Source organism: Aegilops tauschii, chromosome 5, assembly GCF_002575655.3.
Source record: "Aegilops tauschii subsp. strangulata cultivar AL8/78 chromosome 5, Aet v6.0, whole genome shotgun sequence".
NCBI lineage: Eukaryota > Viridiplantae > Streptophyta > Magnoliopsida > Poales > Poaceae > Aegilops > Aegilops tauschii.
Window position 1 is genome coordinate 325,754,827 of NC_053039.3, and position 72,089 is coordinate 325,826,915.

A 72,089-nucleotide genomic window follows, 5' to 3' on the forward strand; every position below is an offset into this window, starting at 1 on the left:
GCAATACGATTATTCATTTAAGTTAGAGAATAATTGTTGTTCTGTTTACATGAATAAAACCTTACATGGTTACACACCCAATGAAAATGGTTCGTTGGATCTCGATCGTAGTGATGCACATATTCATAAAATTAAAGCCAAAAGATGCAAAGTTAATAATGATAGTGCAACTTATTTGTGGCACTGCCGTTTAGGTCATATTGGTGTAAAGCACATGAAGAAACTCCATGCTGATGGGCTTTGGAATCACTTGATTATGAATCACTTGATGCTTGCGAACCATGCCTTATGGGCAAGATGACTAAGACTCCGTTCTCCGGAACAATGGAGCGAGCAACTGACTTATTGGAAATAATACATACTGATGTATGCGATCCGATGAGTGTTGAGGCTCACGGCGGGTATCGTTATTTTCTGACCTTCATAGATGATTTGAGCAGATGTGGGTATATCTACTTGATGAAACATAAGTCTGAAACATTTGAAAAGTTCAAATAATTTCAGAGTGAAGTGGAAAATCATCGTGACAAGAAAATAAGGTTTCTACGATCTGATCGCGGAGACAAATATTTGAGTTACGAGTTTGGTCTTGAACTAAAACAATGTGGAATAGTTTCACAAATTCGTGCCACCTGGAACACCACAACATAATGGTGTGTCCGAACCTCATAACCGTACTTTATTGGATATAGTGCAATCTATGATGTTTCTTACCAATTTACCACTATACTTTTGGGGTTATGCATTAGAGACAGCTGCATTCACGTTAAATAGGGCACCATATAAATCCGTTGAGACGACACCGTATGAACTATGGTTTGGCAAGAAACCTAAGCTGTCGTTTCTTAAAGTTTGGGGTTGCAATGCTTATGTGAAAAAGTTTCATCCTGATAAGCTCAAACCCAAATCGGAGAAATGTGTCTTCATAGGATACCCAAAGGAGACAGTTGGGTACACCTTCTATCACAGATCCGAAGGCAAGACATTCGTTCCTAAGAATGGATCCTTTCTAGAGAAGGCGTTTCTCTCGAAAGAAGTGAGTGGGAGGAAAGTAGAACTTGATGAAGTAACTGTACCTCATCGCTTATTGGAAAGTAGTTCATCACAGAAACCGGTTCCTGTGACACCTACACCAATTAGTGAGGAAGTTATTGATGATGATCATGAAACTTTAGATCAAGTTGTTACTGAACCTCGTAGGTCAACCAGAGTAAGATCCGCACCAGAGTGGTACGGTAATCCTGTTCTGGAGGTTATGTTACTAGACCATGACGAACCTACGAACTATGAAGAAGCGATGGTGAGCCCAGATTCCGCAAAATGGCTTGAGGCCATGAAATCTGAGATGGGATCCATGTATGAGAACAAAGTATGGACTTTGATTGACTTGCCCAATGATCGGCGAGCCATAAAAAATAAATGGATCTTCAAGAGGAAGACGGACGCTGATAGTAGTGTTACTATCTACAAAGCTAGACTTGTCGGAAAAAGGTTTTTGACAAAGTTCAAAGTGTTGAATACGATGAGGTTTTCTCACTCGCAGCGATGCTTAAGTCTGTCCGAATCATGTTAGCAATTGCCGCATTTTATGAAATCTGGCAAATGGATAAACAAAACTGCATTCCTTAATGGATTCATTAAAGAAGAGTTGTATATGATGCAACCAGAAGGTTTTGTCAATCCTAAAGGTGCTAACAAAATATGCAAACTCCAGCGATCCATCTATGGACTGGTGCAAGCATCTCGGAGTTGGAATATACGCTTTGATAAGTTGATCAAAGCATATAGTTTTATACAGACTTGTGGTGAAGCCTGTATTTACAAGAAAGTGAGTGGGAGCACTACAGCATTTCTGATAAGTATATGTGAATGACATATTGTTGATCGAAAATAATGTAGAATTATTCTGCAAAGCATAAAGGAGTGTTTGAAAGAAGTTTTTCAAAGAAAGACCTCGGTGAAGCTGCTTACATATTGAGCATCAAGATCTATAGAGATAGATCAAGACGCTTGATAAGTTTTTTCAATGAGTACATACCTTAACAAGATTTTGAAGTAGTTCAAAATGGAACAGTCAAAGAAAGAGTTTCTTGCCTGTGTTACAAGGTGTAAAATTGAGTAAGACTCAAAGCCCGACCACGGCAGAAGATAGAAAAAGAATGAAAGTCATTCCCTATGCCTCGGCCATAGGTTCTATAAAGTATGTCATGCTGTGTACCAGATCTATTGTATACCCTACACTGATTTTGGCAAGGGAGTACAATAGTGATCTAGGAGTAGATCACTGGACAGCGGTCAAAATTATCCTTACTGGAATAAGGATATGTTTCTCGATTATGGAAGTGACAAAAGATTCATCGTAAAGGGTTACGTCGATGCAAGTTTTGACACTAATCTAGATGACTCTAAGTCTTGGTCTAGATACATATTGAAAGAGGGAGCAATTAGCTAGAGTAGCTCCGTGCAGAGCATTGTAGACATAGAAATTTGCAAAATACTTACGGATCTGAATGTGACAGACCCGTTGACTAAAATTATCTCACAACCAAAACATGATCACACCTTAGTACTCTTTGGGTGTTAATCACATAAGCGATGTGAACTAGATTACTGACTCTAGTAAACCCTTTGGGTGTTGGTCACATGACGATGTGAACTATGGGTGTTAATCACATTGTGATGTGAACTATTGATGTTAAATCACATGGCGATGTGAACTAGATTATTGACTCTAGTGCAAGTGGAAGACTGAAGGAAATATGCCCTAGAGGCAATAATAAAGTTATTATTTATTTCCTTATATCACGATAAATGTTTATTATTCATGCTAGAATTGTATTAACTGGAAACTTGATAGATGTGTGAATACATAGACAAACAGAGTGTCACTAGTATGCCTCTACTTGACTAGCTCGTTGATCAAAGATGGTTATGTTTCCTAGCCATAGACATGAGTTGTCATTTGATTAACGGGATCACATCATTAGGAGAATGATGTGATTGACTTGACCCATTCCGTTAGCTTAGCACTCGATCGTTTAGTATGTTGCTATTGCTTTCTTCATGACTTATACATGTTCCTATGACTATGAGATTATGCAACTCCCGTTTACCGGAGGAACACTTTGTGTGCTACCAGACGTCACAACGTAACTGGGTGATTATAAAGGTGCTCTACAGGTGCTTCCAAAGGTACTTGTTGGGTTGGCATATTTCGAGATTAGGATTTGTCACTCCGATTGTCGGAGAGGTATCTCTGGGCCCACTCAGTAATGCACATCACTATAAGCCTTGCAAGCATTGTAACTAATGAGTTAGTTGCGGGATGATGTATTACGGAACGAGTAAAGAGACTTGCCGGTAACGAGATTGAACTAGGTATTAAGATACCGACGATCGGATCTCGGGCAAGTAGCATACCGATGACAAAGGGAACAACGTATGTTGTCATGCGGTCTGACTGATAAAGATCTTCGTAGAATATGTGGGAGCCAATATGAGCATCCAGGTTCCGCTATTGGTTATTGACCGGAGACGTGTCTCGGTCATGTCTACATAGTTCTCGAACCCGTAGGGTCCGCACGCTTAAAGTTAGATGACGGTTATATTATGAGTTTATGTGTTTTGATGTACCAAAGGAGTTCGGAGTCCCGGATGAGATCAGGGACTTCACCAGGAGTCTCGAAATGGTCGAGACGTAAAGATCGATATATTGGACGACTATATTCGGACATCGGAAAGGTTCCGAGTGATTCGGGTATTTTTGGAGTATCGGAGAGTTACGGGAATTCGTATTGGGCCTTAATGGGCCATACGGGAAAGGAGAGAAAGGCCCCAAAGGGTGGCCACACCCCTCCCCATGGACTAGTCTGAATTGGACTAGGGGGCGCCCCCTTCCTTCTTTCTCCTTCTCCCTTCCATTTTCCTACTCCAACAAGGAAAGGAGGAGTCCTACTCCCGGTGGGAGTAGGACTCCCCCCTTGGCGCGCCCTCCTCCTAGGCCGGCCGCCTCCCCCTTGCTCCTTTATATACAGTGGCGGGGGCACCCCATAGACACAACAATTGATCATTGATCTCTTAGCCATGTGCGGTGCCCCCCTCCACCATATTACACCTTGATAATATCATAGCGGTGCTTACGTGAAGCCCTGTGTCGGTAGAACATCATCATCGTCACCACGCCGTCGTGCTGACGAAACTCTCCCTCAACACTCGGCTGGATCGGAGTTCGAGGGACGTCATCGAGCTGAACGTGTGCTGAACTCGAAGGTGCCGTGCGTTTGGTACTTGATCGGTCGGATCGTGAAGACGTACGACTACATCAACCGCGTTGTGTTAACGCTTCCGCTTTAGGTCTACGAGGGTACGTGGACAACACCCTCCCCTCTCGTTGCTATGCATCACCATGATCTTGCGTGTGCGTAGGAAATTTTTAAAATTACTACGTTCCCCAACACTGTAATGCGTAACCTGCAGTGCAATCGCTCGGGTTCAGTTAGAGCCCAACGCCTCGCTCGGGTTCAGTTAGAGTGCAACGCCTCGCACACACGCGTGTACGTACGAGAGAAACGCGCATCGCTCGGCCCCGACCACATACCGTAACCGGGAACTCCCCCAATATTTTCCTCGCCCTCGATTCTACCATGGTTTTCTCCGTCATGGACGGCCCAAAGAATGTCATGCAGCTGCGTCTCTGGCCCGCCCAGGACGAAAAGCCCATTTTCTGTCATGATTTTTTGTCATAGAAGTAGGAGCCCACCACACCTATGATGATACTAGGTTTTGTCACAATTATCGTCATAGAAGTGTCATAAGCATGACAGAAAAAATTTCGTTCGGCCCGAAATTTCACGGATGTGTCTTTTTTTGTAGTGTGGTACACCGTCAGAGGCATTCACATAGAGTCATATTTTGTTCTAAGTATCGAGTTGTAATTTTTGAGTTGTAAGTAAATAAAAGTGTGATGATCTTCATTATTAGAGCATTGTCCCATGTGAGGAAAGGATGATGGAGACTATGATTCCCCCACAAGTCGGGATGAGACTTCGGACAAAAAAAAAGAGACCAAAAAAATGAGAGAAGGCCCAACAAAAAAAGAATGAGAGAAAAGAGAGAAGGGGAAATGCTACTATCCTTTTACCACACTTGTAATTCAAAGTAGAATCATGATCTTCATGATAGAGAGTCTCCTATATTGTCACTTTCATATACTAGTGGGGATTTTTCATTATAGAACTTGGCTTGTATATTTCAATGATGGGCTTCCTCAAATTGCCATAGGTGTTCGTGAGCAAGCGAATTGGATGCACACCTACTTAGTTTCTTTTGAGCTTTCATAAACTTATAGCTCTAGTGCATCCGTTGCATGGCAATCCCTACTCACTCACATTGATATCTATTGATGGGCATCTCCATAGCCCGTTCATACGCCTAGTTTATGTGAAACTATCTCCTTCTTTTTGTCTTCTTCACAACCACCGTCTATTCCACCTATAGTGCTATGTCCATGGCTCACGCTTATGTATTGCATGAAAGTTGAAAAGGTTTGAGAACATCAAAAGTATGAAATAATTGCTTGGCTTGTCATCGGGGTTGTGCATGATTTCAATATTTTGTGTAATGAAGATGGAGCATAGCCAGACTATATGATTTTGTAGGGATAAATTTTCTTTGGCCGTGTTATTTTGAGAAGACATAATTGCCTTGTTAGTATGCTTGAAGTATTATTGTTTTTATGTCAATATTAAACTTTTGTTTTGAATCATACGGATCTGAACATTAATGCCACAATAAAGAGAATTACATGGATAAATATGTTAGGTAGCATTCCACATTAAAAATTCTATTTTTATCATTTACCTACTCGAGGACAAGCAGGAATTAAGCTTGGGGATGCTTGATACATCTCCAACGTATCTACAATTTTTGATTGTCTCATGCTATTATATTATCTGTTTGGATGTTTTATATGCATTAATATGCTATTTTATATGATTTCTGGGACTAACCTATTAACCTAGAGCCCAGTGCCAGTTCTTGTTTTTCCTTGTTTTTGAGTTTAGCAGAAAAGGAATACCAAACGGAATAAAACATTCGCGATGATTTTTCTTGGACCAGAAGACACCCAGAAGACTTGAAGATGAAGTCAGAAGAGCCACGAGGCGGTCACAAGGACGGAGGGCGCGCCCAGGGGGTAGGGCGCGCCCCCACCCTTGTGGGCCCCTCGTACACTCCCTGGCCTAATTTCTTCGCTTATATATTCCCATATGTCCCCAAACCAATAGTAGGGGTAGCAAGACACGTATTGTATTGTTGCCATCGAGGATAAAAAGATGGGGTTTTCATCATATTGCTTGAGTTAATTCCTCTATATCATGTCATCTTGCTTAATGTGTTACTCCGTTCTTTATGAATTTAATACTCTAGATGCATGCTGGATAGCAGTCGATGTGTGGAGTAATAGTAGTAGATGCAGGCAGAAGTCGGTGTACTTGACACGTACGTGATGCCTATATTCATGATCATTGCCGTAGATATCGTCATAACTTTGCGCTTTTCTATCAATTGCTCGGCAGTAATTTGTTCACCCATCGTAATATTTTCTATCTTGAGAGAAGCCTCTAGTGAAACCTATGGCCCCGGGTCTATTTTCCATCATATAAGTTTTCGATCTACTATTTTGCAATCTTTTGCTTTCCGATCTATAAACCAAAAATACTAAAAATATTTACTTTACCGTTTATCTATCTCCATCAGATCTCACTTTTGCGAGTAACCGTGTAGGGATTGACAACCCCTTTATCGCGTTGGGTGCAAGTTGTTGATTGTTTGTGCAGGTATTCAGTGACTTGTGTGTTGTCTCCTACTGGATTGATACCTTGATTCTCAAACTGAGGGAAATACTTATCTCTACTTTGTTGCATCACCCTTTCCTCTTCAAGGGAAAAACCAATGCAATCTCAAGAAGTAGCACTTGCATACGGAGTGGCCGGTGATCTCGTTGACGAGTACGTCCGTATGAGCGAGTCTACGTGCCTAGACTCCATGTACAAGTTCTGCAAGGCTGTGATTGCTGTGTTTGGCCCTGAGTACTTGAGAGAGCCAACTCATCAAGATACAACCCACTTGTTGGCAATGAATGCCAGTAGGGGCTTCCCAGGGATGCTTGGCAGCACAGACTGCACACACTGGGAGTGGAAGAACTGCCCTTCTGCTTGGCAAAGGCAATATAAGGGCCATGTTAGGGCTTGCACTGTCATACTTGAGGCCGTGGCATCACAAGATCTCTGGATCTGACACTCTTTCTTCGGCATGGCCGGATCACACAATGATATCAACGTGCTTCAACGCTCGCCGGTGTTTGCAAGGCTTGCCAAAGGCAACAACCCACCAGTGAATGTTATCATCAAAGGCCACAACTACGACAAAGTATACTACCTAGGTGACGGTATCTATCCTCAGTGGACCACTATTTTGAAGACAATTCCTAACCCCGTCAGAGAGAAGAGGAAAAGATTCGCCCTAGAGCAAGAGAGTGCTAGGAAGGACGTCGAGCATGCCTTTGGTGTTTTGCAATCTCGATGGGGCATCGTTGAGTATCCTGCTAGGACTTGGAGCACGAAGAAGCTGTGGGAGGTGATGATTGCTTGTGTGATCATGCACAATATGATCGTAGAAGATGAGCGTCCGAAACGTATCTACGATCAAGGGTTTCAGTTTCAGAGTGAGAATGTTGTGCCTGAGCATGGAGGAGCGGCAACGTTTGGACAGTTCATCCAATTCATCATGAAATGCGTCATTGGGAAACTCCCATGCAGCTGCAAAATGATTTGGTCAAGTATATGTGGGCTCATGTTGGCAACCAATAGATGTATCATTTTTATTTGGCCTGTAAAACTAGTGAGAACAATTTAATTTATATTTGGGCTTATAAAACTATGCTTTATATTTGGTTGTGAAAACTATGCTTCCTTGTGAAACTATATATTTGCTTGTGAAATATGCAAAGTGTTCATTAAAAAAGGAGGCTAGCTGGCCACGCCGGCAAATATGGGTCGGTGCGTTGGACGCACTGCCGACCCAAATAAAAAAAAGGTGGTCACCGAGTTGGCGGCCGACACAAACAAATAAAAAAGGACAAATGCGTCGTCCGTTTGGGTCCGGTTTCTCTGACCGTTGCGAGCCGGCTTTGAGGGCCGCTGCAGGTGTGAGTACTGCTTATCCGACGACGTGCTAACAAACGAAACTGCTCTGTAGACGACACTGCATACACGACATCCAGCCGACACTGTATCCAACGGTGGACCTGTCCTGCTGCTGGGCACTGCACGGTGTGATCTTGTGCATCGTCTTCAAATCGTCTGGATATCGAGTTAGTCGGACTAGCACTATTTTCTTCTCATGCTAATAATGACTCAAAGCTGGTATTTGATCGAGGAGATGATAATGTTATAATAAAACCTGAGAAGAGCTCCGTCGTAAAGTGATAGTGACCCTACTAACAACCAGTTGTTATCTTTTTTTTTGACTATAAACAGTAGGGTAAAACCCCACTGCAATATTTATAAATTTAAAGAGAGCAAAGAATACAAGTAGTCTGCAAGGCTTGAGGTAAGCCCTAAAAGAAAAAGAAGAAGGAAACTAAAGAGAAAAGAAGAAAGAAAGAGAGAACAGAACTAGAAGAAAAACCCTAGAACAGTTGTTATCCTCAGCCAGCCACCTCGTTTATACTCTGTGAATAGTCACTTCTCCATTAAGAGAAAAATGCTGCTTAGAGTGAGAACACATGAAGAAGCCATTCGGTCTCCGGCAGGCAAACAGTTTGTTAGTAGGAGTAGCTTTCTATGGACTACTGTTTGATGTCGTTTGCATGCCGCTTTTGCCCGCAGGTTCGGTGGCGAAAATGGAATAGTAACATACACTTAATTTTTATTTCCAGTTCTTTTTATGGAGGTTTTTTTTAACATCAGTACACACAAGCCCTCATATATACGTGTATACATTCATCCTTATGAACGCACACACGCACACCCTATCTATATATGCATCTCCGAAAGACTGAATGAGCCGGCATATCATCTCTTCCGAGAGACTGAATGAGCCGGCGATCATCTTGAGATTTTACGAAGTCACCGTAGACACCTCGTAGTCGATGGAAACGTCTCCTCCCACTAAACGCGTGTCTTCGGAAATCCTGAAAAATAAAGCGAGCATCAGAAGTTGAACCCTGATGGGCTGAGATACAACTCTTCACCTAACCATTCAACTACAGGTTGGTTCGCAGTTCCTCCTATGAAAATTAGTGTGTTCAATCAGCTAGTATTTGTACCACTATGGTGCATGCTCTCGGACGGTTTTTCAGAGGGAGATGTCGAGTTAAAGCGAGGGGCAACTCTATGGATAGGATAATACAAAGAATTTCGCCATCAAGCGTACTGCACCTGAAATTTTGACAAATTCATAAGAGTATTTTTTACAGTTTTTTTATGTTCAAAACTTGGTTAAAGCAGTGGTGCTCGGTGCTTCACCATTTGGCCATTTTGCAGTGTGCTGACTGCCGAGACGAGAGACGAGGCGAAGCCAGCCAAAACTGCCCTCCCCTCATGGCCGACGCCTTTTCTTCCCTTCACCACATTTAACGCCACCACCTCCCTCGAAACGGCAACTGCGTGACCTCCTGCTCTCCTCTCCTCTCCTCTGCTCCTCCACCACCACCACCTCCCTCTCCCCCAGAGCTCACCAGACGCCACTAGCTCCGCCGGCAGAAGCGAGGCGCGGAGGCGCGCGCGCGATGGGCAACTGCCAGGCGGCCGAGGCGGCGGAGGTCATCGTCCAGCACCCCGGCGGCAAGGTGGAGCGCCTCTACTGGCCCACCCCCGCCGCCGAGGTCATGAAGACCAACCCCGGCCACTACGTCGCGCTCGTCATCCTCCGCCTCTCCCCCGACGACAAGGCGGCCGCGGGGGACGAGGCCGCGGCGGCGGCCGCCGTCGCAGGCGCCGGCGCCGCAGCGAAGATCACCCGGGTCAAGCTCCTCAAGCCCAAGGACGTGCTCCACCTCGGCCAGGTCTACCGCCTCATCACCGCGCAAGGTTCGTGCACAGTCCTCCACTCCTCCCTGCGCCCGTCGACATCGGAGAGAGAGCCGCCGCGCTCTCCTTCCTCGTTGTCCATGGAAGCAGCTAGTTCCTGTGCTAGGATTCCGTCGTCCGTTGCAGCAATCTAGTTCTAATCGATGCTTGATGGTGTTGCGGTGCTCAGAGGTGACCAAGGCGCTGCGGGCGAGGAAGAACGACAAGATGCGGCGGTGCGAGGCCATCAAGCAGCAGCACGACCAGCTCCGGCGCGGCGACGGGGCGGAGCAGGGCGCCTCTGACAAGGTCAGTGCCTCCCCATTCTCCTGGTGATAATCTCCTCTTCCTATCTGAAACTGCACGAAGCCGTATACTGATTCCTATACGCGCTCCTGCCTCCTCAGGACGCGAACGCGAACGCGAAGCAGCGGGGGGAGAAGGACCGGCACCGGGGCTCCGGCGGCGCGCAGCCGGCCGGTGGCGGCAGGGGCCGGCACTGGCGGCCGTCCCTGCAGAGCATCTCCGAAGCCGCGGCGGGCCAGAGCAGCAGCACCAGCAGCAGCATCTCTGAATCCACTGCGAGCTAATCGCCGGATTAACAATCCGCTTTTCTTCTCCTTTCTTTTGTTTTTCTTAGTAGTATAAAAGTGCTTGGAGGTGGGACCTACCAGAAGAAAAAACCTGTAAAAATCAGAGTACCAGAGCAGCAGCAGCAGCAGCAATAGCAACGAAGCTTGTTTCATCTCTCGTGTACTGTAGTAATTATTGCCGTGGTGAAACTGTGAGTGCTTTCGATGGAGTGGCCATAAAAGTGCAACTTGGCAATCTCAAAGCCCCGTTTGGAACGCCTGAATTTCCCCCGAATTCATGCAACCTCGCAATCTCGATGCTGCCTTTGGTCCACGGCATTGCAAGTGTTTTTTTGAGAGTACGGCCTACTATATTTTAATAGAAGACAGAAATCAATCAAGTAAGAACTCTACACCCATCGTGACAATTACAACCACGACGCGGCATTGCAAGTTTTACATGAGCAGAAAGGAAGCGTACAGATAAAATGCTGTTTGCTTTACCATGCACGGCACGTCGCTTGCAAAAATCACCAGATTCCCATGTGTTTCGGCAATCTGCTGCTGGAATCAAACCGTACCACTAGTAGTCACTGATAGCGACAATGCTACATTGATCAACTGCAAGATCGAGGCTCCAGATGAACTCAAGCCCATTTTGAATTTTCAGGAAGGTTGCGCAGTGTCAGGTGCCGGGGCCGGGCACATGCGTTTCCATATGCTAACTCGGCAGCCGAGGACAACAGCGGCACCACTGCTGGTGATTCTGCACTGTTTAGTTTATCTGCTACATATGCTAACCATAACTAAGCTCGGCCAGTGACAGTCGTCCAGTCCACTTGGATAGAGCCCAGGGTCAGGGCGATGCCGTTGCCACTTGCCATGCCGGACAGGCGCCGCCCAACGATGCCCGCCAGTCGAGCTCCAGCGGGGCTCCCGTCGGGCAGAGGCCACCGCCGCACGTGTGGCTCCGCGCATCGGCGCTGCTCCGGCCGCCCACCGCTCGGGATCCGGTCTCGCCCGCTGTCCCGCACGCCGCACAAGGGTCAGTCAGGTCAGAGCCAGTCTCTGCATTTGGAACAACTGAAACTGAAGGTGAGCTGAACTAATAAAGTACTACTGCCGATTGTACTGAGATCCGGATCCACAGGCCACGGCCAGTGCAGCAGGCCAGTGATCACGCTTAGTTTTAACCCGGGAGGCCAATCCCAACCTCTGAAAATAGTATTCCAGACATGTTATCTATACGATCATCAGGACATTTGTGCCAGTCGCGCGTCGCGGTTTGGTTAGAGCCCGAGCCGCGACGCGCGAAGATGTCTGTTATCCAGCTGGTAACTTCTGTGCGTGCCTGGTCCCTTGAGATGTTCCAGATCCAGATCTTACAGTTGCGTGCATTGGGTATTTGGGTGGGGGGATTAATTGGTGGTCTAGCTAGAGCTGTGATCCCATATGCATCCTGGCTCATGATTAAGTGAAGTGGCGAAAGCCTGATTAGCTGCGGCGTGCGTTGCTCAAAAAGGGCGGGGTGGTGGTGTATCATTGTTGAGACAAAAGCCTCCGCTTTTTTGACCAGCAAATCAATCAAACCCGTGCCAGAAATTGCGAAAAAAAGGGAGCACCAGAAGGGGACTCAAGGGTAGAGGAATGTGCTGCAAGCACTAGAAGAGAGTAGTACATATAGTTGGGCATATGAACATCATGATCAGGTATCATTGGATGAGATGTTGACAAAGTATCTGAAAACTAGAAGTGGAAGTTACTGACAGGCTCCCCGGTCCACGACACATACGTACGTACAAAAGCGCCATTACGCCTCCACCATCATCAGTAACTAAATGTCAAAAACTACTCATAATCATAGCTGCTAAGCGATAACAGCATGCATTCCCTAAAACCGTCTGAACAAATGTCGCCCTTCGCACATTTCTCGTCTTTGAAACCGTCGTCTCCTTCCAAAAAGATGAAAAGGACCCTGCATCAGAAAGGTAACTGTTAAGCCATAGCTTAGTACTACTACTTCGGAATCGGGTTGCCATGTGTAAATTTGAAAAGGGTCTTACATGTAAGAAGGCCCAAGTACTCAGTCGGAAAGATCACTGGTTGAGGCCTTGCTTGCAGAACCTAGGGTTACACAATGTATGGTTAATACGAGAATGTGACAGGATATCGATGAGAAAAGCGAGAGAGTGGAACTTACGGTCTGGTCCGAGCCAATTTTGAGTACAGACAAGCTGCTCAACCCAGTGCTTATGACCTGACTCACAAATTGCAAGTCCGGCAGTTGTTGTTGCTACCTCATAATCGCATCTGTGTGGCATAGCCAATATATCACGTGCCATCCGAGCAATTGTAGGATAGGTCAGGCTATGTTCCTTCCACCACTGAAGAACACTCGTCTGGCCTCTACAGTAACTTGGCTCATGCAAGTACTGGTCAAGTTCTATCATCGGCCGCCCTTTATTACATTTGTCTCCATAATCGCCACAGCATGCAAATGGCGCATCATCTTCATTCATACCATCTTCAATGATGACAGCTTCCTTGCTAGTTTTAGACCCAGAAGTGCAGCTAGCATCTTCCATCTGACCAGAATATTCATAGAAGAGACTTAGCAATGTATCATGGACATCCTTTGTATAACCATCTTTGTCATTTTTACAGAGGTAACCGCTCCTAGATTTGATGTGTTTCAGGCCGTATGAAGGATCCATGGCTATAGTCATACACAAATGTAAGCAACAGAGTTTCCAATATTGCTTGAACTTCTGCTGCATCTTCTTTAGCATATTGGGAAATGATCCATCCGCATAGCTCTTAACTCCACGACGCAAATCACGCTTCACATCCCTAATTGCATCAAACAAGTGGACTGGACCACGAAGACTCTGACTTGTGTCCATGTACTGATGAAACTCTTCCAAGGTCTCACACATCTTACGCGCTTCGCCCCAGTCTTGCTGAGATGGTGCGTATTTGTAGTTGGGATACCGCACTGCAGACGACTTAGGACCCATCATAGGTTTAGAACAGTTCGCTGATTTCTCCATGATTTTTTCAAGTTCATCCAGCCCCACCTGAATAACCTGATCAAGTAAGCGAGTTCCACGACGCACCACAAACAAGCTCTGGTTTGCAAAGGTTGAGTTCTCTTTCATGAGCTGTGCTTTGACACTTGAAGCCACTGAATCATCAATAAATGCATCATCCAGTACAATGCAAAAAACTTTTCCACAAAGACCCCAATCTCGGATAGCCAGCAATATGGCTTCACCCAGTTCTTCTGCATTGCAAATGGTATCCATGGCACGAAATGTGATGATCTTTTGTTGCCTCTCCCATTCCTCGTCAATGTAATGAACACTCAAGCACAAGAATGCCGAGAGTGGATCATAGTGCCAAACGTAAACACTCAAGCATACCCGACTGCAAAAGGCTGCACACTTCTCCTTCAGCTTGGCCTTTTCATTGTCGAACAAATCCAAAAATGTAGATATCAAGTCAGCATATGATGGCATCTTGACCACGGGATTCAAGAAATCCACAGACTTCCTGAGTCCTCCATGGTCCATCATCGAGGGCAGGTAACCGTGCAAGGCCAATTTCCTAACGAGCTCGGCATAGGATCCATCCTGACCAACGTTCTGATTCTGCTGTTTCGTGGCTGTAGGAATAGCCTTGTGTTCAGGCAATGCAAGTTCCTCATGGGACTGATTCTTTACATTCTTGTCGATGGGATTGTCAGGGAATGCATAATTCTCCTGCTCAGCTGTAGCTAGTTCGTCATGAGACCCATTTTGATCAACTTGTTGACTCTTTGTTTTCGTGTCGGTGGGAACATCAGGCAAGGCAAGATCATTCTGCTCAGGCGATTCAGGTTCCTCGTGAGACCCATTCTGATTACCCTCTTGGCTCTTCCGATTAATGTCATTGCGAAGCAAAACAAGATCCTTCTTCTCAGGCCTTGCATCTGCTGTGCCCAAGCATTTCTTCTGGCTGGTGGGAAAGAACGATAGCTTCTTCTGCGTCGGATCAGAGCCAGCTGATGCTGTACTCTTCCGTTGCGTTGGCCTCTTCTGGGCCCGGGGGCCGCACATGGCTTGGTGATTAAGCAGGTTGCTAGTGCCATTTGTGCTGCTGCTATTGAAGACCAGGTGGCAATGCATGCACTCAGCCTTCGCGACCTTCCCACCAACGTAGATGGGTGTGAAGTCTTCCCACGCCTTCGATCGGAGCCTTTTCGGGTTTACGCGGGAGAGGCTGCCATTGTTGTGCTCTTGTGCCACCATGTTTTTGCCACCGTCAACTTCCTGTTCCATGCCTAGGCATAAACAAAGGTAGGACCAGTAAAAATCTAGCCATTTGAAGAAAAAAATGTGTGTTAATATTTCAGCATTTCCTTATAATTTTGAACAAGTTCTCTGTGGAACTTTAAGTAAACAAATTAGCAAATGGTCGATTCCTGTAAGAATGGATCGAGAGACCGAGTTTGGACTTAGGGGATAACAGTTAGAAGAACAATGGGAGCGCAACAGAAACCACCGATGCCATTCAAACTGATCAAATGGAATTTCGTTGCTGCTTCTAATTAATGGTACTGATGCCATTCAAACTACATACTGTAGATTGGTAGATGGTACCATTTTTCATCCCCCCCCCCCCCCCCACCCCCCTCTCTTTCCTGCCGAGCCATATGCGAGAATCACATTGTTGATCCATATGTACACAGGTCGGGAGATGCAATTTTATCCGTGGCAAGTTGACCAATCAGATCTGACGCACATATCAAACAAACGAACAGGAAAGGGCAAAATCTACCGAGAAAACCAGTCATGGGTGCCAGGCTGACAGCATTATCTACAGAGAAGAAACGGAGCAAGAATTTCAGAAGGTGCATACCGTTGGCCGGGAGGCGGCAGGTCAGAGTAGAGCTGGACTACGATCGCTGCCGTGTTTCTTCTGCGCCCTCGGGGAGGATGAGACCAAGAGAGAGGGGATTGAGATTTTTGTTGCCTTCTTTCTTTTTACCTTTTTTTTTGAGGTGTCTTTCTTTTTACCTCGGCGGCGGAAGAGAGGGGGCCGTGGAGGGAGAAGTGAAAAAGGAGAGAGCCTTTCGCGCCGCTTTTCCGCGCGCAATCGCTGCGCCTCCTGCCTTATGGGCTACTGGGCTTGCTATGTAGACAGGCCATACCCTAAAACACAGGACGTTTCGGCCTAATGGATGGATTTGTTGCTAACTGCACACAGTTTTTGTCCTATAAAAAAATGCACACAAGTTCAAAAAAAAATAGCACACATTTTGTTTTTATGTATGAGGAGGATCTGAAAGTACAAATCACTTCAAACATAATAAAAAATTCATCGAAGCCCCTGAACTACCAAACAACCACCACCACCGTCGAAACAAGCCGCCGGCCTGACCTGCCGATGACAGCTTGCACACGAATTTTGATCCAAAGACTGCAAACAGGCTTTACTTTCATAATTTTGGATTCCATCATTTCAAATAAACGTTTATTTTATGGAAAACATAAATCTCTACTCTTATAAAAATCACAGTTAGTGATGATGGTGTGTCTGCCATCTATCAATTTCGACCGTCCGATCTGCATCTAACGCATCTAAGACAAGCTCTGACACTTTTGCAAAAAGACCCCGCCACTCTCCTTGTATTCTTTTCAGAAAACCCCTTCGTCTCTCCCTTCCAGACCCATCCAGATCCATCCCCTCGCGACCTTTCTCCAGCAAGCCATGGAAGTCCGATCTGGCGCGATGGCCGCTGCCGGCGCCGTCCGCCCCAAATGCATCCTCTCTACCACCGCAACCCACCACTCACGACCACCACGGCCTCCCCTCCTCCGCCCCTTTTTCCGTCTCCTCCAGTGCCAATCTCCGCAAGTACGCTGCCAACGCCGTCCATTCCCCGACGCCTCTCATGCCTCCTCCTGTGCCGCAGCATTCCACCACCTAGCAACGCCGTCCGTCCCTCGCTGTGTCTTTCTTTCCTCCGTTTGGTTTCTGCCGCCCAGCTCGCTCACCGTCGTCGATACCGCATTGATCTCGCACCCGTTGCTGTCGCCGCTCGCTCATCGTCGCCAGAACGTGGTACCTGCATCTCTTGCGCGTGTGGAGAGGTCCCACACCCTGCCGGCACGCCCGCTCGCCGTTGCCTATCCGGGACGGTCGCGCTCGCCTGGACTGCATCGAGTCCTCCCGAGCGCCGCGCCGCGCCACGTCGAGAAACGAGTTGGCCGTCCGTCTCTTCCATCCAAGTGCATCGCCAACTCTTCGTTTATTTTCTGTACGTGTACACGGTGTTTCCTTAGTTCTGAACCAATTAGATTTTAGGTTACTCAACCGAAGTTTATGGATGTAATTTTGGTTTCTACTTTTCTTCCACGATTTGATAGCCTAATTGAGTTCTGATTACAATTTACAACCAGATTATAGCTTAATGAACTTTAAAAGGTACACTATGCACGAGCACGAGACAGTAATTGTGTGTTGTTTGGAATTTCTGAACGTTTTTGCCTACTGCTCTGCTCTCTACTCCATTCGAAGAATGCTTCTGCTGCATTCGAACAGGTTCGATAACATTCAGTTAGGCATGAGTTTGTATTGATTATGAGTCATAGTTCAGGTTTGAAACATAGTTATTGTAGTTTCACTATACATCTGCTACAGTTCTTGCTTAAACATTTCATTTAGATCAAATGGGAAGGAGGTAGTGTACCGACCAAGTTAATGTTCCGCCTCCTGCTTCAGGGGACATGCCTTAGTCTGAAAATCGCACAAGATGTCTTCTGTCTTCTTTCCAGCCAGGAGATAGCCCAAACCAAGCTGCTGCAGGTATGTAACAATGTTCTTCTGACCAAGTTATTTGCAACTGATGCTCTATTTCATCATCTGAACAATTCAACATATGAGGAAGCTCTGCAGGTAGATCTAGAAACGGTGCCACTGTCGTCCGATACACAGAGCTCCAATGATACAACCACAATAACTGCATCTAGCACATCATATGTTCATCATAGCCATGTCACAGTTGTAAAATGAGAGCAATCGATGGTTATTGTAGTTGTATCATTATGCAGCTGCATTAGGAGCAGCTAGCACACCATCTAAAACATCATCTGCTGCTACAGGTATTAGCAGGATCCTTTTTATGCAGCATTATCTTTTGTGGATTACATGTCGTTACTTTGTCGTTTGAAAAATGCATAGTCAGTAGCCACTGCCATTTTCCTCAAAAAACAAATGAAATACAAAATATACCAAAGAAGAGTTAATAGTTACATCAATCATACCAAGTTACCAATGTTCATGGAACCGGAGCGGCAACCTTTGAGAATGGCTCATTTACCACCCATGCAAGTCACACACCAGAAATCAAGCTCGGTAACCTGAATGTGACAAATATCGTGAGGAGCGATATACTTCCAAGTTATAATACTGATCCTTGAAAGGGTATTGTCCTCTAAAGTATTTAAGGTTGGATCTGGATGTAATCGTGATGCAGCAGATGTTCGGCTCCACGAGACTTGGGTTGTGTTGACGGCGTCATTGCGACAAACGTGTGGCTCCATGGAACTTTGGTTGTGTTGGCAGTGTTATTGTACAGGGACTTGTTTGATGTGATTAGAACCTAACCTTCTCTCAAAAAAGTGGCTCATAAATTTTGTTATTCCACCTTATTTTATGTGGTTCGTAGCATAGCACGGCATCTTACTAGTATTTTTAGTATAATTGTGATATGTATGACACTATGTGTGCATTAAATATATGTTATACCGTTGTGAAAGCAGTCGAATCGGCCGTTAGCCAATAATGGTGATTAAACGGAACCGAGATACACATACACACGCAAAATTGATAGACGCATGACATTTTGGGAACAAAAGCTCATGCCATTGCTCACAATCTCATCGCTTCACTTGCAAGCAGTGTGAATGAATTTTTAGTGACATTTCTTTGCTTGGCCATGCATCTGTTTCTTACCGACGCCTTGTTGAGACAACCGTAAGCAAAATCTTAGTTGATTTATTATTGTTGTTGCTGTCCTTTCCAAAAATTATTGTTGTTGCTGTTAAAAGAAAAGAAACCAATGAATTTCGCAAACTACAGGCAGTCCCTATGGACCACGCTCTGGACAGCCTCGCATGAGAAATTTATAAACAGAAATCTTAGAAAGACGGGAAAGAGGATTCTAATCGTAGAAGTGGCATAAATCAGATTAGCAGCGTGCTGAAAGGCTGAGTGCATCACATTGTTCAGAAGTCTGAACCTTTTGAACCGACAAATCAAGCTGGTCCAGGTAAAACGTAAATTTTTCATGAGAGGTACTAACAAAATTATAAGTAATATCTGGACATAATTTTCAGGTGTATCTGAAGCTAGAAGTAGGAATTACTGACAGACTCCTCACCAAGCATAGACACAAAAGACACCTTACTGTAACTGAGAAGCTACTATACTGTTAACTACTCCCTCCATCCCATAATATAAGAGCGTTTTTTACACTAGTGTAGTATAAAAAATGCTCTTATATTATGGAACAGAGGGAGTACATCTTGACAAATCAGCTTAGCATACTGCCTCAAAAACTGTCAAAAAGGAACTCCCTGTCTGCGCAATATCTCGTATTTGAATCCTGCATCAGAACGGTAACCAATTAGCAGTCACTCGTCGAAAAGGATAGGATTAAAGTGGGTGGGCTAGGAAGCAAAGCAGCTTACATGGGACATCCTGAAGGTTGAAATATTCACTTGAAAATATCACTCGCTCGAGGAACCTATGATTATGACATGAGAACTACGGTTAGCACAAGACTGTAATGGGATAACAATGAGAAAACAGGGTATAGACCATACCATCTGATCCGAGCCAGTCCTGAACACACACAACTTCTTCACGCCACAGGCTACTAGACTCGCAAATTGTGCGCCTCGCAGTCTTTATTGCTACGCTGCAGTCTACACTGAGTGGCACGGCCAATATATCACGTGCCATCCGAGCAATTGTAGGATAAGTCAGGTTATGTTCCTTCCACCATTGGAGAACACTGGACTCATCTGCAGAGAGACCTGGCTCCTGCATGTACTGATCAAGTTCTGTCATCGGTCGCTCACTGTACGGACATTTGGCGGCTTGGTAATAGTCCATCAGTGTATCACGTCCCTCCCCAAGAGTTCTTTTTCTAGCTTTAGATCCAGAAGTGCAGCTAGTGTCTTCCACCGGATCAGAATATTCACAATAGAGGTTGAGCAATATGGCATGCACTTCTTCAATATAATCTTCCATATCATCTTCAAAACTCCGCTTCTCCAGATGATAATTGCCTGCATCAGACCGGAGACGGGACTTGATGCGTTCCAAACGGTATGAAGGATCCATGATCATAGGCATGCAGATATTTAAGCAACAGAGTTTCCACTGCTCCTTAAACTTTTCTTGCATCTTCTCCAGCTCTTTGGAAATTTTACTATCTCCCCAGATATAGGATTCAGCATCACGATGCAAAAGTTCCTTAACATCCCACACCTTGTCAAACAGGTCAGCTGGATTGCAACAATTGTGTATTTCATCCATGTGTCGTTGCAGATCTTCCATGACCTTACAAATCTTCTTTGCATTTTTCCAGCCTCCTGGTGACGGTGCATATCTGTGGTTCGGATAATGTACTACTGAAGGAATGTGGCCCTTTGCATGCTGAGAACACTTTGTTGACTTCTGCGTGACTTTCTCAAGTTCATCCTTGCCAACCTGTATGACATGTTTAACTAGATGAGTTGCATACTTTATCACAAACAAGCTCTGATTTACAGATGTAGACACGCTCCGATTAGCCGAGCGAAGGTTCCATTTTTGGAGACGAGCTTTGACATCCGAAGTAACTGAATCATCCAGAAATGCATCGTCCAGTATAATGCTGAAAACCTTGTCACGAAGACCCCAATCGTGAATAGCATACAGTATAGACTGGCTCAATTCCTCTCCACTGCAGGAAGGATCGACGGCACGAAATTTGATGATATTTTTCTGCTTCTCCCATTCATCATCAATGTAATGAACGCTCAGGCATAAGAACGCTGAGAGCAAATCGTAGTGCCACACATAAGCACTCAAGCAAACCCGACTGTGCAAAGTGGCAAGCTTCTCCTTCAGTTTGGTCTTTTCTTTGTCAAACAGTTCCTTAAAGTACCTGCACATGACATATTCATCTGGCATCTTGATCATAGGATTCAAGCAAGCAACAAACTTAGGCCCTGTTCGGTAATGGTCCGCTCCGGGAATCTGCGGAGCGGGTAAATGGCAACTCCACCATTTTGACCTACAGCTCCGCCAACTCCGCTCCGGGAGCTGCGGAGCGGAGCGATGCCGAACAGCCCCTTACTAAACCTATCATGGGCTCTTATCGATGGTGAGTGCCCGTGCGCAGCAAATATCCTGACAAGTTCTTTGTGTGGCTCACCCTGATCAACCTCTGGATTCTTCCGATTCATGTTAGTGAGAATGTCCTGCTCAGGCACTGCAAGTTTCGCACCCAACTGATTCTTCTGCTCGTGTCCTGCGAGTTCCTCATGAGATGAATTCTGACCAACCTCCTGATTCATGTCACTGGGAATGTCAAGAAAAGCAAGACCCTTCTTCTCAAGCATTGCATCGGCTGTGCTCAAGCATTTCTTCTGGTTAGCGAGGGAGAATGGGAGCTTCTTCTGTGTCAAACCAGGGCCAGCTGCAACGGTGCTCTTCTGGGTAGACGGCAACACTTGAAACTTGTTTTGCATTGGCCTTTTATGGGCCCTAGCGCTGCACTTGGCCTGGTGCTTTAGCAGGCCGCTAGTGCCACTTGAGCCGACGTTGTAAACCTTCTGGCAATGCATGCATTCAGTCTTCGCAAGCTTAGTTCCGACGAAAATGGGTGTGAAATCGTCCCACACTTTCGACCGGAGCCTTTTCGTGTTTCTGCCTGAAAACGATGGGCTAGGGGCGCTGCCGGTGCTTTCCTCTTGTTCTACCATGTCATTAGCACTGTCTACTTCATCTTCCATGCCTAGATATCAAAACATGCAGCCATTTGAGTAAATTGTGTGTTAGATAATAACGAGATAAAACGAGACACAAGACACGGATTTTTACGTGAAAACCTTTGCGGGAGAAAACCACGGACGCACGAAGGCGCAATCACTATAACGAGGAGTATTACAAGCACGAGACGACAGACCGTATTAGGTGCGACTACATGGGGTATATATGAGGGCAATACATGAGAGTCCTTGGAGGACAAGTAAACGAGTTGTACTCGTACGCGTCGGTACCAACGCAAAGGCCCACACGGTATGTACTACGTCTAGTCCAATACGGTATAATTTGGATCATAATTTAACAATCTCCACCTTGATCCAAATTCCCTCGAGTAGTCGAAGAAAGTAGATAACTCCATCCAAATCAGCATAAACACCTTGTGCGTCAAAGTCCATAGGACTAGTGAGAAATATCAACTAAGCCTGAGCAAAGCTCAAACTTATTGGTCGGAACTGGCTTTGTCATTATATCAGCAGGATTATCATGAGTACTTATCTTGCATACCTTCAAATTGCCTTCAACAACAACATCTCGAATATAATGAAATTTGACATCAATGTGCTTTGTTCTCTCATGATACATTGGATTCTTTGTAAGATATATGGCACTTTGACTGTCAGAAAATATGGTAGGGCAAGATGAATCTCCACAAAGCTCAGTGTACAAACCTCTCAACCAGATAGCTTATTTGCATGCCTCAGAAATAGCCATATACTCGGCATCAGTAGTGGAACAAGCCACAATAGACTGCAAACTTGCTCTCCAACTCACAGCACAACCATCAATGGTGAAAACATAACCTGTGAGTGATCTTCTCTTATCCAAATCACCAACAAAATCAGAATCAACAAAACCAACAAGTCCATCTCTAGTTTTCCCAAACTGTAAATAAGCATTAGAAGTACAACGCAGGTATCTGAAAATCCACTGATCTGCTTTCCAATGCTCTTTTCTAGGATTAGCCATGTATCTACTGACAACACTCAATGCATATGATAAATCCGGACGAGAACAAACCATGGCATACATAAGTGAACCAACTGCACTCGAATAGGGAACTCTAGACATGTACTCAATATCTGCATCTGACTTAGGACATAAAGCTAATGATAATTTGAAGTGTGCAGCTAACGGAGTACTTACTGGCTTGGCATTATGCATATTAAAACGACGAAGAACTTTATCAATATATCCCTTCTGACTTAGATATACTTTTCCAGACGGTCTATCTCTGGATATTTCCATGCCAAGTATTTTCTTTGCTGCACCCAAATCCTTCATCTCAAATTCATTACTCAATTGCTTCTTTAGTTCATTAATCTCTGACATACTCTTTGCAGCAATAAGCATATCATCAACATAAAGGAGCAAATAAATAGTTGAACCATTGACAGTTTTTAAATAAACACAACTATCATAATTAGACCTTTTGAAACCTTGAGAGAGCATAAAGGTGTCAAATCTCTTGTACCACTGTCTATGGGATTGCTTCAATCCATAAAGAGATTTCTTTAACTTACAGACAAGCTTTTCTTTTCCAGGAATAACAAAACCTTCAGGTTGTTCCATATAAATATCCTCTTCTAATTCTCCATGTAAGAATGCAGTTTTAACATCCAATTGTTCAAGCACAAGATCATGCATGGCAACAATACTGAGTAAAGTGCGAATAGAGCTATGCTTCACAACAGGAGAAAAGACTTCGTTATAGTCAATACCTGAAATCTGACTGTAACCTTTAGCAACTAACCTTGATTTATATCTTGTCTCATCATTAGGAGAAACACCTTGTTTCCTCTTGAAAACCCACTTGCAACGAATAGGTTTCTTCTCTCTAGGTAATCTTACTAAATCCCAAGTGCCATTTTTTTCAAGTGATTCCATCTCATCATGCATAGCAGTCATCCACTTATTACTATCACCAGAAATAATAGCCTCAGAATATGAAGAAGGCTCGGCATTACCTTCAATTTCTTCTGCAACAGATAAAGCAAAAGAAACAATATTGCACTCTTCAATTAACCTGTCAGGTTTATTAATACCCCGTCTAACTCTGTCACGTGCAAGATTCCAACTGGGTGGAACAATATGCTGATTTGGAGTGGGAGTGACATGATCATCATTAACGACGGGTTCATCATGTGGATCAACAATTTCATTACCAGATGTATCACCTGAATCAATAACATGCTCCACCTGAACAGTAGGCTCCTGAACAATAGGCTGCTGTTCACTCTCAACGGGAACATTAGTAGATGAAACATCATGTAACATAGCAGATTCATTAAAGATAACATTTCTGCTAATAACAACCTTCTGGGTTTCAGGATTCCACAATTAAAAACCTTTAACACCAGACTTATAACCAAGAAAGATGCACTTAACAGCCCTAGGCTCCAACTTTCCATTATCAACATGAGCATAAGCAGTGCAACCAAAAACTCTCAACCGTGAATAATCAGCAGGTGAACCAGACCATACCTCAATTGGAGTTTTCTTATTAAGAGCAATAGATGGTGAACGGTTAATGAGATAACAAGCAGTGGAAGCGGCCTCAGCCCAAAAACGCCTATGCAAACCTGCATTAGACAACATGCAACGGGCTCTGGAAATAATGGTCCTGTTCATACGCTCAGCAACACCGTTTTGTTGAGGAGTATAAGGAACAGTGTAATGTCTGACAATGCCTTCAGACTTGCAATAATTCTTAAATTGCTTAGAACGGAATTCCATACCATTATCAGTGCGAAGTATTTTTACCTTCCTTTCAGTTTGTCTTTCAACCATAATCTTTCACTCCTTAAAAGATGAGAATGCTTCATATTTATGCTTCAAGAAATAAGGCCAAAATTTTCTCGAATAATCATCAATAATAGTCAGCATGTAACTAGCACCACCTAGTGACTTCTTGCGAGATGGTCCCCATAAATCAGAATGCACATAATCAAGAATACCTTCAGTTGTATGGGTCGAAGTATTGAACTTCACCCTCTTGTGCTTGCCGAAGATACAATGCTCATAAAATTTCAATTTACGAGGTTAATATCCATCAAGAAGACCTCTCTTATTTAACTCTGCCAAACCAAGTTCACTCATATGTCTAAGACGCATATGCCAAAGGTTAGCAGCATCACAATCAGAATTCTTTGAAATAGCTGGAGTAGCGTTACCTGAAACGGTAGAACCTCGAAGGTAATAAAGACCATTTGTCGAACTTAAGTCACCTTTCATCACAATAAGGGAACCTTTGGTGACTTTCAAAACACTATCTCCACCTGAATACTTGTATCCCTTTGCATCAAGGGCACTCATAGAAATAAGATTTCTCTTCATCTTCGGAATATACCGAACATCTGTCAAAGTTCTGATTATGCCATCAAACATCTTGATTCGAATAGAACCTATGCCTTTAATCTTGCATGGTGAATTATCAAAACCCAAAACGGAACCGGCAGAAGTAGTGGAATCAAAAGTATTAAACCAATCTCTATGTGGACACATATGAAAAGCGCATGCAGTATCAAGTACCCACTCATCATTGGTCTCAGCACATCCAGCAATAACGATTGTTACCTTTCCTCTTTTCTTTATTCTGCAACTTGAAACACTCTGAGATGTCATGCCCATCTTTTGCAATATCTGCAATATTTCTTGTCTCTGGATTGCGACCGGCTCCTGTGGCCGTTCTTACTTTTGCCTCTGTTTTCATTATTGGAGTTCTTCTCCTTTGTCCTGCCATGAACAGATAATCCCTCGGCTTGGGATGAACTCGAACCATCATGAGGCACCATTAATTTCATCTTCTCCTTAGAGTTCAAAACTTCATAAACTTCATTAAGCGTGAGAGTATCACGACTATATAATATGGTGTCTCTAAAATTGGTATAGGAACTTGGCAGTGAACAAAGTAACATTAAAGCAGTATTTTCCTCTTCATACTTAACCTCCATTGCAGCTAGATCGGATATAATCTCCTTAAATTCAGAAATATGATTCAAAACATTACCTCCCTCGGGTAACCTGTGCAGAAATAATTTTTGCTTCAGATGCATCTTGCTGGTGAGATCCTTAGTCATGCAAACCAGCTTTAACCATAGAGCGGCGGCAGTTTTCTCGCTCAAAACTTCCTGCAAAATATTATTATGAAATGAAGTTGAATTTGTAACAAAGCCTTACAATCAATTCTTTTCTCCTCATCAGTCCAGTCCTGAATTCTGTTCTTCCCAAAACTATCCAGTGCTTCATCATAGTCGGACTGTGCCAACAACGCTCGCATCTTGACTTGCCATAGGGTAAACCTTGTGTCACGGTCTAGCAACGGAAGATCATACTTCATGGATGCTATGAGTAGATTAAATCTGTGTGCACAAAATAGTACAAGCCAGTAGAAAAATCCTTGATAGAATTAATTAATGCGGAGCAACGAAACTTGAAAAAATAGCACCTGGCAGTTTTTTTGGAGTGGCTGTAGCAAAGTCCAAAACAGTAGCTTCACGTGAGCAAAGAAATCGACTAGTAGTAGTACTCCCTTCATTCCAAAATATAGTGCGCCCGCGTTTCCCGAGGTCGAACTTTGGCCATAAATTTAACGAACGAGACCGACTGCGGCGGGTGAAAAAATTACATAATTAAAAACTTCTTTCGAATACGAATTCACTGATATAATTTTTGCTCCCGCCGCAATCGGTCTTGGTAGTTAAATTTACGGTCAAAGTTGAAGCACGGAGATAGAGGAAGCACTACATTGTGGAATGGAGGGAGTATTTGAGTAGATTAACTTCAAGTAGCAGTAGCCTCCGATCAGAGAACGTGGAAAGCAGCCTCGGAACATGAGCCTTTAGATCAGACGTGGAGCAGCAATGATCTCCTTGGTCTCGGCGACTTGAAGCTTGCACCCGTAGCAACGCGTGGCTCGGCGGATTCGCACGTGGACGAGAAAAATCGATCTGGCCGCTGCGGCAGGTACGGACGATGATACGTCTGCTGCACGAACGAGCGTCACGCAAACTTGCTGTCGGTCTCGACTTCTTAGGGCGACGCAGCGGAAACCGATCCAGCTTCGATGGATCGTGTCGCGAGCGGCGGCGCGCAGAGATGCAACCCTAATTCTCTCGTCTTCAATCTCGTACTACGAACTTGGCTCTTTATATCACTTGTTAGGTAATAACGAGATAAAACGAGACACAAGACACGGATTTTTATGTGAAAACCCTTGCGAGAGAAAATCACGGACGCACGAAGGCGCAATCACTATGAGGAGGAGTATTACAAGCACGAGACGACAGACCGTCGTAGGTGGTATATATGAGGGCAATACATGAGAGTCCTTGGAGGACAAGTAAACGAGTTGTACTCGTACGCGTCGGTACCAACGCAAAGGCCCACACCGTATGTACTACGTCTAGTTCAATACGGTATAATTTGGATCATAATTTAACATTGTGTATATTGACGGCTGAACATTTCTTGATGAAACCGAGTAAATTCTTTACAGATAATAATTTAACACATTTGAGCAAATGACCAAATATTGAACAAGCCAAATTGGACCCGAGGACTAAAACTGGATCTCAACATCGTACAGTTCATTTATACTGAGATCAGTGAGCAAGCGAGACAAGTAGCACCTGGAAGGCTAGAGGTAGGGTAGAGTATGTACAAGTATGTCAGGGCGGCCAAGCCATCACGTTCTTGGTCCATACCGACACACATTTGTCGCAACCAGCCAAGAACATGGTGAGACGAATCAGCCACTAGCTAGGAGCAAAATCACCAAGAAAAAAAATAGGCATGCCTACAAGATTAGGGAGGGGGATCTAGGATTTAGGAAAGCACATACTAACCCTCACAGGTATCAATTGTAATGGATCAGTGAGGTGCGGTGTGACCAGGATTTCTCGCCGGCCTCTCTCTCCGTGGCGGGAGGAGGAAGGACCGAAGTCCGAAGGAGAGAGAGAGAGACAGAGGAAAGAGGAGGAGACGGAATGGAGGGAAAGCGCGAACACAGGAAAACACTTTGGCGCCGCTTTTCCTCCTCGTTGCCGCCTCTCACAAACGCCACAACATTTCGTCCCAGCGGAATAGCGGATGGCCTTGCGGTCCGGGGATGGGCAACGCAAAGTATAAGAGCACCAACAGGCGCGCTGGATTTGGCGCGCGATAAAAAACGCTGTTTTGCACGCGCGAGCGTTGGCTCGCTCCAGCAGACGCGCAAAAGTCCGCGCGCTGAAAAGAACTGCCCGCGAAAAAAGCGACAACGTGCGCGGCGTCCAATGCGTTTTATAAAACCCGCCGGCGGGCGTCCGTCAACCGCCGTCTCCATCGCCTCTCTCTTTCCCGCCGCGCCCTTCTTCCTTGTCTCCAACGCCCTGCCGCCGCCGCCGCGCCTTCTCCCCACTCAGCCGCCATGCCTCCGCGCCCCTGGAGCAGCTCCGGCTTCCGCGGCATCCGCCTCCGCCCTCCCGGCTTGTACTACGCGGAGATCCGCTCCGGTGATACGAGGCTTGTTCTCGGGACATTCGAGGCCGCCCGCACATACGACACGGCTACGTGGCGCCTGCGGAGGCCACGGATCTGAATGTGACAGACCCGTTGACTAAACTTTTCTCACAAGCAAAACATGATCACACCTTAGTACTCTTTGGGTGTTAATCGCATAGCAATGTGAACAAGATTATTGGCTCTAGTAAACCCTTTGGGTGTTGGTCACATGGGGTTGTGAACTATGGGTGTTAATCACGTAAAGATGTGAACTATTGATGTTAAATCAAATGGCGATGTGAACTAGGTTATTGACTCTAGTGCAAGTGGGAGACTGAAGGAAATATGCCCTAGAGGCAATAATAAAGTTGTTGTTTTATATTTCCTTATATCATGATAAATGTTTATTATTCATACTAGAATTGTATTAACCGAAAACTTGATACATGTGTGGATACATAGACAAAACACCGTGTCCCTAATAAGCCTCTACTAGACTAGCTCGTTAATCAAAGATGATTAAGTTTCCTAACCATAGACATGTGTTGTCATTTGATGAACGGGATCACATCATTGGGAGAATGATGTGATGGACAAGACCCATCTGTTAGCATATCATATTGATTGTTCAGTTTCATTGCTATTGTTTTCTTCATGTCAAATACATATTCCTTCGACTATGAGATTATGCAACTCCCGGATACCGGAGGAATGCCTTGTGTGCTATCAAACGTCATAACGTAACTGGGTGATTATAAAGATGCTCTACAGGTATCTCCGAAGGTGTTTGTTGGGTTGACATAGAACGAGATTAGGATTTGTCACTCCGAGTATCGGAGAGGTATCTCTGGGCCCTCTCGGAGCATCCAGGTTCCGCTATTGGTTATTGATCGGAGAGGTGTCTCGGTCATGTCTACATAGTTCTCGAACCTGTAGGGTTCGCACGCTTAACGTTCGATGACGATTTTGTATTATATGAGTTATGTGCTTTAGTGACCGAATGTTGTTCGGAGTCCCGGTTGAGATCACAGACATGACGAGGAGTCTCGAAATGGTCGAGAGGTAAAGATTGATATATAGAACGATAATATTCGGACACCGGAAGTGTTCCAGAGGGTACCAGGTACATATCGGGTCACCGGAAAGGGTTCCGGGCACCCCGCGGCAAAGATATGGGCCTTATGGGCCAAAAAAGGGACAGACCAGCCCACAAGGGGCTGGTGCGCCCCCATATAGGCCGAAATAGGAGGAGAAGGAAAGAGGGGAAGAGAGAAGGAAGGGGGAGGGATTCGGCCTCCCCTTTCCTTCCCTCCTCCCTACTTCTTCCTTCCCCCTCCGAAAAGTATGGTAAGGGGGGGCGAATTGGACAAGGCCCCCAAGTAGGATTCCTCCTACTTGGGGCGCCCCAAGGCTGTTCCCTCTCCCTCCCACCTATATATTCATGGGGAGGGGGCGCCTAGAACACACACCAACAATTGTTAGCCGTGTGCGGCGCCCCCCTCCACAGTTTATGCCTCCGGTCATATTCACGTAGTGCTTAGGCGAAGCCCTGGGCGGATCACTTCATCATCACCGTCACCACGCCGTCGTGCTGAAGGAACTCTCCCTCGACACTTTGCTAGATCAAGATTTCGAGGGACGTCATCGAGCTGAATGTGTGTAGAACTCGGAGGTGCCGTACGTTCGGTGCTTGATCGGTCGGAACGAGAAGAAGTTCGACTACATCAACCGCGTTGTCAAAACGCTTCCGCTTTCGGTCTACGAGGGTACGTGGACACACTCTCCCCTCTCATGGCTATGCATCTCCTAGATAGACCTTGCATGAGCGTAGGAAGTTTTTTGAAATCGCATGCTACGTTTCCCAACAGAAACTTCCTGCTGCCGTTCAGCTCAGCATTTTTACAAGCGAAAGCCTAACATTACTTCTCCGCCTCAGCCTTTTTACTAGCTAAAGCCTAATACTCTTTCTCCACCTCAGCCTTTTGGACAGAAGAAAGCCTAGCATAGTATTTAGCTCTTTTCCAAGCAACGACAAGTGTGTACTGCCATGTAGACTGGGTTTGATCAACAATCTCCCCCTCAACCCTGTCGAAGGGGCTTGACGTCGATGATCCCGACCTTGTCGCACAACTCCTGGAACTGAACACGACCAAGTGCCTTGGTCGGGATGTCCGCCTTCTCGGGTTTTGTGTAGCCCGTACGCCCTGCTCGTGCTTTGCCACTAGAGTGAGGACCTCCTGCAAGTCCTCCCCCGTGCGTTGTACGCAACCTTTCATTACGAGCCGCGCCTTGTGCTTGATGATGGCGTTATGCTCGTCCTTCTTGATCTCGGGGTGCTGCGGTCACCCCGCAGGCTCGCCAAGAAGTCCCCCCTAGGCGTCGCAACCTATGTGGATCACCGTTGTTGGCGTTGAACAGGTCCAACCGCGCTGTAGGTGGGGATGCAAACTGCCCAGGAACCACCTCGCTCTTGGGCGTCAGTGTTGTTGGGGTTGTAGTTCCTGATGTCACAATACCCGAGAACTCTCTTCCTGGGGTCGTCGTGTCAGACGTCATGCTACCCGGGAACTCCCTTCCCGGGGATGACTTGTCGGACACCGCACTACCCGGAGTGGTTTCTCCCAAGGTAGCGGACTCCTTGTCGCTCTTCTCAAAAGACTTGCTTGTCAAGTCTCCCCCGACAGTTGTGAGTCGTGCCTCCCGCACGGAGTCGATGGACCCCGAGCGTGTCGCGGCTGCGGCGTGGCCGACCATAGAGCACCGTGCCTCATGCGCGGTCTCGACAGTCGCCACCAGCGTGGTCGGGGTGTGCCTGACCAAAGAGTGTCGTGCCTCCCGCACGGACTCGATGAACCCCGAGCACGTCGGGCTCGCAGCATGGTCGACCAGAGAACGTCGCGCCTCCTGCATGGTCTCGATGGTCGCCAGAGTCACGGTCGAGGCCTTGTCGCCCCATGACCGTCTCTTCATCGCCTCCCAGTTGACAGGCCTGGTGTTGAGGCGAGCAAAGAGTGCCGTGTTTTCCACACGGGCTTGCAGAACCCCGAGAACCTGGTTGTCGGGGTGTAGCCGACCTGAGTTGACGTGTTCTCATGCACGGGCTCACTGGTCGCCAACATCATGGTCGGGGCATGGCCCACCAGATGTGTCGTTGCCGTGCCTCCTGACACGGGCTTGTTGGACCCGAGGATGTCGGGGCCATGATTGCCGTGCCAACTTGCACTACTGCAGGATGCTGCTAACGCGACACTACAATCAGAGACCCTTCGAGAAACTGTGTGTGATGCAATAATCGCAAACGGTGATGTATGAAAACCGGTAGAAATGATGCAAAACGTTTGTGATGGAGGATGCATCAAACACGGTTCAGATTTTAGTTGCGTATGTGATGCAGGGCATACAGTTCAGCTCAATTAACCGTTTGCGATGATGAGGAACAAAAGAAACGGGCAGTCAGATGAAGGTGTGTGCGATGTACAACATACGGTTCACTCGGATGAACTGTTTGTGATTAGGCAACACAAAAGAAACGGTCAGCAAGATTCAAGGTGTGTGCGATATACGGCATGCGGTTCACTCGGATGAACTACTTGTGTTGAGACATGAGAACAGAAACGATTCAAATGAACAAGATGTGTGTGATATGAGGCAAACAGGTCTGTAATCAGAAACGTGTGCGAAGACCGATAAGAACACAGACGATTACTGCTAACAAGTCGTGTGTGTTGTGAGCAAACGATTGCTGGTATACAATTATGAGTGATTGATGAAAACATCACCGACGGGTTCCATTGTTTAGTCTATGTGCGATGCGATTTTCTTTGCCCGCACACCATCTGCGCTCTGTCTACAGAGCATCAACATATATACTTAAAAAGACAGCATTGCATAACCAAATTAAGCATACAATTACACAAGTGACTACACACATAACATTTGCACACACCAAAGTAAGCAATTACATGCATACTAAAGTAGGAGTAACAAGGATCTAATCATCTACTTATTGTTGCGACGATTGCCATTGCTCTGCTTCCGGCTGGATTGCTGGCCGTTTTGGGGAAGGAGGGACTTCCTCATGTCAATGATCCGCCGGTACATGTCGTAGCTCGTGTACGCCTCCTTGGCCGCATACACGACATGAGCTTTGTCGAGTTTCTCCATCCAGGACGAGTGCTAGGCACGCTTGTCCTTGTTGCATGAATCCTTCATTTCTCTGTAGTAGGGGTCGATGATGGCCTCGGCGAGGTGAACCAGTGAGTCCTTCTCATGCTCCTTGCTGCCCAGATCTTGTATTGGCCCTGGATGTCAACAAGATTCTCATGCCCGAACTCTCGAGCACCTTTACATCATTGGTGATTTCCACCATAGCGAACATGTAGTGGGGGCTGTTGACAAACCTGGCGAAACGCTCGCAAGGCCTTGTGGCCAGGCAGTAGTGGTAGACGAGGACATGGTGGCGCAGGCACATCTGGGAGACGGCAACCTTGGGACGAGACCCGGCACGAGCGCGAGTGTACTCGAGGTCGAACCCGACCACCTTGTACTTCTCCTCGGCAAGCAACAACTCCATGATGTCCGGGTCGTTGGTGTACACCACCGAGAGGTCCATGAACCTTCTGTGAGTGTCCACCATGGCACGCATGGTGAACTGCTGCTCGTTGGCGGCAGCTGCTCGGAGCGCCATTGGAGCTGCGCAGGATACCCTCTAAGAATTTCTCGTGGTGGGTGTGCTTCTTGCAATGGTGGGGCGCGCTCGAAAGGTTGAAGAGACAGGGTAGGTTAAATGGCCGCTGTAATAAATGGGGGCCGGCCGGCCTGTAATCGTCACGTCTTGTCACGACGTTCATAGCGAAGGATTCCAGAATCCAGTGCACACTCGACAACACCGCACCCCAGGCATGGACACTCGAGTGCGATAATTAATTCTGCGCTCTACAGTGCACACGGTGGAAGAAACCAACTGTGTGCAATAATGTCGAAGATCGCAGTCGAGTTAGCTATACAGATCATGTGCTGTGAGATCGACAAGGTAAACTGATCGAGAATGGTTAACAAAATCTAAGACCATTGCATATTAACGTCAAAATAGTGCTAGCAATATACGAGTCTCATACGATGCCATTTCAACGATTGTACCACAAAAGCTCGAAATGTTACAAGGTTCAAATTCCAGAGTTATATGGCTCAAATTCGAAGATTACAAGGTTCAAACTGATATTAGAAATGAAATTCATCTCATCAGCTGCAAACGCTCGCGCTGATGCGCTGAACATGGATATCAGAGAGGTTCAAACTAATATCATCGCTTCTAAGTCTGGCTTCGAAACCTCACAATTTTTGCAAAGGGGTCAGCCACTGAGAAGTCATGTATGGGGTTGACCCGATGACTTCCGATTACTCTGTCATCTGAAGTTCCAAAATGAAATTCAGCATTTTTGGAGCCTACTCAATTTTGCCGCAGGCGCCGGCGCTGATCAACAGACCATTCATTTTTGCGAAATAAATGTAGGGCAAACCTCATTTCCTTCAGCACCCTTGCTCTAAGAACAAAGAACCCGGTGAATATAATCTCCGGTAAGGTCCCTCGGTAGGAGTTGAAAGTAATTTCTGAGAGATGCAGATCTAGGCATTCGACGTGATTGTTATATTGTATCACATTATCCACCACTGGGCCTAATCTTATCTGCAAAAGAAGAAAACGTGTTAGTGCCTACATGCAGTTTTGAACATTACTACATGACTAGCTATTTGGTTTGCAGGATTTGTAAAATGCACTAACATGCCATCTTTGATCTGACATGATTAACATGGGCATTTGATTACATTCTAGAAAAATGTAGCCTTCTTCACAAGAGGTTTGATGTCTACTACGCAACCTTCTTCTTGTAGACGTTGTTGGGCCTCCAAGTGCAGAGGTTTGTAGGACGGTAGCAAATTTCCCTCAAGTGGATGACCTAAGGTTTATCAATTCATGGGAGGCGTAGGTTGAAGATGGTCTCTCTCAAACAACCCTGCAACCAAATAACAAAGAGTCTCTTGTGTCCCCAACACACCCAATACAATGGTAAATTGTATAGGTGCACTAGTTCAGAGAAGAGATGGTGATACAAGTGCAAGATGAATGGTAGATATAGGTTTTTGTAATCTAAAAATATAAAAACAGCAAGGTAACTAATGATAAAAGTGAGCACAAACGATATTGCAATGCGTTGAAACAAGGCCTAGGGTTCATACTTTCACTAGTGCAAGTTCTCTCAACAATAATAACATAATTGGATCATATAACTATCCCTCAACATGCAACGAAGAGTCACTCCAAAGTCACTAATAGCGGAGAACAAACGAAGAGGTTATTGTAGGGTACGAAACCACCTCAAAGTTATCCTTTCTGATCTATCTATATGAAAGTTTTTATTATACCCATCTTGAATGCCCATCATATTATGAATAAATTCATAACCCAAGCAAATTACCATGCTGTTCTAAAGACTCTCAAAATAATATAAGTGAAGCATGAGAGATCAATAATTTCTATAAAATAAAACCACCACCATGCTCTAAAAAGATATAAGTGAAGCACTAGAGCAAATGACAAACTACTCCAAAAGATATAAGTGAAGATCAATGAGTAGTCAAATAATTATGTAACTATGTGAAGACTCTCTAACATTTAAGAATTTCAGATCTTGGTATTTTATTCAAACAACAAGCAAAACAAAAGAAAATAAAATGATGCTCCAAGCAAAACACATATCATGTGGTGAATAAAAATATAGCTCCAAGTAAAGTTACCGATGAACGAAGAAGAAAGAGGGGATGCCATCTGGGGCATCCCCAAGCTTAGGCTCTTGGTTGTCCTTGAATATTACCTTGGGGTGCCTTGGGCATCCCCAATCTTAGGCTCTTGCCACTCCTTATTCCATAATCCATCGAATCTTTACCCAAAACTTCAAAACTTCACAACACAAAACTTAACAGAAAACTCGTAAGCTCCGTTAGTATAAGAAAATAAATCACCACTTTTGGTACTGTTGTGAACTCATTCTAAATTCATATTGGTGTAATATATACTATATTCCAACTTCTCTATGGTTCATACCCTCCGATACTACTCATAGATTCATCAAAATAACAAACAACACATAGAAAATAGAATCTGTCAAAAACAGAACAGTCTGTAGTAATTTGTAACTCCCGAATACTTCTGTAACTCAAAAAATCCTACCAAATTAGGAAAGCCTGAGAAATTTGTGTACCAATCCAGATAAAAAAGAATCAGATCAAAATCATGTTCCTGTGAATTATCAAAACTAATTTACTGGGCGCAAAAGTTTCTGATTTTCAGCAGGATCAACACAACTATCACCGTAAGCTATCCTAAAGGTCTTACTTGGCACTTTATTGAAACAAAAGCTATAAAACATGATTACTACAGTAGCATAATCATGTGAACACACAAAAACAGTAAAGGTAACTATTGGGTTGTCTCCCAACAAGCGCTTTTCTTTATTGCCTTTTTAGCTAGGCATGATGATTTCGATGGTGCTCACATTAAAGATAAGAATTGAAACATAAAGAGAGCATCATGAAGAATATGACTGGCACATTTAAGTCTAACCCACTTCCTATGCATAGGGATTTTGTGAGCAAACAACTTATGGGAACAATAATCAACTAGCATAGGAAGGCAAAACAAGCATAACTTCAAAACTTTTAACACATAGAGAGGAAACTTGATATTATTGCAATATGTAGAAGCATATGATCCTCTCTCATAATAATTTTCAGTAGCATCATGAATGAATTCAACCATATAACCAGCACATAAAGCATTCTTTTCATGATCTACTTGCATAGAAATTTTACTACTCTCCACATAAGCAAATTTCTTCTCATGAATAGTAGTGGGAGCAAACTCAACAAAATAACTATCATGTGAGGCATAATCCAATTGAAGATTAAAATCATGATGAAAAGTTTCATGGTTATCTTTATTCTTTATAGCGTACGTGTCATCACAATAATCATCATAAATAGGAGGCATGCTTTCATCATAATAAATTTGCTCATCAAAACTTGGGGGACTAAACATATCATCTTCATCAAACATAGCATCCCCAAGCTTGTGGCTTTGCATATCATTAGCATCATGGGTATTCAAAGAATTCATACTAACAACATTGCAATCATGCTCATCATTCACATATTTTATGCCAAGCATTCTATGTAATTCTTTTTCTAGTAGTTGAGCACAATTTTCCTTCCCATCATTTTCACGGAAGACATTGAAAATATGAAGCATATGAGGCACCCTTAATTCCATTTTTTTGTAGTTTTATTTTTTAGACTAAACTAGTGATAAAACAAGAAACTAAAATATTCGATTGCAAGATCTAAAGATATACCTTCAAGCACTCACCTCCCCGGCAACGGCGCCAGAAAAGAGCTTGATGTCTACTACGCAACCTTCTTCTTGTAGACGTTGTTGGGCCTCCAAGTGCAGAGGTTTGTAGGACAGTAGCAAATTTCCAACAAGTGGAGGACCTAAGATTTATCAATCCGTGGGAGGAGTAGGTTGAAGATGGTCTCTCTCAACCAACCCTGCAACCAAATAACAAAGAGTCTCTTGTGTCCCCAACACACCCAATACAATGGTAAATTGTATAGGTGCACTAGTTCGGCGAAGAGATGGTGATACAAGTGCAAGATGGATGGTAGATATAGTTTTTTGTAATCTGAAAATATAAAAACAGCAAGGCAACTACTGATAAAAGTGAGCACAAACGTTATTGCAATGCGTTGAAACAAGGCCTAGGGTTCATACTTTCACTAGTGCAAGTTCTCTCAACAATAATAACATAATTGGATCATATAACTATCCCTCAACATGCAACAAAGAGTCACTCCAAAGTCACTAATAGCGGATAACAAATGAAGAAATTATTGTAGGGTACGAAACCACCTCAAAGTTATCCTTTCTGATCGATCTATTCAAGAGTCCGTAGTAAAATAACACGAATCTATTCTTTTCGTTTGATCTATCATAGAGTTCGTACTAGAATAACACCTTAAGACACAAATCAACCAAAACCCTAATGTCACCTAGATACTCCAATGTCACCTCAAGTATCCGTGGGTATGATTATACGATATGCATCACACAATCTTAGATTCATCTATTCAAGCAACACAAAGAACTTCAAAGAGTGCCCCAAAGTTTCTACCGGAGAGTCAAGACAAAAACGTGTGCCAACCCCTATGCATAAGTTCACAAGGTCACTGAACCCGCAAGTTGATCACCAAAACATACATCAAGTAGATCACGTGAATATCCCATTGTCACCATAGATAAGCACATGCAAGACATACATCAAGTGTTCTCAAATCCTTAAAGACTCAATCCGATAAGATAACTTCAAAGGGAAAACTCAATCCATTACAAGAGAGTAGAGGGGGAGAAACATCATAAGATCCAACTATAATAGTAAAGCTCGCGATACATCAAGATCGTGCCAAATCAAGAACACGAGAGAGAGAGAGAGAGAGAGATCAAACACATAGCTACTGGTACATACCCTCAGCCCCGAGGGTGCACTACTCCCTCCTCGTCATGGAGAGCGCCGGGATGATGAAGATGGCCACCGGTGAGGGATCCCCCTTCGGCAGGGTGACAGAACAGGGTCCCGATTGGTTTTTGGTGGCTACAGAGGCTTGCGGCGGCTGAACTCCCGATCTAGGTTATGTTCTGGGGGTTTTTGTATATATATAGGAGGTTTTGGCATCGGGAACAAGTCAGGGGGGTCTCCGAGGCGGCCACGAGGTAGGGGCGCGCGCCCAGGGGGGTACGGCGCGCCCCCACCCTCATGGGTGCTCGGGACTCTTTTGGCCCATCTCCGATACTCCGTGGGATTCTTCTGGTCCAAAAATAATCTCCGTGAAATTTCAAGTCAATTGGACTTCGTTTGGTTTTCCTTTTCTGCGATACTCAAAAACAAGGAAAAAATAGAAACTGGCACTGGGCTCTGGGTTAATAGGTTAGTCCCAAAAATCATATAAATAGCATATAAAACATCCTAGATGGATAATATAATAGCATGGAACAATCAAAAATTATAGATACGTTGGAGACGTATCAAGGTTGGAGTGGATGAAAAGTTCCCTAAGAAAACTAGTACAGATGAATCCAAAGGAGAAATGCTTATTGATTGTAACCATATGGATCAAGCAACCAATATGGGGGGGGCATGTATGTACTGAAATCCTCCAAAAGAACCTTCAGAAATCGTAGTACATTGTCATTGTAAACTTGGAAAAAGGTGTCACAAATTGAACTCCCTTATGGTTTACATTTAACAAGAAAGGAACATCACCTCGATATATAGCTTCTCCAGGCACAGAAAGCATCTCAGGAAACTGACAACTTTCTCCAGGTCGGGCCTGTAGATTCTAGTGCCAAGACCTTCACTGTGCGCAGTTTCGGGGTCAAGCTTGTCGGAATCATTTTCTGAATGACAGACGAACAAACATCTTCAAAATTTGAAATAATGTTAATTTGTAGAAGGAGAGGTAGAAGGCGGCTATTGTACCTGAACGGGTGTGGTCCAATAACAAGTTCAGAGTATTTGTCAGACGAGTAGCCCACCACTGTCAATTTCGGCACAGAAATGACATTGATTCTTGTTGGACCTTCTTGATCAACTACAAGTAATCTCTCAAGTGCAGGTGTGTCCTGGATGACCATACCGTGGTCCACCTTTTGTGATGTCTTCCTGCCGCACCAGCAACACACATAAATAGTCCGGAGAGTCATGGAGGTGATGTGGAAGGTACTCAACCCATTGATCGCCTGAAGACGAAGGTACTCGAGTGCAGTACAGCCATGGGGCAGGCGCTGCATGTCACCCTTTGAGAGGAAGACGACGACGAGCTCGAGGTGCTTCGGTCGTGGTAGAATAAGAGCGGGCGCGTCATTAAGGGGCGGGAAATGGCAGTTCCTGAACTTGGCAACGCGCAGCGTGGGCGTGAGGCGGAGTGCGGACGTTGGCAGCGACCGTGTATTCCCATCACAAAAGTGAGCTCCTCGAGCTGATCTAGGGCGGGGGATCGGAACCAGTCGTCAAGCTTGGCTCAGTCCTTGCCGTTTGAACGGAACTTACCCATTCTAAGGCCTTTGGTTGGGCCAAGGTGACTGCCGAGGATCTTGGAATGTTATACATAGATCATCATTTGCATATCATGTTTTGTGCATTTTGACAAAATCCTCGATAAATCCTAAGCAACTCAAGGACCCTCGGAGAGAGTTGGGGATTTTCTCGAATGTTCTTATTTGATTTTTCAAACGAGGATTTGGATTTTTAATTATTTTCCCTCCGGAAAAATATTTCATTTTATTAAATAAACGAGAGGAGAAAATATGACTTCTCCAAAATATTGAAATACTGGAGGAAAAATGTTAAAAACATTATTTGGAATTTATTGGGATTTTATTTGCAAATTTTTATTGCATTTTAAAATATGCATGTTTTCAAAATATTTATTTTTGATTTTAAAAATGTTCACCCTATTCTAGATTTTCTAACTAGACGGGGAACATTTATTTCGTATTTTTCTGATTTTTATTTATTTTTCTACGCAATATTCTCCGCGGAACTTATTTAAAAAAAAATATACGCGCCCGCGCCGACTGGGCCGAGCCCAGCCGACGGCCCGCCCGCGACCTCTCCTTCCTCCCCACGACGCCGCCGGAGTCCGGGAGCGCCACGACGCCGCCGCCGCCTCGGTAGCCCCTTCCCCAAGCCCCCTAGCCCCCCTCCATATATACCCCCCTCCGTTTTCGCCACCATCGCCGCCGGAGGAGCCGCCCGCCGCCGCCCGCATCTAGCCGCCCGCCGCCGCCCGCCTTTTGCCTCGCCGCCGTCGCCGGAGCCCGCCCCCTCGCCGCCGGAGCCGCCCCCCCGAGCCCGCACCCCGCCGCCCCTCGCGCCGAGCCCGGAGCCCCGCCGGAGCCCCTCGCCGGAGAAGCCCGACGAGGTACTGCCCGTCCGTTGACCGGTTTTCTGAAAAAAATACCTTTTGTTTAAAAAAAACCCTAGATCGGTTTTTTTTTCGGTTTTCTTTTCGCGAACGTTCACCGAACCGTTCGTTTTAACGAACGCGTTCGTCGGTTTTTCTCTGTTAACGAACGCCCGTTATTTAACCGTTCGTCCGTTTTTTCTTTTTCGTCGGATTTTCTCGTTATTTTCTCAGATTCGATTTCCGATCGAATTTTCGAATCTGTTGAACTTCTCGCTCGTTTATCGGAATCAGGCGATTCAAGCGCCTAGAGTTTCGTCTCGAAATTCTCTTTCCGTTTAACCTACTCAAACAAGTTTTTGCTACAGTAAAATTTGACCTAGATCCAGATTAGCAAACGAAGTTTCTTTCTTTCGCCGTTTGACTTTCGTTGCTTCTTTCGAGTTGATTCTTTTTGCAAACCGGAGTTCTTAAGCTGAACTTTCTGGTTGGATCTTTCTTTCGAGTTTTACCTGTGCATTAGATGAGTACTGATTGTATGCTTGTTTTTTTGCGATAGAGTACCCGGAGTGTGCCGCTTGTTACTTCGACTCGCTAGGTTTTGCGGATCATCAGCAAGGCAAGTAACACTTTGATCATACCCCGTTCATACCCAGTTTTATTGCATTAGATCTATTTCCTCAAACACATTGCATGATTAGGATCTAATTAAACTGTGGGTTTTGGAAAGTAGTTGAGGTAGTACCTATTACCTGTTCTTTATCAAACCCTTGGGAGTTACTTCTACGTTGCTATTATTGCCATGCTATGCTCGTAGACGTGGATTGGGTTTGAGTGATATTCATGACAGATGTGAGTTGTTTAATAATGGTTCAACTTAAGGTGGCAACTAAAACTCACATCTGGGTGGATTGAGGCACTTGGAGAACCCAGTGTTGTCTGTATGTATAAGGTCCGCCACCCAGGCTCAAAGGGATCATAAGATTATTCATGCTAGAAACTTCCGTGTGCAGCCGCAAGCTATTATGGGCTCTAGCATAGCTGAGTAGGTTACAGGATCTCTTGAAGAGGTGGACTAGCAGATGTAGGGGAAAGTAGGTGTACCGGTCCATCCAGAGTAGAGAGTGACTGTTTCTGAAAGACTGTGTCTCGGTCATCCGTTTCTCAAACATCATGCAGTGCGAGAATCAAGCGGAGGCGATCGAGTCTTGTGGGGAAAAGTGCACAAACCTCTGCAGAGTGTACAAACTGATCATGATTAGCCGTGTCCCCGGTTATGGACAACTTGAGTATCTAGTACCTGGATTATCATTTGAATCTCATCACCGTGATACTTATAATTAATTTTGTTGGGTTAAAGATGATACTTAATTGGGATTGAGTTGGAGGTACCTTCTCAATGTTTCAACCACCATGATAGTTAAATAAAATTTATTCCTTTGCAGTAGGATAAAATTGGCTTTTCGCAAAACTGTAACCATAGAGCTTTCTACCAGCCATATATGCATATAGTATAGCCTTATCATTGTCATTGTTCTCTATGTGTTGCTTTGCCGGCATATTCTATGTGCTGACCCGTTTCCGGGCTGCAACGTTTCATGTTGCAGACTTTTCAGACGACGAGTAAGGTGCCTTAGGTCGTGGTCTTATACTCAGTGATGCCGCTGGAGTTGATGGACTCACTTATCTTCCAAGTCTTCCGCTGTTATCGTTTTTAGATGGCCTTAAGCCATGTTATCATACTTAATCTCTTTGGAGATATTCGGTGTAATAAGTGTGTGATTGCTACTCTGTTATAAATCCTCCATTTGTACTGTGCGTGTCAGCATTACTGATCCAGGGATGACACTGGTGCACAGCAGCATAGGCCATTTGAGGTCTGGTCGCTATAACTGTACATTCTATGAATGAAAGAAAACCCTCAAATCAGCTCGAATAAAAATGAATTCACGGCGATTTCCGCCGGCTGATTAAAGGAGGCAGATGAACTGGGATAAGAGATGAGATAATATCTCGTTAAATTAGTTACCTTGTTGTCCATGAGAAAGAACCCTCAGTACGGCAGATTCCCCAACCGAGCGGAGCTGGGTCGACCGCGAGCAGCGTCAAGAAAGTCGATGGCGATAGGCCGGCGGCAAGCGGAAGTGGCGAAATGCGGTGGACTTTGCCGGCAGCCTGGCGGCGGCAGGCGTCGAGCTAAGTGTTTACCGCCACGATAGGCGGTTCCATGGCATAGACGCGGAGGAGCTTGTGCAAGTGTGAATGGGGAACGTACCGGAGGGGCCGAGGGGGTAGCGGGCGGGGTGAGGGTTTTTGTGACGTGGGGATGGTGATGGTTTTCTTCTTTTTTTTGAATTGAGTGTTGAGGGTTTTCTGTCCCACAAAGAATTTTGGGGGCGACGGTTTGCTAGAGTGAACCGTGTGTGATTGACACAGCAGGCAAAATGATAGTCATTGCACATGGTTCCAATTTTGGGAACCGTGTGTGATTGACGTACTACCTCCGTCATGGTTTATTGGTCTCCCGTTGTAATTTTTACCAAAATTTGGCGAAATATTTAACATACTCAGACATAGATAATAAGCGTACACGTACATAAGCATAGTTCAACCATAAGTACATAGTTCAACCGTCATTAAGCATACTCAAGCGTACATAGTTTGATCCATCCCACATCTCATCTCACATGCGGCCGGCACGATCCTGAAGCTTCTCCAGGTACTCGGCGTACGCGCCGTGCACCACCCTGCGAGAATACTTCTGCTTGAAGGAGCCAACGGCTCGTCCTCTTGCATGCGCCAGAACACTTAGATACGCGTCATGAATCTTGTGGTTGCAAAATGGGCATCCATAGCCGTCGTTCCAGGTCCTAATACGCCTGTTATGCATTCCCGCATATAGCTCCCTCGGGATTCGCCTCTTGTACCTCCTCCGGGCATCTTCATCCTCGCTGTCCACATCGTCAGACAACACCTATAGATATAGTAAAACAAATTTGGCATCAAATCACTGATTACATGTCGTGAAGTAGGATTAGGAATTTATGCTATTTATTTATACATATTCAGAGATTATGGTTCGATTTTTAAGCACAGTCGTCTATGTACACACCAATCTTGAAGAAAATAATGGCACAAACATATGTAGGTCATTCAAAATCAATTGTCAAGTCCTGGCTAGGAATTATTAGCACGAACACTAACCCTAGTCGGCTTACTAGCAGAAATCATTTTGCACAGATGAAACAACTAATCACTTATCACCTGTACCATTCAAACAATCAATACACTACACGGATCTAACAAAGCTTACTCAGATTTCATGCATTGGGAGAACATAACCACAGGATTTCTATTCCAAAAAGGGGGAGGCAGGAGTAACCAGACAAACCCTATGATCTATTTGACACATAAATGGGTATAGATGACTAACCAGCTATCCGTCGTTGTCGGAGTCGTCGACGGAGTGGTCGTCTGAGTCGGTGTGGAACTTCGCCTCCTGCTGTGGAAGCTCGATGCCGTCGACGACGTCAGGGTGCAGCGATAACTCGCCGGCGGTGACAGCAACCTCTGTCTCCATCTCCACGCCGTGCTCCGGTGCTTTAGCATCCCCGGCGTCGCCACTCCCTCCGATGGGGCACTTCGGCGGCATCCTCATACACTGACGGCTTTGAGGACTGAGAGCGGCGTCGAGGATGCAAGCGGAGAGAGAGGATAGTGTGTGGCGAGGATGGGGGGTGCGGCTGCTCGGGTGCACCATTAATATGGAGTAGTGGGAGTTGTGGGAGAGGTGGGCAACGATCAAACCGATGGCTTGCCTCCCGATGAGCTTGCACACCGGACTGCTGGCATGCCTACCAAAGTTTCACACAGCTACTCACACGCCTCCCGATGACACTGCGCAACGAGCACACCTCCGTCAATTCACACACCTGCACGCACGCCGCCCCGTCTGCTTGCGCGGCGGACTGCTCGCATGCGTCCCGCAACTCACGCCTGCTCGCATGCCACATGGGTCGCGTGGCGGCATGTATATTGTTTTTCTATTTGGATGATTAATGCTGCCGCTTTATTGCTTAACCGAAGCATGGCACGTATCCATTGTTGGTCTAACGCTCACGGTTCGAATAAATAATCCGTTTGGGATATTGGATCCCAATTATTAATAATCTCCCGTCTGTAATTAGATAAAGATTATATCAAAACTGGTCTCAAATTTGACAAAAAAAAGTACAATGCCACTTTGTATTGGTGTCCATATGACAACACGATAAGTTCATGAACTTCAAATAAGTTTTGGATGCACTAGAATTTAAAAATCAAGATTCTCAATGTTTGAAATTTATTGCACGGGGAGTAAACATGCACCTAGTGAGACACATGTGTTTTTGCAATCCATTTAGGTGCACTGTCACGTGTGCATGTAGCTCAAATTTGATTTTTGCACATTATACCCATAGAAAATCAATCAATCAATGTACTAAAATGTCTTAATGATCTCTGTGATTTTTTTGAAATTAAAAAGTCCCTCCTTTGGTAACATGTATGTTCACCGCGGGATAATTAATTTAACATGCATCGTAGTTGCGGTGGATTCGCGGTGTGTGTGTGGGTGTGTGCGTCTGGGGGTGGCGGGTGGCTCGCAGTACACTACGAGTTGTGAGCCACCGTGTGGGTTGGCCGTTTTGTTAGGCAGGCTGGTGCCACATCAGAGTCGTGAAATCGTTATTTAAATTATTACACAACCCTTTCATACATAAATGTTTTGGCCACATGCAGTCGATGGTTGTCCTACACGACACTCGATACTCGCGTGTGACGCTTTTGTGGGCCCGCGAGGTCGTCGTCCATCACTTTGACGAACAACCGGCAGTGAGGTTAATTTGACCAGCAAGGTAGAATCTTTTTTGTTTGTGTTATGGTGGTATATAGTACGCGTCGAAGAGGTGGGAGGGGACTAGCATATATACTATACGTATGCGTCCGTGAACAAGTACACCTCACTCAGTGTCGGGACTTTTTGGTTACCGAGGCACGTGCCACATCAAAATTGTGAAATTAGTTATTCAAACATCACACAACACCTTTTTGGGCCACATGCATATATATCCTAGCTAGGACACTCACGTGTGACGCTTCCATCTGTGGGCCCACAAGGCCATCGTCGATGCATGCATGCATGCATGCATCACTTTGACCTACATCGGGAGAGGTTAATTAATTTCACCATCGATGCGGATTCTTTTGGGTTGTACATATATTACGGTAGGAGCATATAGTATGCTGTGAAGAGGGGGGAAGGGGACCATCATATGTAGTACGCTTGATATGAACCTCGCTCTGTGTGGGTGCATGGTTTATGTTTTTTTAGGCATGTGGCACATCAAAGTTGTGCATTTTGGGTATTCAACATATATATGTTTGGCCCACATGCAAAGTGGTGGTGGTTGTCCTCTCGCACCCACTTAAGCGGTTATCAGCGATATCGATGCTTTCCATCTATGGGCCCGCTTGGTCCATCACTTCTTTTTGCCTGACAACAAGAGATGTTAATTTGACTTAGGAGGGGATTATTATTTTTTCTCTGGGATGACATGCATGATACACTTTGAGCACACACACATGCATGTGTACGCATGAATCCCTCCCATCGAGTCGAAGTGGCTAGTACAACGACACCATCATGAACCGATCTCGCTCTGTCTGGGGAGCTATAGTGTATGATTTTTGACACACGCGCCAGATCAATGTTGTGTATTCAAACATGCATGCACGCATCACCTCCATACATATGCATGTAGTGGTTGCCTTCGAACGATACACTCCCTCGCGTGGTTATCGGTGACAAGCCTATATATTCGTGGGCTCGCGTGGACATCCATGATCACCTTGACCAACAACAAGATAGGTTACCATGGCAGATTCTTCATTTGGTTCGTGTTATCGTAGTATAGGTCATGGTGAGATTCAGACCTAATTAAGTTTGAGCGCATATACTATGCACGCATGCATGCATATATGAATCCCCATCGTTGGCTTGAAGTGTGGTGTAACATACATATGCATCGTCAACCTAACCCTCACTCAGTGCGAGGATTTCTAGTTCGAAATCACGGTGCCACATCAAAGTTGTTCATTGTTACTCAAAACCACACCTCTCCATACATATGTTTGGGCCACACACATGCAGTGGTTGTCTTCGGGGACTAGCTACTTGCGTGATTATTGGCGAGCTAGCCCATCTCCGGGGTTGCATGGACGGCCATCACTTTGACCAACAACAAGAGAGAGGTTGTACGACCAAGGTGGATTATTCTTGGTCCGTTTTACGATCCATATTGGTGAGATATATGCCTCTCTGGCCCGCCAACTGAAAGTGTGTGTGTGTGTGTGGAGGGGGGTGGGGGTTGCTACATCGCACTTTGCTAGTTGAACCTTGGTTGTGGGAGGGGGCATGCATTCATAGCTTAATTAGGATTCCCTTCATGGTGACACGAGGGGGTGGGGGGATGCTAGCTACTTCGCACTTTGCTAGGTGAACATCGATTGGGGGGGGGGGGAGGGGGGCATGTTCATAGCTTAGGATTCCCTTCGTGCCGACACGAGGGGGGGTGGGGCTGCTAGCTACTTCGCACTTTGCCAGGTGAACCTCGGTTGGGGGTGCATGTGCATTCATAGCTTAGGATTCCCTTCGTGCCGACACGAGGGAGGGGTGGCTGCTAGCTACTTTGCACTTTGCTAGGGTAAACCTCGGTTGGGGGGGAGGGCATGCATTCATAGCTTAGCTAGGATTCCCTTCGTGCCGACACGAGGGAGGGGGGTTGCTAGCTACTTCGCACTTTGCTAGGTGAACCTCGGTTGGGGGGGGGGCATGCATTCATAGCTTAGGAATCCCTTCGTGCCAACACGAGGGAGGGGGGGCTGCGAGCTCTACTTCACACTTTGCTAGGTGAACCTCGGTTGGGGGGCATGCATTCATAGCTTAGGATTCCCTTCGTGCCGACACGAGGGAGGGGGCTGCTAGCTACTTCGCACTTTGCTACGGTGAACCTCGGTTGGGGGGCATGCATTCATATATAGCTTAGGATTCCCTTCGTGCCGACACGAGGGAGGAGGGGGGCTGCTAGCTATTTCGCGCTTTGCTAGGTGAACCTCGGTTGAGGTGGAGGGGGCATGCATTCATAGCTTAGGATTCCCTTCGTGCCGACACGAGAGGGTGGGAGCAAGCAATACCGCGCGCTTTGCGAGAGAGGTGCCACATCGAAGTTCCATTTGGTATTTGAAAATCAAACCACCCTTTTGATACATAAATTTGGTCCACATGCAAGTGTGTTCATGTTCTGACCCTCTCCCGCGTCATTTTTCGCCAAATTTATGAACATTAGACAAGTCGGATTACGTAACAGACACGGTTCACCCAAACTTACCGTGTGCCGCACCGGTGCACCTGTCACGCACACATCCGCACAGTACATTGGGCTCCACGAGGCCCCCCTCTCAAAAATATCTGCCCGCTTCGAGGGTTTTTCTGTTTCATAACACACGGTTGTTATCTCCGGACCGTGTGCGATGTTTCTTGTTCCCAATCCCACCCGCATCGAAAATATCTGCCCGCCTCGAGGGTTTTTCTTTTTCATAACACACGGTTGTTATCTCCGGACTGTGTGCGATGCACTATCATCAAAATTTTCAATAGCCCGGCATTTCACTCCCGCGTAGTAAAATTTTCAGTACCCGCGTCATTTCCTCAAACACCCCGCGCCCCCTCCACACACACACACACACCAAAACCTCCTCAGGCATGCGCGCGCACACACACACACCCTCGCTCGAAACCCTAGCAAAGTCCCCGCCGCAAGGCCTCCATTGTCAACATCTGCCGGTTTGCCCGTGCAGCTTACCCACCGATCTCCATACCCAGGCCGCCCTGAGTTTCTTAGATGACGCCTAACAAACGCCCCCTTTCCCACAGATCCCCATCCCCATCCCCCACTCCAGAGCGTCGCAGCCTAAGCCCGGCTACGCATCCCGTGGAGCTCGAGGAGCGACTGGCCCAAAAGAGGTGTATAGCGGTCTCTTCGCCCAACATCGCCGAGGAAGCTGACGACCATTACTGGCGGCAGACACTCAAGCAGCGGGCTAGAGTATGCGGGCATGTCTCGTCCACTGGCTACGACATCGAGGTCATCGACAGCGACGCCCTGAGGCAGGCTGCGTCACAGGTTAAGTGGCCCACCCCCAACCCCTCGGGTTCAACCGCCGTCGATCTCATCCATGGCTCCGCCGCTGATCTCCTCTGGCTCGCTGTCAACAATTTGCCATTCTACATTGCCATCGAGCCCCTTTTGTCATTTCTGAAGGACACGTTCTGCGACGCTAGATTGGGATCCACAGCTTCCAAGTCAGACCTCATCGACGGCGACCACGAGGAGGGCACCCTCTCCGGCTCTTCCAAGGGGAAAGAGCCCATCTGCTCTTCCAAGGGGAAAGCGCCCGTCTGCGACATCAGGGAGGGCACCCTACAGCCGTGCTCTTCCAAGGGGAAGGAGCCCATCTGCGACAACATGGAGCGCATCCAGGGTCCGTGCTCTTCCCACGGGAACGAGCCCATCTGTGACAAGTGAGGAAACCCATGATTTGTTTATTTCAGTTGTTCACAATGTGATGCTCTATATGTGCAGTTATTTACTGTGTAGTACATTTCATCAATCCAGTTTTAAACATACCAATAGGAATGCATATATTTGCTTGTTGTTAATCCTGTTATAGCTAGCATATGCCTCTTTTAAAGTTTTTTGATTGTTCGGTTGTTTGTAGTTAGCATATGTTCAGTTTCAAATGCTATCTTTGGTTGTTCGTAGTATGCCTTGTTTATTCCAGTTATTCACAACGTGATGTTCTATATGTGCAAGTATGAACTGTGCAGTTCAATTTCATCAGTACCAGTTTCAACAATACCATTATGAATGACTACATTTGGTTGCTGCATCTTGTAGTTAACACACCTTTCCATTTTTATTTAACCATAACCAGTGTACTTAGACCGGCACAATACCAGTTTGAATGACCATGTTTGCTTGTTGTTAAATATTAGGCCTGTTGCAGTTAGCACACCTTTCCACTTGTTTTGCTTTACTAGCGTGCTTAAACCTGCACACTGAAGCTATCTTTTGGAGATTATTTTGTCTGCCATGTGTAATTTTGGTTGATGTTTAGCCTGTTGTGCTTAACATGCTTCTTGATGTACCTACACAGGACAATTTTGGGAACGACTGTTGTTTTCCATCGAGGTTAGTTTCATCCCATGGCTTATATCTGCTTACTGTTCAGGATATCCGTAGCTGGTACCATATAGGCCGGCGGCTGATAAGGGACTAATTGGTGAATCGGACTTTTAACTGAATATATCTGCAACCCATTTTTCCTTAGGTTAACTAGGGCCATATGTAATATATCTAAGGCTACATAGCAACATGCACTGTACTTAATGTCTAAATATGCAATCCTAGGCTACATAGCAACAAGGAAGAGTGTTACATTAATGTTCTAATGATGTCTAGATATACGTAGAAGAGCAGCAGCAGCAACAGCAACAACACAACCCTGTTTGGATACTCAACTTAGCTAGAGGTTAGAGTTAGTTTCTAGCTCATTACTAACCCTGAACTAACTCCATCCAAAGAGTTGTTTGGATGGCAGGGTTAGATTGACAATAAATGCACTAGGAGAACTAGCTCCAATTAGCACCTCTTGGGTTGGATACTAGTTTTTTTGGGTGGGTTATAGATGCAACTAGCTCAAACTAGCCCTCATGTTTAGATATACTTTAGGGCTATTTGAGCCCGAACTAGCTCAAACTAAATGTAACCCGTGGATACAGCAGCAGGTAATTTTTAAGAATGAACTAAACTCCTTCCAACCCATAATATAAGATGTTAATTCATCTAATATGTGAGTATATTGGATGTTATAAGATACTCCCTCCGTTCCTAAATATTTATCTTTTTAGAGATTTCAAATGGACTACCACATACGTATGTATATAGACATATTATAAAAGAGTGTTGTACTACATCATTGTGCAATTGCTGTTTAGCTTCTAATATTAACTTGGTGCTTTTAGGTACATATGTCATTGGTAAAGATCCGCGTTTCGACCCTTTCTGCGTATGGGGCAATTAGATATCGATGAACCAGCATCAAGTGAGGAAGCTGATAAAGATTGTTAGTAAAATGGGTCCAAAGATGGCAATTAAACTATTTGTTTACACTTTATCCAAGACAACAACGAACTGCAGGATGGTAAGTAAGAACTCTGCAGCCTTCTTTTTACTGCCCAGAATGAGTTGTGTTAGATGACAATGTCTGAAATCTTATTCCTTTGCAGTGGTTGCCAAAGTAGTTTACTCAAGATTACCTCTCAAACTACATGATTGGTGGGCATGCAAAGGTTAAAGTATTTCTACCAGAACACGATGATTATCTAGATGTTTTCATGAAGACCGTGAAGGATGGGCGGTCGGCCATCACAAGGGGTTGGACTAGAGTCGTGCGTGCCTTCTGCATGGAGGAGAGCACAATATGGGCATTCCGCTTCACCTTGTTCAGCAACCAGAATATATTTCGCCTCTTTCTTTACCGTCTTTAATAGTACAAGTATACAACTGTGGTTCATCATTCTTTATTTGGTTCTTATGTAATTCTTGAACATATGTACCTATGAATCGAATAATGCATTGGTTGTTTGAACCTGATGGATATGAATAAAGTTGTAGCATACATTCAAATTCAAATCCAAATCTGGTACAATTTGGAAAAGCAGCAATTAAATTATGGTGAAATTACGCTCTCCAGGTTGTTACGGCACACACGGTTGGTAAAACATATACGTTTGCGATATGCACCATAATCCGAGACGGTTCACAGAGAGGAAACGTGTGCAAGCATGCACATAGTTGCCATTTGCAAAGCGTGTGCGATGTCAGACAATATCACAAATGGTGCGGGCAAACTAAATGTTTGTGTTAGTTGCCTTATCGTACACGATTCGCAACCATGAACTGTTTCTGATGAAGTAAGCATCGTAAACATTGCACCACCGAATAGCATGTACGATAGTTGTCGTGTACGACGATGTTACGACGGTCCGACGTTTCGTAATCCTGTCCGACACTCGTACGACGATTAGCTAATCTTCTTAACGGTGAACCGTTTGTGATGGGCCGCACATCATACTCGTTCTATAATAGTGAACCGTTTGTGATGGGCCGCGCATCATAAACGTAGCACCACAGAATACCGACTGCGATGGCAATGCGAGCAGAAACGAGTAGGAGTACTGTAGGGGCCCTATCCCCGACGGTTTCTGGGTCATGTGGGAAGGACCCCCCTATTGCCCACACTCACTTGGCGATGGTTCCAAATGCCGTCGCAGAAAGGGGTTTTAAACCGTTTGTTTAGGACCAACGCGCACTAGTGTTGCATGGTATTATCGGGTCCCGAGGATGTCGGGGCCGCGATTGTCGTGCCAACTTGCACGGGCTTGACCAACGTCGCAGGGGACGTGGTTGCCTGGGTGTGGCTCCCCCACACCCGGGTCTTCATCGCCTCCCAATCGTAGGCCCCCGAGGACGTTGTTGTCGGGGAGAGCGCTACAAATGTCGGGAGGGGATTACTTGAAGAGCTTCGTGCCTTTCACACTGACTTGACGATTAATGGTGTTGTGGTCTCCGGAGGTACTGCGCCCTCCTGCACGGTTTTGATGCTTGTCGGGACCATGGTTACCAGAGGCGCTGGGCCCTCCTGCATGGTCTCAACACAAGCCATCATCAGCGCTGGCCCACGGTCCTCTTCAGTCTGGACGAGGTTCACCACGGCTACGGCATCCTTGTCATCTATCCTCTGATGGCACTTGCGGGCCCAGTGGCCTTTAATGCCACAATATCGACACATGTCCCGGTCGTCATTGCCGACACCTCGTCCCGCCCAGTCATGGGTGCGACCGCCACCTCTGCCAGTGCCGCCTCCACTGCTCGGGGCACCGCCACCACATCCTTGTCGCTTCCTTGCCTCGCACTCCTTCGAGAGTAGCAGTTCTCCGCCGCCGAAGCTCCCGCGACCGTCCTCAAGGTGGTCCTCGACCACCCACAACCGGCCCGTGAGCTCGTCGATGGAGAGCTCACTCAGGTCAAGCAAGGTCTCAATTGAGATTGCTACCAGAGCGAAGCGAGGTGGCACGACACGGAGAAATTTGCGCACGACTCTCGCGTCGTCCATGGTGTCGCCGAGCGCGCAGAGCTGCGACACAAGGTTGGAGACTCGCATGGCGAAGTCATCGATGAGCTCGCCCTCCTTGAAGGCGATGTTCTCGAAGCCCGCCCACAGCTTCTGTGCGTTCGCCTCAAGCACGTGGTGGCTGCCGAGGCGCTGGGTACAGATGGCTTCCTATGCCTCCTTGGCGCTTGCCTTCGCCGCGAGCATGCCGTGCATCTCCGGCGGCGTGGCGCGCATAAGCACCGCCACGGCTTTCCTGTCCTCCTTTCTCTCGACCAGGTCGTCTTCCATGGGAACCCAGAGGCTCACCGCATGGAGGTTGCCCTCCATGATCAACGCCCACTCGTTGTAGTTCGAGCGTGTGAGCATCGGGAAGGTGATGGGTATGCTACCGCTGACTGCGGTCTCATGCACGATCTCCCTAAGCACGATCGACCTCACCGCGATGGCCGCGCCTGGACTGGTTGCGCCCTCACCGCTCCTCCGGAGGCGGCGATTGGGAGCCGTCCTGTGATGGCTGCGACTTGGAACTGAAGGAAATATTCCCTAAAGGAAATAATGAAGTTGTTATTTATATTTCCTTATATCATGATAAATGTTTATTATTCATGCTAGAATTGTATTAATCGTAAACTTAGTACATGTGTGAATACATAGACAAACAGAGTGTCCCTAGTATGCCTCTACTAGAATAGCTCGTTAATCAAAGATGGTTAAGTTTCCTGACCATAGACATGTGTTGTCATTTGATTAACCGGATCACATCATTAGAGAATGATGTGATGGACAAGACCCATCCGTTAGCTTAGCATTAATGATCGTTTAGTTTTATTGCTATCGCTTTCATCATGACTTATACATGTTCCTCTGACTATGAGATTATGCAACTCCCGAATAGCAGAGGAACACTTAGTGTGCTATCAAACGTCAGAATGTAACTAGGTGATTATAAAGATGCTCTACAGGTGTCTCTGATGGTGTTTGTTGAGTTGGCATAGATTGAGATTAGGATTTGTCACTCCGTGTATCGGAGAGGTATCTCTGAGCCCTCTCTGTAATGCTCATCACTATAAGCCTTGCAAGCAATGTGACTAATGAGTTAGTTGCGGGGTGATGCATTATGGAACGAGTAAAGAGACTTGCCGGTAACGAGATTGAACTAGGTATGATGATACCGACCATCGAATCTCGGGCAAGTAACATACCGATGACAAAGGGAACAATGTATGTTGTTATGCGGTTTGACCGATAAAGATTTTCGTACAATATGTAGGAGCCAATATGAGCATCCAGGTTCCGCTATTGGTTATTGACCGAAGATGTGTCTCGGTCATGTCTACATAGTTCTCGAACCCGTAGGGTCCGCACGCTTAACGTTCGATGATGATTTGTATTATGAGTTATGTGATTTGATGTACCGAAGTTTGTTCGGAGTCCTGGATGTGATCACAGACATGACGAGGAGTCTCGAAATGGTCGAGACATAAAGATCGATCTATTGGAAGGTTATATTCGGACACCAGAATAGTTCTGAAGTGTTTCGGGTATTTTCCGGAGTACCGGGAGGTTACCGGAACACCCCGGGGGAGTTAATGGGCCTTCATGGGCCCTAGTGGAGAGAGGAGGCAGCAGCCAGGTGGAGGCGCGCGCCCCCCAAGCCGAAACCAAATTGGACTAGGGTTGGGGGGCCCTTTCCTTCTATCCTCCTCCTCCTTCCCCCTTCTCCTTTTGGGAATAGGAAAGGGCGGGGGGCGAATCCTACTTGGACGGGGAGTCCAAGTAGGACTGCCCCCCTTGGCGTGCCACACCTTGGCCGGCCTCCTCCCCCTCCTTTATATACGTGGGAGGGGGGCACCCCAAAGGCACACAAAAGTTTCTCTTAGCCGTGTGCGGTGCCCCCCTCCACAGTTACACACCTCGGTCATATCGTCGTAGTGCTTAGGCGAAGCCCTGCGCCGGTAACTTCATCATCACCGTCGCCACGCCGCCGTGCTGACGAAACTCTCCCTCGGCCTCAACTGGATCAAGAGTTCGAGTGACGTCACCGAGCTGAACGTGTGCTGATCGTGGAGGTGCCGTACGTTCGGTACTTGGATCGGTTGGGTCGCGAAGACGTTCGACTACACCAACCGTGTTACTAAACGCTTCCGCTTTTGGTCTACGAGGGTACGTGGACACACTCTCCCCGCTCGTTGCTATGCTTCTCCTAGATAGATCTTGCGTGATCGTAGGATTTTTTTTGAAATACTACGTTCCCCAACAGTGGCATCCGAGCCAGGTCTATGCGTAGATGTTATATGCACGAGTAGAACACAAAGAGTTGTGGGCGATAATAGTCATACTGCTTACCAGCAACGTCTTACTTTGATTCGACGGTATTGTTAGATGAAGTGGCCCTGACCGACATTACATGACCGCGTTCATGAGACTGGTTCTACCGACGTGCTTCGCACACAGGTGGCTAGCGGGTGTCTGTTTCTCCAACTTTAGTTGAATCGAGTTTGACTGTGCCCGGTCCTTGTTGAAGGTTAAAACAACACACTTGACGAAAAATTGTTGTGGTTTTGATGCGTAGGTAAGAACGGTTCTTGCTAGAAGCCCGTAGAAGCCACGTAAAAATTGGAACAACAAAGTAGAGGACGTCTAACTTGTTTTTGCAGGGCTTGCTGTGATGTGATATGGTCAAGACGTGATGATATATAAATTGTTGTATGAGATGATCATGTTTTGTAACCGTTATCGGCAACTGGCAGGAGCCATATGGTTGTCGCTTTATTGTATGAAATGCAATCGCCATGTAATTGCTTTACTTTATCACTAAGCGGCAGCGATAGTCGTAGAAGCAATAGTTGGCGAGACGACAACAATGCTTCGATGGAGATCAAGGTTTCAAGCCGGTGACGATGGTGATCATGATGGTGCTTTGGAGATGGAGATCAAAGGCACAAGATGATGATGGTCATATCATATCACTTATTTGATTGCATGTGATGTTTATCTTTTATGCATCTTATTTTGCTTAGTACGGCGGTAGCATTATATGGTGATTTCTCACTAAATTTCAAGGTATAAGTGTTCTCCCTGAGTATGCACCGTTGCTATAGTTCGTCGTGCCGAGACACCACGTGATGATCGGGTGTGATAAGCTCTACGTTCACATACAACGGGTGCAAGCCAGTTTTGCACACACATAATACTCGGGTTAAACTTGACGAGCCTAGCATATGCAGATATGGCCTCGGAACACTGAGACCGAAAGGTCGAGCGTGAATCATATAGTAGATATGATCAACATAGTGATGTTCACCATTGAAAACTACTCCATCTCACGTGATGATCGGACATGGTTTAGTTGATATGGATCACGTGATCAGTTAGATGACTAGAGGGATGTCTATCTAAGTGGGAGTTCTTAAGTAATATGATTAATTGAACTTAAATTTACCATGAACTTAGTACCTGATAGTATTTTGCTTGTCTATGTTGTTGTAGATCAATGGCCCATGCTACCGTTCCTTTGAATTTTAATGTGTTCCTAGAGAAAGCTAAGTTGAAAGATGATGGTAGCAACTACACGGACTGGGTCCGTAACTTGAGGATTATCCTCATTGCTGCACAGAAGAATTACGTCCTGGAAGCACCGCTAGGTGCAAGACCCGCTGCAGGAGCAACACCAGACGTTGTGAACGCCTGGCAGTGCAAATCTGACAACTACTCGATAGTTCAGTGTGCCATGCTTTACGGCTTAGAACCGGGACTTCAACGACGTTTTGAACGTCATGGAGCATATGAGATGTTCCAGGAGTTGAAGTTAATATTTCAAGCAAATGCCCGGATTGAGAGATATGAAGTCTCCAATAAGTTCTACAGCTGCAAAATGGTGGAGAATAGTTCTGTCAGTGAACACATACTCAGAATGTGTGGGTACCACAACCACTTGACTCAACTGGGAGTTAATCTTCCTGTTGATAGTGTCATTGACAGAGTTCTTCAATCACTGCCACCAAGCTACAAAAGCTTCGTGATGAACTATAATATGCAAGGGATGGATAATACAATTCCCGAGCTCTTCGCGATGCTAAAGGCTACAGAGGTAGAAATCAAGAAGGAGCATCAAGTGTTGATGGTTAACAAGACCACTAGTTTCAAGAAAAAGGGCAAAGGGAAGAAGGGGAACTTCAAGAAGAACGACAAGCAAGTTGCTGCTCAAGTGAAGAAGCCCAAGTCTGGACCTAAGCCCGAGACTGAGTGCTTCTACTGCAAAGGGTCTGGTCACTGGAAGCGTAACTGCCCCAAGTATATATTTGGCGGATAAGAAGGATGGCAAAGTGAAAGGTATATTTGATATACATGTTATTGATGTGTACCTTACTAATGCTCGTAGTAGCGCCTGGGTATTGGATACTGGTTCTGTTGCTCATATTTGCAACTCGAAACAGGGGCTATGGATTAAGCGAAGATTGGCTAAGGACGAGGTGGTGATGCGCGTGGGAAATGGTTCCAAAGTCGATGCGATCGCCGTTGGCACGCTACCTCTACATCTACCTTCGGGATTAGTTTTAGACCTGAATAATTGTTATTTGATGCCAGCGTTAAGCATGAACATTATATCTGGATCTTGTTTGATGCGAGACGGTTATTCATTAAAATCAGAGAATAATGGTTGTTCTATTTATATGAGTAATATCTTTTATGGTCATGCACCCTTGATGAGTGGTCTATTTTTATTGATTCTCGATAGTAGTGATACACATATTCATAGTATTGAAGCCAAAAGATATAAGTTTAATAATGATAGTGCAACTTATTTGTGGCACTGCCATTTAGGTCATATTGATGTAAAGCGCGTGAAGAAACTCCATGCTGATGGGCTTTTGGAATCACTTGATGCTTGCGAACCATGCCTCATGGGCAAGATGACTAAGACTCCGTTCTCCGGAACAATGGAGCGGGCAATAGACTTGTTGGAAATAATACATACTGATGTATGCGGTCCGATGGGTGTTGAGGCTCGCGGCGGGTATCGTTATTTTCTAACCTTCACAGATGATTTGAGCAGATATGGGTATATCTACTTGATGAAACATAAATCTGAAACATTTGAAAAGTTCAAAGAATTTCAGAGTGAAGTGGAAAATCATCGTAACAAGAAAATAAAGTTTCTACGATCTAATTGTGGAGGTGAATATTTGAGTTATGAGTTTGGTCTTCATTTGAAACAGTGCGGAATAGTTTCGCAGCTCACGCCACCTGGAACACCACAGTGAAATGGTGTGTCCGAACGTCGTAACCGTACTTTATTAGATATGGTGCGATCTATGATGTCTCTTACTGATTTACCGCTATCGCTTTGAAGTTATGCTTTAGAGACGGCATCATTCACGTTAAATAGGGCAGCATCTAAATCCGTTGAGACGACACCATATGAACTGTGGTTTGGCAAGAAACTGAAGTTGTCGTTTCTTAAAGTTTGCGGCTGCGATGCTTATGTGAAAAAGCTTGAACCTGATAAGCTCGAACCTAAATCAGAGAAATGTGTCTTCATAGGATACCCAAAGAAGACTGTTGGGTACACCTTCTATCACAGATCCAAAGGCAAGATATTCGTTGCTAAAGATGGATCCTTTCTAGAGAAGGAGTTTCTCTCAAAAGAAGTGAGTGGGAGGAAAGTAGAACTTGATAAGGTAATTGTACCTGCTCCCATATTGGAAAGTACTTCATCACAGAAATCAGTTCGAGTGATTCCTACACCAGTCAGTGAGAAAGCTAATGATGATGATCACGAAGCTTCGGATCAAGTTACTACCGAACCTCGTAGGTCAACTAGAGTAAGATCCGCACCAGAGGTGGTATGGTAATCCTGTTCTATAAGTCATGTTACTTGACCATGACGAACCTGCGAACTATGAGGAAGCGATGATGAGCCCATATTCCGCGAAATGGCTTGAAGCCATGAAATCTGATATGGGATCCATGTATGAGAACAATGTATGGACTTTGGTTGACTTGCCCGATGACCGACAAGCAATAGAGAATAAACGGATCTTCAAGAAGAAGACTGACGTTGACGGTAATGTTACTGTCTACAAAGCTCGACTTGTTGCGAAAGGTTTTCGACAAGTTCAAGGAGTTGACTATGATGAGACCTTCTCACCCGTAGCGATGCTTAAGTCTGTCCGGATCATGTTAGCAATTTCCGCATTTTATGATTATGAAATTTGGCAAATGGATGTCAAAACTGCATTCCTTAATGGATACCTTAAAGAAGAGTTATATATGATGCAACCAGAAGGTTTTGTCGATCCAAAAGGTGCTAACAAAGTGTGCAAGCTCCAGCGATCCATTTATGGACTGGTGCAAGCCTCTCGGAGTTGGAATATACGCTTTGTAGTGTGATCAAAGCATATGGTTTTATACAGACTTTTGGAGAAGCCTGTATTTACAAGAAAGTGAGTGGGAGCTCTGTAGCATTTCTGATATTATATGTGGATGACATATTGTTAATCAGAAATGATACTGAATTTCTGAATAGCATAAAAGGATACTTGAATAAGAATTTTTCAATGAAAGACCTCGGTGAAGCTGCTTACATATTGGGCATCAAGATCTATAGAGATGGATCAAGACGCTTAATTGGACTTTCACAAAGCACATACCTTGATAAGATTTTGAAGAAGTTCCAAATGGATCAGTCAAAGAAAGGGTTCTTGCCTGTGTTACAAGGTTTGAAGTTGAGTGAGACTCAATGCCTGACCACTGCAGAAGATAGAGAGAAAATGAAAGTCATTCCCTATGCCTCAGCCATAGATTCTATCATGTATGCAAAGCTGTGTACTAGAGCTGATATGTGCCTTGCTATAAGTATAGTAGGGAGGTACCAAAGTAAACCAGGAGTGGATCACTGGACAACGGTCAAGAACATCCTGAAATACCTAAAAAGGACTAAGGATATGTTTCTCGTTTATGGAGGTGACAAAGAGCTCGTCGTAAATGGTTACGTTGGTACAAGCTTTGACACTGATCCACATGACTCTGAGTCACAAACCGGATACGTATTTATATTGCATGGTGGAGCTTTAAGTTGGTGCAGTTCCAAACAGAGCGTCGTGGCGGGATCTACGTGTGAAGCGGAGTACATAGCTGCTTTGGAAGCAGCAAATGAAGGAGTCTGGATGAAGGAGGTCATATCCGATCTGGATGTCATACCTAGTGCATCGGGTCCAATGAAAATCTGATACGTCTCCAACGTATCTATAATTTTTGATTGTTTCATGCTATTATATTATCTGTTTTGGATGTTTAATGGGCTTTACTAAGCACTTTTATATTATTTTTGGGACTAACCTACTAACCGAAGGCCCAGTGCAAATTGCTGTTTTTTTGCCTATTTCAGTGTTTCACAGAAAAGGAATATCAAATGGAGTCCAAACGGAATGAAACCTTTGGAAGAGTTATTTTTGGAACAAACGTGATCCAGGGGACTTGGAGTGGACGCCAAGAAAGAAGCGAGGAGGCCACGAGGCAGGGAGGCGCGCCTGCCCCCCTGGGGGCGCCCCCACCCTCGTGGGCCCCTCGCAGCTCCACCGACCTACTTCTTCCTCCTATATATATCCATATACCCCGAAAACATCCAGGAGCACCACGAAACCCTATTTCCACCGCCGCAACCTTCTGTACCCGTGAGATCCCATCTTGGGGCCTTTTCCGGCGCTCCGCCGGAGGGGGAATCGATCACGGAGGGCTTCTACATCAACACCATGGCCTCTCCGATGATGTGTGACTAGATTACCACAGACCTTCGGGTCCATAGTTATTAGCTAGATGGCTTCTTCTCTCTCTTTGGATCTCAATACAAAGTTCTCCTTGATCTTCTTGGAGATATATTCGATGTAATTATTTTTGCGGGGCGTTTGTCGAGATCCGATAAATTATGGGTTTATGATCAAGATTATCTATGAACAATATTTGAATCTCCTCTGAATTCTTTTATGTATGATTTAATATCTTTGCAAGTCTCTTCAAATTATCAGTATGGTTTGGCCTACTAGATTGATCTTTCTTGCAATGGGAGAAGTGCTTAGCCTTGGGTTCAATCTTGCGTTGCTTGATCCCAGTGACAGAAGGGGAAATGACACGTATTGTATTGTTGCCATCGAGGATAAACAGATGGGATTTATATCATATTGCTTGAGTTTATCCCTCTACATCATGTCATCTTGCCTAATGCGTTACTCTGTTCTTATGAACTTAATACTCTAGATGCATGCTGGATAGCGGTCGATGTGTGGAGTAATAGTAGTAGATGCAGAATCGTTTTGGTCTACTTGTCGCGGACGTGATGCCTATATACATGATCATGCCTAGATATTCTCATAACTATGCACTTTTCTATCAATTGCTCGACAGTAATTTGTTCACCCACCGTAATACTTATGCTATCTTGAGAGAAGCCACTAATGAAACCTATGGCCCCCGAGTCTATTTTCCATCATATTAATCTCCCGTCAACTAGCTATTTCCGGCGCCCTTTATTTTGCAATCTTTACTTTTCAATCTATACAACAAAAATACCAAAAATATTTATCTTATTATCTCTATCAGATCTCACTTTTGCAAGTGGCCGTCAAGGGATTGACAACCCCTTTATCACGTTGGTTGCAAGGTTCTTATTTGTTTGTACAGGTACGAGGGATTTGCGTGTAGTCTCTTACTGAATTGATACCTTGGTTCTCAAAAACTGAGGGAAATACTTACGCTACTTTGCTGCATCACCCTTTCCTCTTCAAGGGAAAACCAACGCATGCTCAAGAGGTAGCAAGAAGGATTTCTGGCGCCGTTGCCGGGGAGTCTATGCACAAGTCAAGACACACCAAGTACACATCACAAACTCTTATCCCTCGCATTACATTATTTGCCATTTGCCTCTCGTTTTCCTCTCCCCCACTTCACCCTTGCCGTTTTATTCGCTCTCTTTTTCTGTTCGCCTCTTTTTCACTTGCTTCTTGTGTCACCGTGTGTCGTCATGGCTAGTCCTTCTATCATTGTTAGTACTCCTGATAATGAAGTTCTTAATTTTAAACAAAGGGAGGGAGAAAATCTAAAAGATGCTTGGCATAGAATTTGCAATGCTCAGAATAGATCTACTAGGAAGCAGTGTACTTCCGTTCTTCTTCGCAATTTTTATGTAGGCATCACTCCTTGGAATAGATATATTCTTGATACCATTACCGGAGGGAATTTCTTGGGTAGCCATACTTTTAATTCTTATAATGCTATGATAGATTTGTTTGGCCCACCACCTCTGTTGGTTAAGGGAACGACTTTAGCTTTGGAACATGTGATGCAAAGGCTTGAAATTATTGAAAATAAAGTTGCCACTGTAGAGTTGATTGAAAATTTGGATAAAAAGGTCCATAACCAAATTACCCAATATGGATCTAAGGTGGGAGTTACTCTGATTTTTTTAAAGAAAAGGAACCTAAAGTTAATGACAGAATAGATCAAGATATTATTACCAACTTAGGGTCTGCCTTTTCATCCGTGAAAAATACTCCAAATCCTCCTACTACCAAAGTTGTCAAATTAATGTATGTTCCTAAAAATAAGGGTGAATCTTCTAGTAAGGAAAATACGGATCTCAAATCAATAAGTGTTCACCCCAACTTTTTCGCTTTCATTAAGGAACCTTTCGCTACAAACAAATTTCTTGATTTCTTGCCTAGGAGTTTGATCATTAATAAAAAGAAGGAAACTCCTAAGGGTTATAAGTGTTCTATTGAAGAATTGCCAACCGAAGATGGCAATACCTAGATCTATTCTCGCTTTTATGCCTAGCTAGGGGCGTTAAACGATAGCGCTTGTTGGGAGGCAACCCGATTTTATTTTTGTTTCTTGCTTTTTGGTTCTGTTTAGTAATAAATATTTGATCTAGCCTCTGGTTAGATGTGGTTTTATGTTTTAATTAGTGTTTGTGCCAAGTAAAACCTATAAAATCTTCTTGGATGATAGTTATTTGATCTTGCTGAAAAAGTCAGAAACTTTCTGCTCATGAATACAATTGTTAAAAATCACCAGAACGTGATAACATACTGATTCCAATTGCAGTAGATCTATAAACAAATTATTTAGGTCGTCCTATTTTGGTAGAATTTTTGAGTTACAGAAAGTTTGCGTTTGATACAGATTACTACAGACTATTCAGTTTTTGACAGATTCTGTTTTTCGTGTGTTGTTTGCTTATTTTGATGAATCTATGGCTAGTATCGGAGGGTATGAACCATAGAAAAGTTGGAATAAAGTAGGTTTAACACCAATATAAATAAAGAATGAGTTCATTACAGTACCTTTAAGTGGTGGTTTGTTTTCTTTCGCTAACGGAGCTCATGAGATTTTCTATTGAGTTTTGTGTTGTGAAGTTTTCAAGTTTTGGGTAAAGATTTGATGGATTATGGAATAAAGAGTGGCAAGAGCCTAAGCTTGGGGATTCCCAAGGAACCGCAAGGTAAAATTCAAGGACAACCAAAAGCCTAAGCTTGGGGATGCCCCGGAAGGCATCCCCTCTTTCGTCTTCATCTATCGGTAACTTTACTTGATGCTATATTTTTATTCACCACATGATATGTGTTTTGCTTGGAGCGTCTTGTATGATTTGAGTCTTTGATTTTTAGTTTACCATAATCATCCTTGCTGTACACACATTTTGGGAGAGACACACATGAATCGGAATTTATTAGAATACTCTATGTGCTTCACTTATATCTTTTGAGCTAGATAATTTTGCTCTAGTGCTTCACTTATATCTTTTAGAGCACGGTGGTGGTTTTATTTTATAGAAATTATTGATCTCTCATGCTTCACTTATATTATTTTGAGATTATTTTAGAACAGCATGGTAATTTGCTTTGGCTATAAAACTAGTCCTAATATGATGAACATCCAAGATGGGTATAATAAAAACTATCATATAAAGTGCATTGAATACTATGAGAAGTTTGATACTTGATAATTGTTTTGAGATATGAAGATGGTGATATTAGAGTCATGCTAGTTGAGTAGTTGTAGATTTGAGAAATACTTGTTCTAAAGTTTGTGATTCCCGTAGCATGCACGTATGGTGAACCGTTATGTGATGAAGTCGGAGCATAATTTATTTATTGATTGTCTTCCTTATGAGTGGCGGTCGGGGACGAGCGATGGTCTCTTCCTACCACTCTATCCCCCTAGGAGCATGCATGTAGTACTTCGTTTCGATAACTAATGGATTTTTGCAATAAGTATGTGAGTTCTTTATGACTAATGTTGAGTCCATGGATTATACACACTCTCACCCTTCCACCATTGCTAGCCTCTCTAATACCGCGCACCTTTCGCCGGTATCATACACCCACCATATACCTTCCTCAAAACAGCCACCATACCTACCTTTTATGGCATTTCCATAGGCATTCCGAGATATATTGCCATGCAACTTACCACCGTTCCGTTTATTATGACACGTTCCATCATTGTCATATTGCTTTGCATGATCATGTAGTTGACATCGTATTTGTGGCAAAGCCACCATTATAATTCTTTCATACATGTCACTCTTGATTCATGGCATATCCCGGTACACCGCCGGAAGAATTCACATAGAGTCATATTTTGTTCCAAGTATTGAGTTGTAATTCTTGAGTTGTAAGTAAATAAAAGTGTGATGACCATCATTATTAGAGCATTGTCCCAAGTGAGGAAAGGATGATGGAGACTATGATTCCCCCACAAGTCGGGATAAGACTCCGGACGAAACGAAAAAAAAGAGCCATAAAAAAGAAGAGAAAAATGCCCAAATAAAAAAATTGAGAGAAAAAGAGAGAAGGGACAATGTTACTATCCTTTTACCATGCTTCAAAGTAGCACCATGATCTTCATGATAGAGAGTCTCCTATGTTGTCACTTTCATATACTAGTGGGAATTTTACATTATAGAACTTGGCTTGTATATTCCAATGATGGGCTTCCTCAAAATGCCCTAGGTCTTCATGAGCAAGCGAGTTGGATGCACACCCACTTAGTTTCTTTTGTTGAGCTTTCATACACTTATAGCTCTAGTGCATCCGTTGCATGGCAATCCCTACTCACTCACATTCATATCTATTGATCGGCATCTCCATAGCCCGTTAATATGCCTAGTTGATGTGAGACTATCTTCTCTTTTTGTCTTCTCCACAACCACCATTCTATTCCACATATAGTGCTATGTCCATGGCTCACGCTCATATATTGCGTGAAGATTGAAAAAGTTTGAGAACATCAAAAGTATGAAACAATTGCTTGGCTTGTCATCGGGGTTGTGCATGATTAAATACTTCGTGTGATGAAGATAGAGCATAGCCAGACTATATGATTTTGTAGGGATAACTTTCTTTGGCCATGTTATTTTGAGAATACATGATTGCTTTGTTAGTATGCTTGAAGTATTATTATTTTTATGTCAATATTAAACTTTTGTCTTGAATCTTTCGGATCTGAACATTCATGCCACAATAAAGAAAATTACATTGAGAAATATGCTAGGTAGCATTCCACATCAAAAATTCTTTTTTTATCATTTACCTACTCGAGGACGAGTAGGAATTAAGCTTGGGGATGCTTGATACGTCTCCATCGTATCTACAATTTTTGATTGTTCCATGCTATTATATTATCTGTTTTGGATGTTTAATGGGCTTTACTAAGCACTTTTATATTATTTTTGGGACTAACCTACTAACCGAAGGCCCAGTGCAAATTGCTGTTTTTGTGTGCCTATTTTAGTGTTTCGTAGAAAAGGAATATCAAACGGAGTCCAAACGGAATGAAACCTTCGGAAGAGTTATTTTTGGAACAAACGTGATCCAGGGGACTTGAAGTGGACGTCAAGAAAGAAGCAAGGAGTCCACGAGGCAGGGAGGCGCGCCTGCCCCCTGGGGGCGCCCCCCACCCTCATGGGCCCCTCACAGCTCCACCAACCTACTTCTTCCTCCTATATATATATCCATATACCCCAAAAACATCCAGGAGCAGCACGAAAACCTATTTCCACCGCCGCAACCTTCTGTACCTGTGAGATCCCATCTTGGGGCCTTTTCCGGCGCTCTGCCGGAGGGGGAATCCATCACAGAGGGCTTCTACATCAACACCATGGCCTCTCCGATGATGTGTGAGTAGTTTACCACAGACCTTCGGGTCCATAGTTATTAGCTAGATGACTTCTTCTCTCTCTTTGGATCTCAATATAAAGTTCTCCTTGATCTTCTTGGAGATCTATTCGATGTAATTCTTTTTGCGGGGTGTTTGTTGAGATCCTATGAATTGTGGGTTTATGATCAAGATTATCTATGAACAATATTTGAATCTCCTCTGAATTCTTTTATGTATGATTTAATATCTTTGCAAGTCTCTTCGAATTATCAGTTTGGTTTAGCCTACTAGATTGATCTTTCTTGCAATGGGAGAAGTGCTTAGCTTTGGGTTTAATCTTGCGTTGCTTGATCCCAGTGACAAAAGGGGAAACGACATGTATTGTATTGTTGCCATCGAGGATAAAAAGATGGGGTTTATATCATATTGCTTGAGTTTATCCCTCTACATCATGTCATCTTGCCTAATGCGTTACTCTGTTCTTATGAACTTAATACTCTAGATGCATGCTAGATAGCGGTCGATGTGTGGAGTAATAGTAGTAGATGCAGAATCATATCGATTTACTTGTCGCGGACGTGATGCCTATATACATGATCATGCCTAGATATTCTCATAACTATGCACTTTTCTATCAATTGCTCGACAGTAATTTGTTCACCCACCGTAATACTTATGCTATCTTGAGAGAAGCCACTAGTGAAACCTATGGCCACTAGGTCTATTTTCCATCATATTAATCTCCCGTCAACTAGCTATTTCCGGCGCCGTTTATTTTACAATCTTTACTTTTCAATCTATACAACAAAAATACCAAAAATATTTATCTTATTATCTCTATCAGATCTCACTTTTGCAAGTGGCGGTGAAGGAATTGACAACCCCTTTATCGCGTTGGTTGCAAGGTTCTTATTTGTCTGTACAGGTATGAGGGATTTGCGTGTAGTCTCCTACTGAATTGATACCTTGGTTCTCAAAAACTGAGGGAAATACTTACGCTACTTTGCTGCATCACCCTTTCCTCTTCAAGGGAAAACCAACGCATGCTCAAGAGGTAGCAAGAAGGATTTCTGGCGCCGTTGCCGGGGAGTCTATGCACAAGTCAAGACACACCAAGTACACATCAAAAACTCTTATACCTCGCATTACATTATTTGCCATTTGCCTCTTATTTTCCTCTCCCCCACTTCACCCTTGCTGTTTTATTCGCCCTCTTTTTCTGTTCGCCTCTTTTTCTCTTGCATCTTGTGTCACCGTGTGTCGTCATGGCTAGTCCTTCTATCATTGTTAGTACTCCCAATCATGAAGTTCTTAATTTTAATCAAAGGGAGGGAGAAAATCTAAAAGATGCTTCGCATAGAATCTGCAATGCTCAGAATAGATCTACTAGGAAGCAGTCTACTTCCGTTCTTCTTCGCAATTTTTATGTATGCATCACTCCTTGGAATAGATATATTCTTGATACCATTACCGGAGGGAATTTCTTGGGTAGCCATACTTTTGATTCTTATAATGCTATGATAGATTTGTTTGGCCCACCACCTCTTTTGGTTAATGGAACTATTTTAACTTTGGAACATGTGATGCAAAGGCTTGAAATTATTGAAAATAAAGTTGCCACTGTAGAGTTGATTGAAAATTTGGATAAAAAGATCCATAACCAAATTACCCAATTTGGATAAAAAGATCCCTACTCACTCACATTGATATCTATCGATGGGCATCTCCATAGCCCGTTAATACGCCTAGTTGATGTGAGACTATCTTCTCTTTTTGTCTTCTCCACAACCACCATTCTATTCCACATATAGTGCTATGTCCATGGCTCACGCTCATATATTGCGTGAAGATTGAAAAAGTTTGAGAACATCAAAAGTATGAAACAATTGCTTGGCTTGTCATCGGGGTTGTGCATGATTAAATACTTCGTGTGATGAAGATAGAGCATAGCCAGACTATATGATTTTGTAGGGATAACTTTCTTTGGCCATGTTATTTTGAGAAGACATGATTGCTTTGTTAGTATGCTTGAAGTATTATTATTTTTATGTCAATATTAAACTTTTGTCTTGAATCTTTCGGATCTGAACATTCATGCCACAATAAAGAAAATTACGTTGAGAAATATGCTAGGTAGCATTCCACATCAAAAATTCTTCTTTTATCATTTACCTACTCGAGGACGAGCAGGAATTAAGTTTGGGGATGCTTGATACGTCTCCAACGTATCTATAATTTTTGATTGTTCCATGCTATTATATTATCTATTTTGGATGTTTAATGGGCTTTACTAAGCACTTTTATATTATTTTTGGGACTAACCTACTAACCGAAGGCCCAGTGCAAATTGCTATTTTTTGCCTATTTCAGTGTTTCGCAGAAAAGGAATATCAAATGGAGTCCAAACGGAATGAAACCTTCGGAAGAGTTATTTTTGGAACAAACGTGATCCAGGGGACTTGGAGTGGACGTCAAGAAAGAAGCGAGGAGGCCACGAGGCAGGGAGGCGCGCCTGCCCCCCTGGGGGCACCCCCTCCCTCGTGGGCCCCTCGCAGCTCCACCGACCTACTTCTTCCTCCTATATATATCCATATACCTCGAAAACATCCAGGAGCACCACGAAACCCTATTTCCACCGCCGCAACCTTCTGTACCCGTGAGATCCCATCTTGGGGCCTTTTCCGGCGCTCCGCCGGAGGGGGAATCGATCATGGAGGGCTTCTACATCAACACCATGGCCTCTCCGATGATGTGTGAGTAGTGTACCACAGACCTTTGGGTCCATAGTTATTAGCTAGATGGCTTCTTCTCTCTCTTTGGATCTCAATACAAAGTTCTCCTTGATCTTCTTGGAGATCTATTCGATGTAATTCTTTTTGCGGGGTGTTTGTCGAGATCCGATGAATTGTGGGTTTGTGATCAAGATTATCTATGAACAATATTTGAATCTCCTCTGAATTCTTTTATGTATGATTTAATATCTTTGGAAGTCTCTTCGAATTATCAGTTTGGTTTGGCCTAGTAGATTGATCTTTCTTGCAATGGGAGAAGTGCTTAGCTTTGGGTTCAATCTTGCGTTGCTTGATCCCAGTGACAGAAGGGGAAACGACACATATTGTATTGTTGCCATCGAGGATAAAAAGATGGGATTTATATCATATTGCTTGAGTTTATCCCTCTACATCATGTCATCTTGCCTAATGCGTTACTCTGTTCTTATGAACTTAATACTCTAGATGCATGCTAGATAGCGGTCGATGTGTGGAGTAATAGTAGTAGATGCAGAATCATTTCGGTCTACTTGTCGCGGACGTGATGCCTATATACATGATCATGCCTAGATATTCTCATAACTATGCACTTTTCTATCAATTGCTCGACAGTAATTTGTTCACCCATCGTAATACTTATGCTATCTTGAGAGAAGCCACTAGTGAAACCTATGGCCCCCGGGTCTATTTTCCATCATATTAATCTCCCGTCAACTAGCTATTTCCGGCGCCGTTTATTTTACAATCTTTACTTTTCAATCTATACAACAAAAATACCAAAAATATTTATCTTATTATCTCTATCAGATCTCACTTTTGCAAGGGGCCGTGAAGGGATTGACAACCCCTTTATCGCGTTGGTTGCAAGGTTCTTATTTGTTTGTACAGGTACGAGGGATTTGCGTGTAGTCTCTTACTGAATTGATACCTTGGTTCTCAAAAACTGAGGGAAATACTTACGCTACTTTGCTGCATCACCCTTTCCTCTTCAAGGGAAAACCAACACATGCTCAAGAGGTAGCAAGAAGGATTTCTGGCGCCGTTGCCGGGGAGTCTACGCACAAGTCAAGACACACCAAGTACCCATCACAAACTCTTATCCCTCGCATTACATTATTTGCCAATTTCCTCTCGTTTTCATCTCCCCCTCTTCACCCTTGCCGTTTTATTCGCCCTCTTTTTCTGTTCGCCTCTTTTTCGCTTGCTTCTTGTGTCACCGTGTGTCGTCATGGCTAGTCCTTCTATCATTGTTAGTACTCCCGATCATGAAGTTCTTAATTTTAAACAAAGGGAGGGAGAAAATCTAAAAGATGCTTCGCATAGAATTTGCAATGCTAAGAATATATCTACTAGGAAGCAGTCTACTTCCGTTCTTCTCCGCAATTTTTATGTAGGCATCACTCCTTGGAATAGATATATTCTTGATACCATTACCGGAGGGAATTTCTTGGGTAGCCATACTTTTGATTCTTATAATGCTATGATAGATTTGTTGGGCCCACCACCTCTTTTGGTTAATGGAACTATTTTAACTTTGGAACATGTGATGCAAAGGCTTGAAATTATTGAAAATAAAGTTGCCACTTTAGAGTTGATTGAAAATTTGGATAAAAAGATCCATAACCAAATTACCCAATATGGATCTAAGGTGGGAGTTGCTATGATTTTTTTTTAAGAAAAGGAACCTATAGTTAACGACAGAATAGATCAAGATTTTATTACCAACTTAGGGTCTACCTTTTCATCCGTGAAAAATACTCCAAATCCTCCTACTACCAAAGCTGTCAAATTAATGTATGTTCCTAAAAATAAGGGTGAATCTTCTAGTAAGGAAAACGCAGATCTCAAATCAATAAGTGTTCACCCCAACTTTTTCGCTTTCATTAAGGAACCTTTTGCTACAAATGAATTTCTTGATTTCTTGCCTAGGAGTTTGATCATTAATAAAAATAAGGAAACTCCTAAGGGTTATAAGTGTTCTATTGAAGAATTGCCAACCGAAGATAGCAATACCTAGATCTATTCTCGCTTTTATACCTAGCTAGGGGCATTAAACGATAGCGCTTGTTGGGAGGCAACCCAATTTTATTTTTGTTTCTTGATTTTTGGTTCTGTTTAGTAATAAATATTTGATCTAGCCTCTGGTTAGATGCGGTTTTATGTTTTAATTAGTGTCTGTGCCAAGTAAAACCTATAGGATCTTCTTGGATGATAGTTATTTGATCTTGCTGAAAAAGTCAGAAACTTTCTGCTCACCAAAACAATTGTTAAAAATCACAAGAACGTGATAACATACTGATTCCAATTGCAGTAGATCAATAAACAAATTATTTAGGTCGTCCTATTTGGGTAGAATTTTTGAGTTACAGAAAGTTTGCGTTTGATTCAGATTACTAAAGACTGTTCTGTTTTTGACAGATTCTGTTTTTCGTGTGTTGTTTGCTTATTTTGATGAATCTATGGCTAGTATCGGAGGGTATGAACCATAGAAAAGTTGGAATACAGTAAGTTTAACACCAATATAAATAAAGAATGAGTTAATTACAGTACCTTTAAGTGGTGGTTTGTTTTCTTTCGCCAACGGAGCTCATGAGATTTTCTATTGAGTTTTGTGTTGTGAAGTTTTCAAGTTTTGGGTAAAGATTTGATGGATTATGGAATAAGGAGTGGCAACAGCCTAAGCTTGGGGATGCCCAACGCACCCCAAGGTAAAATTCAAGGACAACCAAATGCTTAAGCTTGGGGATGCCCCGGAAGGCATCCCCTCTTTTGTCTTCGTCTATCGATAACTTTACTTGATGCTATATTTTCATTCACCACATGATATGTGTTTTGCTTGGAGCGTCTTGTATGATTTGAGTCTTTGCTTTTTAGTTTACCACAATCATCCTTGCTTTACACACATTTTGGGAGAGACACACATGAATCGGAATTTATTAGAACACTCTATGTGCTTCACTTATATCTTTTGAGCTAGATAATTTTGCTCTAGTGCTTCACTTATATCTTTTAGAGCACTGTGGTGGTTTTATTTTATAGAAATTATTGATCTCTCATGCTTCACTTATATTATTTGGAGAGTCTTTTGGAACAACATGGTAATTTGCTTTGGCTATAAAATTAGTCCTAATATGATGAACATCCAAGATGGGTATAATAAAAACTATCATATAAAGTGCACTGAATACTATGAGAAGTTTGATACTTGATAATTGTTTTGAGATATGAAGATGGTGATATTAGAGTCAAGCTAGTTGAGTAGTTGTGGATTTGAGAAATACTTGTTCTAAAGTTTGTGATTTCCGTAGCATGCACGTATGGTGAACCGTTATGTGATGAAGTCGGAGCATGATTTATTTATTGATTGTCTTCCTTATGAGTGGCGGTCGGGGACGAGCGACGGTCTTTTCCTACCAATCTATCCCCCTAGGAGCATGTGCGTAGTACTTCGTTTCGATAACTAATAGATTTTTGCAATAAGTATGTGAGTTCTTTATGACTAATATTGAGTCCATGGATTATACGCCCTCTCACCCTTCCACCATTGCTAGCCTCTCTAATACCGCGCACCTTTCGCCGGTATCATACACCGACCATATACCTTCCTCAAAACAGCCACCATACCTACCTTTTATGGCATTTCCATACCCATTCCGAGATAT

At 44.3% G+C, this 72,089-nt stretch overlaps 3 protein-coding genes and 1 long non-coding RNA gene across 7 annotated transcripts; 2 read left to right on the forward strand and 2 right to left on the reverse strand.

The window, feature by feature from the left end:
* Positions 1-9,542: 9,542 nt before the first annotated feature.
* Positions 9,543-10,872, forward strand: LOC109755373 (uncharacterized). Its single transcript, XM_020314285.4, has 3 exons — positions 9,543-10,091; positions 10,261-10,379; positions 10,478-10,872. The coding sequence occupies exons 1-3, from the start codon at positions 9,791-9,793 to the stop codon at positions 10,658-10,660; spliced, it is 603 nt and encodes a 200-aa protein (XP_020169874.1). The 5' UTR covers positions 9,543-9,790; the 3' UTR covers positions 10,661-10,872.
* Positions 10,873-12,282: 1,410 nt separating this feature from the next.
* On the reverse strand, positions 12,283-16,052 carry LOC109755379 (zinc finger BED domain-containing protein DAYSLEEPER). Of its 3 annotated transcripts, none has more exons than XM_040390344.2 (4): positions 15,542-16,052; positions 12,843-14,952; positions 12,706-12,766; positions 12,283-12,617 (listed from the first exon to the last, which is right to left on the reverse strand). In XM_040390344.2, exons 2-3 carry the CDS (start codon positions 14,929-14,931, stop codon positions 12,726-12,728), a joined length of 2,130 nt encoding a protein of 709 aa, XP_040246278.1. In that variant the 5' UTR covers positions 14,932-14,952; positions 15,542-16,052; the 3' UTR covers positions 12,283-12,617; positions 12,706-12,725. The 3 variants fall into 3 exon arrangements, with proteins under 3 accessions (XP_040246278.1, XP_040246277.1, XP_020169880.1); XM_040390343.3 differs by having other exon boundaries at positions 12,843-14,996; XM_020314291.4 differs by having other exon boundaries at positions 12,843-14,963; positions 15,542-16,051.
* Positions 16,053-16,354: 302 nt separating this feature from the next.
* LOC109755378 (uncharacterized) lies at positions 16,355-18,318 on the forward strand. 2 transcript variants are annotated; one of them, XR_002230969.4, is made up of 3 exons: positions 16,355-16,943; positions 17,408-17,491; positions 17,582-18,318. It is a non-coding gene; the product is annotated as an uncharacterized lncRNA (long non-coding RNA). The 2 variants fall into 2 exon arrangements; XR_005757305.3 differs by having other exon boundaries at positions 17,408-18,318.
* A 930-nt stretch (positions 18,319-19,248) lies between these two features.
* LOC109755375 (zinc finger BED domain-containing protein RICESLEEPER 2-like) lies at positions 19,249-20,869 on the reverse strand. Its single transcript, XM_020314287.1, has 2 exons — positions 19,513-20,869; positions 19,249-19,292 (listed from the first exon to the last, which is right to left on the reverse strand). The coding sequence occupies exons 1-2, from the start codon at positions 20,867-20,869 to the stop codon at positions 19,249-19,251; spliced, it is 1,401 nt and encodes a 466-aa protein (XP_020169876.1).
* Between the last annotated feature and the right edge of the window lie 51,220 nt (positions 20,870-72,089).

Excerpts from the sequence above, each read along its gene's own strand:
- LOC109755373 (XM_020314285.4), top strand. The coding sequence starts at position 9,791 with ATGGGCAACTGCCAGGCGGCCGAGGCGGCGGAGGTCATCGTCCAGCAC. Across the intron at positions 10,092-10,260 it reads CCGCCTCATCACCGCGCAAG|AGGTGACCAAGGCGCTGCGG; the intron begins GTTCGTGCACAG and ends TGCGGTGCTCAG. Across the intron at positions 10,380-10,477 it reads AGCAGGGCGCCTCTGACAAG|GACGCGAACGCGAACGCGAA; the intron begins GTCAGTGCCTCC and ends CTGCCTCCTCAG.
- LOC109755379 (XM_040390343.3), bottom strand. The coding sequence starts at position 14,961 with ATGGAACAGGAAGTTGACGGTGGCAAAAACATGGTGGCACAAGAGCAC. Across the intron at positions 12,767-12,842 it reads AAATTGGCTCGGACCAGACC|GTTCTGCAAGCAAGGCCTCA; the intron begins GTAAGTTCCACT and ends GTGTAACCCTAG.
- LOC109755375 (XM_020314287.1), bottom strand. The coding sequence starts at position 20,869 with ATGCCAGATGAATATGTCATGTGCAGGTACTTTAAGGAACTGTTTGAC. Across the intron at positions 19,293-19,512 it reads GGACTGGCTCGGATCAGATG|GATTCAAATACGAGATATTG; the intron begins GTATGGTCTATA and ends GTTCTGATGCAG.